This window comes from Pongo pygmaeus, chromosome 15 (genome assembly GCF_028885625.2).
Source record: "Pongo pygmaeus isolate AG05252 chromosome 15, NHGRI_mPonPyg2-v2.0_pri, whole genome shotgun sequence".
Classification (NCBI taxonomy): domain Eukaryota; kingdom Metazoa; phylum Chordata; class Mammalia; order Primates; family Hominidae; genus Pongo; species Pongo pygmaeus.
Genome location: NC_072388.2, coordinates 42,680,762 through 42,752,850, shown reverse-complemented (window position 1 = coordinate 42,752,850; position 72,089 = coordinate 42,680,762). Strand labels below are relative to the sequence as shown.

The 72,089-nt window shown below is 34.5% G+C and overlaps 1 protein-coding gene across 1 annotated transcript; it reads left to right on the top strand.

Annotated features, from left to right (window-relative positions):
- Window positions 1-31,744: 31,744 nt before the first annotated feature.
- LOC129012917 (small acidic protein-like) lies at window positions 31,745-32,537 on the top strand. The gene has a single exon (XM_063651297.1). It carries the CDS (start codon window positions 32,043-32,045, stop codon window positions 32,331-32,333), a length of 291 nt encoding a protein of 96 aa, XP_063507367.1. The 5' UTR covers window positions 31,745-32,042; the 3' UTR covers window positions 32,334-32,537.
- Window positions 32,538-72,089: the final 39,552 nt, after the last annotated feature.

The window sequence follows — 72,089 nt, the reverse complement described above, 5'->3', positions numbered from 1 at the left end:
AGCTTGGACTCAAACGTGTGCTTTGAAGTACTACATGGCCTTTTATCACATACACTCATATGGCTCAATTGGAATATTATTTTTTCTGTGACACTTCCTTTATTCCTCTGATCAGATATAAATATTGTTCTACTCTCAGCGTCTCCATATTTACTTAGTAGTATGTAGATTTCAAGCCACTCTAGAATTTTTGATTATTTATTTAGGTGCATTTGTTATCTCCTTTACTTGATTTTATGCTAGGTGAGACAGAGGCTTATTTCTAAATCCTGTTGGTGTACAACATAGGACCTCACAAAGATTAATTCAGTGACTTAAATTTTGCTTCTGAAAATGTAATAATTCCACTAGTTCTGAGTTTTAAAAAATGATGAAAATTTACTTGTAACTATAGATAAAATTTCTGTTTCCTTTAAGATAAAATTGACATTTTGATGTTTTTGGCATTGTGTTCAGCTGTATGCAGAATTAATCTCCCAATATCAAGTTCTTTCATTCAAATTATTTTCTTTAGCAAAAAGGCCATTTGGCAAGAAATGTTCTTTTGAACCCTATAGCTCTTGAATTGGTGCCATCGTGTTAAAATCCCTAACACTGTTTTGTACCATTTGAATTGGGATGTAAAAAGAAAGCTATTATTAACCTGCAACTCTTTTTCTCAGCTGGAATTCTGCCTAGGGTCTGACAGGCTTTATTTTAAGCCCCAACTTCTTACTTGAGGAGTTTACATGCCAGCCCTGAGATTTTTGAAAGCTAACCATCACGGTGTGTGCATGAAATCCCGAGTCTTTTCTACATCTGTTATCTGCTTGAAAATTCTGACCTGAAGGCACAAAGCATTTAAATTACAGACCATATGGAACATCTGGAAATTTCTCATTTCCATTTAGTGGGCCATAACTAAAACCCATCTCTTCCTAGTTCATTACTTCACTCACTAATGATGAGTGCTACATCAGGTCTGTTTCAATTCCCCTTTCTGGTCCGATAGTTCTCTATGTCTTTTATTTCCTGCTGTCTTGAACTTTGCTTCACTTGCTCCCCTCCATCTCATTTACTATAATGATAAGCCTCCCTCCACAAATTATTTTGGTTCAATTAAGTATCCAAGAAGGCCAGACATTAACAACACTTTATCCCGCAAGTTAGATGACCACTTGTTGTGATTACCCCTTGTTCTAAAGAGCGCTTGTGATATTTTCATTCATAAGCCTCATGTTTACATAAGGGAGTATGAACAATTGTGTCAAAAATATATATATTATTTTACTTTCTAATTTTATACAGATTCAACTGTTGTACTCTTGACATTGAGCTTTTTTTTTTTGTCATGTATTTGAAGATGACAGAAGGGATAAGTTACCTCTATGACATTTTTATACTTTTATATTACTTAGTTTTAGTAAGCAGTTCAGGGAAAAAGTTACTGCATATGCAGTAAGCAGCTTCTTTAGGGTCCCGTTTTTATTCTGTGCTTCTTCTCTAGATCCTCCTCACCTAAGAGTGTCACTTCCAGCCAAGCTTGCATGAAGTCAGCTTGCTCTTCCTTCCAATTAAATATGTGATGTTAACATTTTGGAATGCAATAATGGCTTTGGAGATGAAGCCAGTCCTAGCAACAGTGTAGGAAGGTTGAAGAAAGCAATGAGAGTTTTATAAATTTGAAAATGAGACTTTTCCTTGCTCTTTCCACTTAGGTAAGATGTGTAAAATTTGGTATGGGTGGCACATGTAGATACCCTGTAAAATTTTCCATTGACTTTAAAAAAAGCAATAGAAAATGCCCTTGATGTTTCTGGGGCTTGAGTGCATGCTAATGATGCATATTCTTTTTTCTGTGCTGTGAACCAACTGAGAACTAGACATAGGGAACAGGAGTAAAAATATAGGCTTCACGGCTGGGTGCGGTGGCTCTCGCTTATAATCCCAGCACTTTGGGAGGCCGAGGCAGGCGGATCACCTGAGGTCGGAAGTCCGATTCCAGCCTGACCAACATGGAGAAACCCCGTCTCTACTAAAAATACAAAATTAGCTGGGCATGGTGGCGCATTGCCTGTAATCCCAGCTACTGGGGAGTCTGGGGCAGGAGAATCACTTGAACCCGGGAGGCAGAGGTTGTGGTGAGCCGAGATCGTGCCATTGCACTCCAGCCTGGGCAACAAGAGTGAAACTCTGTCTCAAAAACAAAAAAAAAAAAAGAAAAATGTTATATATATAAAAATATCTAAATATGTATTAATATATAATATATAAATATGTATTAATATATAATATATAAATATATATTTTAATATATATGTTTATATATAATAATATACATTTATATAAATATATATTTATGTATAATAAATAAATATTTATATAAATATATATTTATATATAATAAATACCTATATTTAATATATATTATATAGGTAATATATAATATATAAATATATATAATATACGTAATATATAATATATAAATATACATAACATACGTAATATATAAATATACATAACATACGTAATATATAATATATAAATATACATAACATACGTAATATATAACATAAATATACATAATATATGTAATATATAACATATAAATATACATAATATATGTAATATATAACATAAATATACATAATATATGTAATATATAACATATAAATATACATAATATATGTAATATATAATATATAAATATATATAATATATGTAATATATAATATATAAATATATATAATATATGTAATATATAATATATAAATATATATTTTTATATATATATAAAATTCTCTCTCTCTCTCTCTCTATATATATATAGATATTACTATGTATATAGGCTTCACAACTACTAACTCTAATTTCTGGAACACAACTTGGAACAGAGCTCCTTATTTTTTTCCTCAGGAACTTTGGGATCCACATTTGGCGAGAGCTTGAAGAGAGGTATGAAGGACTAGGACCTCCCTTACCAGCCACTGGCAAGGAGCAGAGAGCACAGGCAAGAACATGTGTAAACTAACTCAGTACCTTAGGTCTTGTTCAGTCCGAAAACACTGACCAATAGATGGCAGCCTTTCTCCATCCCACCAGCCAGAAAACCCCACCTGTCCCCTCATGCAGGAGGCACTGGAGAAACAGGCAGGAGCCTCTTCAGTATTTTAGGGAAGGTTAATGGCTCTAAAATGAGTTGATAAGAAAACGGGGAGAACGTGCATGGTTATCCTTGCTAAAGACATCTCTGTTAAGAAGAAAACAAAAGTGCTTTCATCTTTACTATTTTGTATACAAGCTAAGTTTTTAAGCTTGAAATGCAATTTTATGACTGAGATACTGTTATATTTTGAAATGTTATGAACCTATAACTTTTGCTAGTTTGCCAAGTAACCATATATTTTAAAGTAAGCTCTTTAGGAGACAGTGTTTAACAGCAAAGTAGTCATCTGTCTTGGAGCCAGAGCAGGGAAGTGATAAGATTAGCATGAGGAGTTTTGGGCAAGAAGCATGAATAGGAAAGAAAAATAAAAGTTAGGAAAAAAAAGAGATTACTACCCTAAGAAAAAAGAAAAAGCAAGAAAAAAGACCAAAAAGTACGATTTTTTTAAAAAATAGACTATTTTTAGAGTAGTTTTATGTTTACTGCCACATTGAGAGGAAGTTAGAGATTTCCAATTAATCCCATGTTTCTACACATGCTTGGATTTCTGCTATCAACATCCCACTTCAGAGTGGAACATTTGTTAGAATCAACAAACCTACATTGAGACATCATTATTGTGCAAAGTCTGCAGTTTACTTAGGGTTCATTTTTGGGGTTGTATATTCTACAAGTTTTAGCAACTGCAAAATGACATGTATTTACTGTTAAAGTCACACAAAATAGATTCATCACCTTAAAAATCCTCTGTGCTCTGCTAATTCTTCCCTGTCTCCACTTATTCTCTGGAAATCATGAATGCTTTTACTATCTCCATAGTTTTACCCTTTCTAGACTGTCATATAGTTGGAATCATATAGTATGCAGCCTTTTTAAATTGACTTCTATCATCTATGGTTTAGTAATGTACATTTAAGTTTCTTCCATGACTTTCCATGATTTTATAGCTTATTATTTCTTTTTAGCACTGAATAATACCCCATTGTCTGGATGTGCCACAGTTTATTTATCCATTCAGTTACTGAAGGATATCTTGGTGCTTCCATGTTTTGGCATTTATAAATAAAGCTGATATTTATGTGCAGGTTTTTATAAGGACATAAAATTTCAAGTTCTTTGGGTAAATACCAAAGAATGAAACTGCTGGATCAGTTTTGGAAGAAATTGCCAAATTATCATCCAAGTTTGCTATACCTTTTTTAATGCTTAAAAGCAATGAATGAGATTTCCTATTGCTCCACATCCTCATTCTTCTATCGATCCATCTCCAAGCGTGTACCTAAGAATGTGGAATTGTATACCAAATATCCTCATTCCAGAGCTCTTTGCTATTAATTAAGGCCAAAAAGGAAACATTTCTACTCCTAGAATAGTAAAAAAATGCTAAGATTTTTTGCAGGTTAAGCATCCAAATGAGCATTTGTGAAATAATTGTGCATTTTCTGCTATAATACTTCTTCTCAAGTACAGGGTATGATTTCTTTGAAAAGTTGACCCTAGTTTGAAGTCCTGGATCCAATTTTAACCTAATTTAACAATATGTAGTACTGTCTTAATTTAATAACATATGGCATTGTGAAAGCTATTCACCTCTCTGTGTCATAATTTCTTCACATTTATGAGCTAGAGTTGACTAGACAATTTCAAAGATTTCAATATCTTTTCATTCTTAAATTCTCTGACTATAAAGGGAGAGAAAAGGCTCAATCCTGTGTATATAACGAGCAATCCCAATTCTGAGAACACTTTGTTTTTAACTTTAGAAGATCAATTCATTATTTACTATAATATAGCTACTTACTGGTTTCTTGTTTGAGTATCACATTATCAGGGAAGAAAAATTAATTAATTAATGTTCATCCCAAAGTAGGGAATGTTTTTTAGACTATTGAGAAGTCCAGAATTAAAACATGTGTACATGATCTGTTCTGGAAAATGAGATATTTTTATTAATTTAGGCTAACGTTAATCATTGCTGCATCTGATACTATTGCTTATCAATACATTATTGAAAAGTTTGGAAATTTATATAAAAACTTTCACTGGACATAGTTTATGTTTCATGTACTAAACACAAGGGGTAGTAGAAGAAGGAGGTCAGTAAAAATACAAGTAATATGCTTCCTGAGCAGAAACAGTTTTTATTCTAATATATGAGACAAATATAAGCCGAAAATACATATGAATGACTATGAGAACTATGTGATATGCATTGATTAAAACAAATTTTGAAAATACCTGATTTCAAGTTTCCAAAGTGGAACACTGGAGATCCAATGTGATATGATCACCCTTGCTTAGCAGTTAAGGGCATGCTTTTGAATCAGATGAGCTTGAGTGTTGCAGTACAATTCATACACTGTTTTACCTTAGGCAAGTTACTTTATTGCTGTAATCCTCACTTTTCTCACTTAGAAAGTGGGAATGATAATTTTATTTGTGATAATGTGATAATTTTATTTGTGATAATGTGATAAATGAGATATTTTTGTAGCGTTTAGCATCATGCCAGCACATATGTGGTTAAAATATGTTAACAATCATTTGTAAGTAATTACATGTTTCTATGTTAATGAATCTCACTGTAGGGAATGATGAATGCCAGAGAATACTCCTGGCTCTAGGAAAGCAGGTGAAATATTGGAGATTTTTTTTTCTCCTTTCTCTTTAATTCTTTGATTTATATAACCATGAAGTATCAAAAGAGTAATGTTAATCAGTATAGAAGACTGAAAAGTTAAATATTATTACGTTAAAATGGCTTTGTGCAGTCTAAGATCTAATTTTGTTGAAGAAATGAATTCATTTACTACAAAACACTATCTCTTTTACAGCAAATGATTTGTATGTAAATTGCCTTGCTAGGAGATTCTAGCAATCACCAATGCCTTTCTCCCTACCTTTCAATTAAGCTTTTATGTATAGATCAGAACTCAATCACTTGGTCATGAGTAGAGCATGCTAATACCTTATTCTGGCATGGAAATTTAAAAACATTTATCAACCATCTATACAAGAGATATTTCCTCCCAACTTTTGGTTTGCTTACTATTTTAAATAATTAGTTTGCTTTTTTTACTATAGAGTATTAAAGCGAGATAAAAACTAATTATCTATCAAATTTACCTGTAATGCTTTGGCTTTTCTTATTGATCCAATTAAGTGCTTACTCTAAGCATGAGCCAAGTTCCACAGCATATGGCAACAATTGTAATTTACCCTAGCCATTTGTTGCAACTTAATATGTGTCTATTGATTTTGGTTCTTAACTGTTGTAAACACTAACAGTTTTCATCATTTAGAAGTTACAGCACCGTCATCTGATAGTTAAATCTGAGGGAGGGATGCTTCATTTGGATGAGAAGCTTTTTATGCCAACATAAAAAGCATCATGACTTACTTTTACTTAAGGCTATTAGAGTTACGATAGATTAGGGAAACAGCATGAGATTATAAAGCACATCGTGTATGCATGTATTCCTCATTTATACTCATTCAGGAATGGAAAGTATTATCTGTCATTACAAGTTATTTTAAGACTTTGAATGTGTTATTAGTTTCAAATTTTCCATGATTACATCTTAGATATACAACAGAGAGAATATAATGATACTATTAAATGCACACTCTCTTTTCTAATGTCTGTCACTTAATGAAAAGCAAAAGCTTTTAAATCATTGCACTTAGCCTGAAGTATAATGAAATGAAGTGCTCTTTCTTGAACAGAAAGAATAATCAAAATCTAGTTAGGCAATTAACATCTTTGGTTTTTGTTCCACTCCATACTTCATCATCATGACACCCATATATTTATCTCTGAATGGACGCATATGAGAAGTTGAGTGTAGGAAGTTGAAAAACTGCTGGAACTTTTTCACATATCATAAAGGTAGAAGACAATGGACACGATTTTATTATCTATATACCATCATTTATCTTTTTTAACATTCACCCTTCCTTAGAAGACTGAGAATAACACCTTGGAGGGTTTGGTGTTTCATTAACACAGAAATGCTAAGTGGCTTTAGTTCCTAATGACATCTCCATATAACATGGTTCTTATGAGAACAAGCTCTTTGCACAAATCTAGAAGGAAGAATAGTGAGTAGAAATGTGGCATTGTCTGGTTTGCATGTTAATGTGGAAGACTGCTTTGGAGACATGTATATTTATATAATTCTTAGGCTAAATTTGTCTCTGTCAAATAAATAATTGTGTAAGTCACAATTTTTGTATATGATAAAATATTTTACTAAAAAAAGCAAGAGCTAACGTGATTAACCAAATTTAAATAAGTTACGTAAAACTCAAACAAACAAACAAAACCAAAAAACCACACTTTTGCTTGTTATCTAGATTTCATCACAGCTGGCTTGTGGATATTTATTTTGTTCTTTTATTTGGAACATATTCCCTTGTTTCTTCATTTTCCTTGACTCTCTGTTGGTATCTGTGCATCATAAGAGAACCATCTTGTATTATTCCATTTTCACACTGCTATAAAGAACTATCTGAGATTGGGTAATTTATGAAGAAAAGAGATTTAATTCATGACTCACTGTTCTGCAGGCTTAATAGCAAACATGACTGGAAGGCCTCAGGAAACTTAAAATCATGGTAGAAGGCGAAAGGGAAGTAGTCACCTTGTTCACATGGCAGCAGGAGACAGAGAGCGAAGGAGCACGTGCCACACATTTTTAAACCATCAGATCTCATGAGAACTCACTCACTATCACGAGAACAGGAAAGAGGAAATCTGCCCCCATTATCTAATCACCTCCCACCAGGCCCCTCCTCCAATTTCACATGAGATTCGCACAGGGACACAAATCCAAACCATATCACACCTCTCCCAGTCTTGTTAGACCTACCCACCCTCAAATTCATTTGTTAAGAAATACCAAAAATGAACACATATTTTGAGGAAAATAGAAACCTTGAAATGTAAGCATTAATTTTAAAGCTGCTTAATAATTATATCTACATGTGATGGAGTAGTTGCATTGTACATGCTTAACAAAGATTAGACAAATACATAAATATTTTTAAAAGACATTATGAGAAAAATCATGAATCCTTTTATATTTCTTTGCAATAACAGATGAAATTTGTGTTGATTTTACTGTGTGTATATAATAACATTTCTTTGATTTTTCAATTTTTACCTTTTGCTTTATTTTAGAATTTATTTTTAGATAGTTCATATATGTTTTTGCTTTACAAAGTAGATAAACATATTAGTTAAATTATATTATTTAGTTCTGAGGTATTTTTTTCTGGTAGATGCAAGATATACTTCTAAAAGACAAAAAAGAGAAGCACTTAATTTAACTTTAGGTTGTTTTGCTTTTTTAATTTTTTGTTAAGGTTTTGCAGGGAAAAAAGTTCAGTTATATTGACTTTTGATCACCTGTCCTTGGAAATGAAAATGATGCTAAGTTTCTTCCTATTTCCTATTCTCTTCCCTGTTGAGTAATTATGGTTGAGAATCAGTTTTACTAATGGAATACTGCTTAATTTAATAGTTGCAAAAGATATCTTAGGAGAGTAATTTGGCAATTGTGAAAAGTGAAATGGGATCTTACTTGTCAGGTTTAGAATTAAAACAACAATGATAGCCACCTAATCAAACACATTTTATGGGATGTGGGAGTAAGGATAAACTTCCCTAAATTACTGACTGGTCAAGTATTATAGGCATAACGTGATTCAAGCCACGGCAGAGACATTCTGGTGACTTTGCTTTTTACATATTCTCATGCCGTTTTTCCTCTTGTATGTGTCTCTTTTATGTTGCTTTTCCATTAGATAAACCTATAGGAGGAGTTTTCCTGTTGTCACTATTGAATCCCAGAACTGACATCTGACGTGTCCTTCACCTTTAGGTCTGATTGTATATGTTATATTCTCAATTCCTAAACAAAGTTTGTCTCACCATGGCTATTTAACTTTTGTTTTAATTTTTTAAATAATGAAGAATGAATAAGAGAGACAGCAGGTGAAAATGGATGCTAACTATGAACTACATACAGGTAGGGAAGACTTCCCAGAAGAGATAAAGTGAGAACAGAGAGCACAATAAAACGAAGCCACAAGCTGTGTGGGTACCTGGTGGAAGAACGTTCTTAGGAAGCAAGAATAGCAAGATCCTCATCTCCAGGGTGAAGCCTGAATGGTGTGTTTGAGAAACACCAAGAAAGCAAAGAGAGCAAAGGCAATGATGGCAGAAGGTGACATAGGAGAGGCTGACAGGGCCCAGGCATATTAGGGGCCCATGTAGACTTCTGTGAAACCCTTTGCGTTTTACTCTAGGTAAAGCGAGGGCCCATTAAGGGAGTTTGAAAGAGCAGTGGCTTGGTTAAATTTCTATTTTAAAGGAGAACTCTGAAAACACGGCGAACAAAATAAGTAATGAAATTCTACCTCATAAAACCTGAGATACAGCAATAGTAGAGCTTAGAAGTAAAAGTATGTAAACTTTAAAAACAGGCAAGATTAAACCGAAGCAAAAAAAAGCCAGGAAAGCAGCTGCATATTGGCATGATGACTGGGAATTCTGGGATGCTAGGAGTGTTCTATTTCTTGATTTGGGTGCCAGTTATACTACCATATTTATTTTGCCTACAGTTCTACACTTAGGATTTCTGTACATTTCTTTATGTGAACAAGAAGAACCTTTTCTTTTTTAAAGGAGAACTTAAAAATCCCCAAATCAGCACTGAAGAAAAATCCAGCAGAGGATTTGCTTTATAAGATATTGAGACAATATAAATATATCAATAATAGTGTGATACGGCACAGGGAGAAACAAATACATAGAAGGAAAAGAATTGTGAACTCAGTTTCATACAAATAGAAAACTGAAATATGATATGGTTGACTTGTACAAAATCATAAATTCTGGATAGATTAAGGTCTTACATCTAGACATTAACACCATAAAATTATGAAACCTTTAAAGAAAATATAAACTAGCTTCAATGATCTTCAGGCACAACGTGATTTTTAAAGTATGATTAAAAGTCATAAATCACTAAGGGAGATAAATTGGCAAAATCAATGAAATTAAATTTATGAACATCTGTTTATCAAAATATACACATTTCTTAAGAAGAAAGATAAGCCACAGCTAGGAAAAAATATTGCAACACATGTAGCAGATAAAAGACTAGCATCTCAAATGTATAAAGAACTCCTATGAGTCAATAAATAAACCAAGAAGAAGACTGCAATAAATATTTAATAGAAGAGGAAAAACAAAATGTCAGTAAACATATGAAAATATTCATAACGCTATTAGAATTTAGAGAAATGCAAATTGAAACTACAATGAAATTCAATCTCCCATCCTTCCAATTGGCAAAAATTAAATGTGTGTGTATGTGCATGTGTCTTCTGTTGCTACTAAGTATTGGTGAAGATGCAAATTGCTAGTAACATTCACATTGTGCCAGTTGAAGTATAAATTTGTCTAACTACTTGGGAAAATAAGTTGGCATTACCTACTAAAGTGTGAATATGACAATGTTCTACGATCCAGAAATTCTTCTCATAGGCCTAGCAATACACATTGACATATACATGAGGAGATATATATGGATGAATTTATTTATATGTGTATTATAAATGAACCTAGATAACAGACCAGAATGTGGACAGTAAAAACAGATGCATGTGTGTATGTGATTGGCTGGTTGGGGGGTAGGGGTGGGGATACCCAACTCAAAACATGGAGTTAAGTGGAAGTCAAATACAGAGTGAACCAATTCCTACCTGCCTTTTCCTTTTTGTCCCCAAAACACTGGTAATTGGGCAGTCGGCCTTATACTTCCCTAATATAAGTTTAGAACATTATTTTTTTGGGGAAAAAAGAGACCCAGAGTTTGAATATATGTGTTTATAAGTCCAATTACAATTTATATACTTTTACTTCTAAGCTCCACTATTGTTGTATCTCAGGTTTTATTAGGTATAATTTCATTAGATTTTGTTTTCTGTATTTTCTAATTTAAACTATAATTTCTTATTTAACCTATAGATTACTTAGAATTGTGAGTTTTAAAAAATATGTATTTATAAATGCATTGAGTATTTTTAGTCATATTGTTATTATTAACTTTTAAATTATTTCGTTGCATTTTAATGTCCTGATTGTGGCCAGTTTAATAAATGTTCTGTGAGTACATGAAAAGAATATGTACCATTGTCTTAATTTGTGTTTATTTGTTCTGTGTGGTCCACAATACATTTTTTTCTTTTTTGTTACTTTCTTAATTTCTCCTATTTTAATGGTGTTTTGATTTTATTTACCTTAATACATTTTTTACCTTTACTAATTTTGAAGTTATAGACTTTATTTATATGTTTTTGTAGTTACAGTCGCTCCAAGCTTTATCTCCTGGTTTTGATGCTCTTGGGGTCAATTGAATCTCAGGTTCTAAGCCAGATTTGGAAGATTCCCCTCAGAGAAACTGCTTGGATGTTCTCTACTCATTTTGTAATCTTGCTGCTTCATTCCCTCTCTCTTTCAATTGTTTTTCTCATCCATGTTTTGAAAAAGTATTTTAAAATTTATCATACTATTTGTACATTTTAAAACTATTTTTATACTTAGTTTCCCAGGTTGTTGAAAATTTTTAACAATTAATTTAAAAAAATAAAATTTCTGGCAGTTCAAGTAATTTGGGAGCATTTTAGGAAGTGGACGTACAGACTCTGACTTTCTGAGACATTTAGTTAACTGGTTCTCTTTTTCTGCCTCCTCAATGGTTCTCAGATAATTCTAGTGATTTCTCTAGTTTAATCCTCTTAGTTAGAATTATATGCAGTACCAAGATTCTTAAGTTCATTTCTGGGATCTTGGCGTAATGGCAGAAGAAAAAGAATATGCACTCTATTTTCTGATAGCCCTTGGGTTAAATAGTAGTTTTTGCACTTGCTAGTTGTGTGACTTTCTGTACAGCACTTAACTTCTTTTGGACTCGGTTTCTGCTTTAGAAAATGAGCATCCTATTATTCAAATAAAATGTTAAATATTAATCTTAATTTTAATTAATAATGTATGTCTGCCATTGTCATCCTTTTGTCCCTTCAGATTTATTTCCTATCCTTCTCCACTCTCCTCTCTCATCTTGGAGTCCCACTTTTATGGACTACACTCAATATACCACTCCAGAGGACATACAGTATTATGTAAATAGCCTAGCACAGTGACTGAAATAGGAGAGGTGCTCTTTAAATATTTGTTGAAGAAAGAATGAACTTTAAATTATTCCTAACTATAATTATTGAAACTAAAGAAATTTATAAAGTTAAGATCCAACAATAGTAATAACATGAATACAACATGGTGTTGTACCATATTTGAAGCCCTATAGTAATCATTTTTCATGCACGATAGCAGGGATCGGCAAACTATGGCTTGCAGTGTACATCTGCTCTGTCGTTTGTTTCTGTAAGTAAAACATAGCCACCTTCATTTTTTTGCATGTTGTCTGTGCTGCTTTCATGCTACAACAGCAGCATTGAGTCACTGTGGCTGAGGCTATACAGCTCACATAGAAAATATTAACTAGTTGGCCTTTTTCCAAAAAAAAAAAAAAATTGTTTATAACATTTAATCTTCACAATGAGTCCATGAAGTACGTAGTTTCATTCCCATTTCTCACATGAGGAAACTGAGACTTAGAAATATTAATTAGCTTATAAATGCTATTGCAGAATACATTCAAGACCATTTTAATTATTTTAAGACGATTATACATTTCCCCAACCTATCTAGATGTCTTGACTAAATTGTCCATTCTTTATATATCAAAATCTAAAGAGGAAAATAGATCTATTAATTTAGACATTATGGATCAAAAGGGAAAAGAGAAAAATTGTACCATTTTTAATTCTTCTTTTCTTCTGCCCTCAGTCCTAGGAAAGTATTTCTTACCATTGGATATCTTTCTCAGGAAGGATGTGGTAGGATGTGGTGGTCATGACTTGATGGATTTAAGGCTTCTGTTTTGGGTTACTTAATTAGCTGCTCTAGGGAATTCTTGAGGGTCTCAGCTGACCATGGTTTGAATTAGTGATATTTTCAATTACCTGTGGGTTTATTGGGATATAATCCCATTATAAATCTAGAAGTAGCTGTATTTTATTAATATATAAAACTAACAATTCTATTGCTATCAATAATAATATAAAGTAGCACAATATATAACAAGGAGGTGTCTATTAAAGTGATATTTATAGCTATTACCATTGCTGTAATTATTATCCAGCAGTAGTGGTAATAGTAATAATAATGGTATAATACATATTTACCACCACCACAACTGTTTTTTATATATGCTATCGGCTGAACACTCACTGCAATAACCAATCTAATTAGTGCAGCTTAACTTCCACAGCCCCTGAGTTATATAGCCTCCTGGATAAATATCTCTCATAGTCTGAACAAGCCTTACTCTTCACCAGTATGCATGTATGATGTATTTTTTTCTTTTTCAATAGATGCTAGAAGACAACAGGGATGCTCCCAACTCCTTAAATAGTTAAATCAATTATCACTATCTCTGTGAAAACTGTATAATCTTCTCCAGGCTCTTGAAAAAGATTACATTGAAAAATTCAATGTAATCTCCTATCTGCAATTACACTGAATTTAAAAAATATCTCTCAGATGGTTATACTAAAAGCCCAGACTTCACCACCATACAATATATCTATTTAACAAATTACACTTGTACCCCTTAAATTTATACAAATAATTCAGTTAATTAAAATATAACAGAGTGATTGATATACTCTGTTACAATTACTTGAAAACTGTAGTGAGTACTCATTGAGTATAGACAGTCTTCAATTTCTGTGTTTATTTTCAGGAATTATCACATTACCTAATAAATTGTACTTGGTGTTCAGTACATGTTTGTTGAATAAATGGATGAATTATTTAGTGAAAGAATGGGAATAGAAATATGATAAAAGTTGATCAATGGATATGGACTAAAGTATTACTAACTGCAGACATCAACTAGGACATTTCTGTACTTAATGCAAAGGAGATGAATGATACCACATATTTCACATATATATTTAACATTTCAAGAAACAAATACAATATATTGTTATAAATAATTTTAGTGTTATATAATTATAAAATATTTAGTTTCTAGATTTGCTTCTCAGAAATATTGTCTATATTAGAGTTTGAAAAAAACTAGAGCATACATTATATTGTCTTCTGCTTGAAGTAAATTTCATTTAGTTGCTGTTTTTAATTTTAAAAATATAAAGGGAAACATTAACAAGGAGTATGTAGGGTTTACTGGAGAAAATATTTAGGAAAGCAAGTGCAGTAGTAAAGAAGAAACAAGAACAAGAGGGAATAAGTAAACATTTTATCTGTCAATTTCATTCAATGTGCGTTAAAAACACCTCCATCTGCTTGTGGTTGTAAAAGTCCCCTGGATGCTAGTAAGCTGTCTCTTATTACCTAGTAATCTGGTATCACTTGCTTCAGCTAATTAGTAATATCTCATATATATTCAAAGCACATTATGGTGTCTACCCTGATATTGGTTGACACATAATAAAGAGAAAAATTTTAAAGTATTTGACACTGAAAATATGAGTATATTAAATTTTAAACACTTTTAGTTTTTACAGATAAGTGTAATAGATGCACTTAGCAGCAATGCGCTGCATCTCCACAAGTAAAAAGTTTTGAATAAAGTTTTGGTATTGACCAAGATGGCCTTAACATTTCCCTCCGCTGGACTAAATTTTAGACCAGTTTCTTCTTGGTTATAGGCGTCTGACCTCCCTTTTCTTACAGTGTTTACTTTAGAAAACTTGCAATTGTAAATTATTCTTCTGCCCTTTGAGATGTAAATCTTCTATAACCCAACACTTTCTTAAGGACCTGGGAGCCATCCCTTTTAAATATAATCTCAAGAAGTATAAGGCTCTTATCTTCCAGTTTTTGTGGGGGAGTAGGAGCCTAACTTTTTTATGTGTCAATTAGCAAACATCTATGGCCTAGTCACATTGACCAGCCTCTCCTCTAGTGTCCTTTAGGATGTTTCCATTAGTTCACTTCAAATGCTTAAAAATTTTCGCACCTTTTGTTTCAGTGGAAATATCTCTCCCTTTATTGCAATTATATTGAGCCATATTATAATATTTTTAATAAAGTCTTTCTAAAATTTTTAACAAGAATATCTGGTCCGATTTCTCTTTGACAGTATAGAACTTAAATAAATGTTATAAATAACAAGTTTATTTGTATTAATCATCGTCACAACTAATAACAAGTTTATTTGTATTAATCGTCGTCACAACTAATGACTTTTTATTTAATTGAGTTGATACAATTTTGGTTGCTATAGTTATTCAGCCTAGTCTTCAGATTTTCTTTTCTTTTTTAGGGATTGGGCAGTGGGCCCCTGTGCTGGTTAATTTATATGTCAACTTAAGTTGCCCAGACATTTGATCAAACATTATTCTGGGTGTGTATGTGAGGGTGCTTCTTGATGAGATTAACAACTTGAATGGATAGACTAAGTAAAGCAGATTGCTATCCCTAATGTGAGTGGGCCTTGTGCAATCCATTGAAGATCTGAGGAGAGCAGAAGGGCTGAGTAAGAGGGAACTCTTTCTGCCTAAGTACTTCAACTCACATTAGTCTTCTCCTGCCTTCAGACTTGAACTGTAACACTGTCTTTTTTTTTGGATCTTGAGCCTGTTTGCTCCAACTGAAACTTATACCATCAACTCTCCTAGTTCTCAGGCCTTCAGACTCTTACTGAAGCTATATTAGCAGCTCTGCAAGGTCTCCATTTCACCAACTGCAGATCTTCGGACTCTTTAGCCATCATAGTCACATGAGCCATGCATCTTTGAAGGAGAATTTGTAGGAGATGGAGCTTTAAATGTTGGGTCCTTTTTACTCTGGAGACAAATGTAATTATGTCAGTCTAAACTTTGGTGAGTTACAGGAAGGTAACCGTAAATATTCATGTCATTTATAGACTCTTAGGATTCACCTCTCAATTTTCCTTTCTAGCACTGATAACCAACTGAAAATAGGTAGACATTGGAGACATGAATCCAATTAACTTTCCTGATGAATTTTGGCAACAGTTTTTAAATAAGTGATGGGGATGTTATAAAAAGTTAATGAATTATTGAGAGAGTTGCTTGACTCATGCAAAATTCTCCATGACCTACATTTTATACAGAAAACTAAATGAAAGAAGGGAGGTTCATTTAAAAAGTTACGTTCATTATGATACCTCCTTAGTATCTCCTGCACTAAAGCTGTAAATTACAAAGTTAGATTTACCTAATCCCTCTTTTTATCCCAATTTAGTATTTTTCCTACTAAAAAAAAGAAAATATTCCAAGCTGAAAAGAATCTTGGTATTTCCATCATGGTTGTTTTAAAAACAAAGTTAAACTACCATTCTATTTGAATTAGGCAATGATATTGTGACATAAGACATTACCTAAGAAGTAATATTATGCTATAACATGCTGATGTCTTAGGCCAAGGCAAACGTTACTAATCCCTTAGTAACACACAGAATTTTATATAGCTATTACATTCCTCATATAAGATGAAAAGCAAATGCTATAGTCCAGATATTTTTATTTCTTATTTTAGTTGCCTAGAAAAAGTAGATTTTTTGTAATTATGAGCAAAAATAAACTTTTTCTAAAGTGTTCTCTTTCATATCTGCTCTTTTCTTTCACCATGTTTTTTTCCTTTATTCTTTAATTCAATTAAAATATGTTTGTGCATCTACTAAAAGAAAAGTATTCACCCAAGGGCCATGGGGAATGTAAATTTTGTGAAGACACTCTATTTTTGTCCTCCACAGGCACACAGTTTTGTGAGGGACTATGCAGGTAAGTGAAGCACAAAGTCAAACGAAATTATTTTTATTCTAGAGTTACAAAATACAAACGAAGAAAGGTAGCCATACTGTAATCACATAGAGGAATCCATAAATGCATGTGGAGAAAGGGATGGAGTAGAAGTATGCTTTTCTCTACCTCTACACATCAATTAGGATAGACTTCTGTGGGTTGCAGAAACCTATAAATAGGGGCTTAAACAAATAGGAGGTTTCATTTTCATTTTACATGACAGTAGTCTGCAAGTGAGTATTCCAGGGCCAATATAACAACCTGTATTAGTCCATTCTCACACTGCTATAAAGAATACCACTTGAGACTGGGTAATTTTAAGGAAAGATATTTAATTAACTCATAGTTTTGCATGACTGGAAAGGCCTTGGGAAACTTACAATAATGGCAGAAGGGAAAGCAGGCATGTCTTACATAGTGGCAGATGAGAGAAGTGAGGTGCGAGCACCAGAAAAATTGCCACGTTTACAACCATCAGATCTCATTTGATTCACTCACTATCACAAGAACATCATGGGGTAAACTGCCCACATAATCCAATCACTTCCTTCCCAGAACATGTGAGGATTACAGGTCCCTCCCTGGACACATGGGGATTACAATTCAAGATGAGATTTGGATGGGGAGACAGAGCCAAACCATCTCACAACCTAATACTTCCCTGAAGGAGCCAAGTGCTTTCTGTCTTTATGTTCCATTGTTCTTAGTGACAAATGCTCTGCTACAGGTACAACATATTTCAGGCAGTAAGAAGGAAGGAAAAAGAAGACATGACACTCATGTACATCTACTTATGGCTTACTGGAAAATGCTCTCACACTGCCCCACCTAGCAGCACAGGTATCTAGTATTTTCATTTTCTAGCCGTTGGACAGTAGGTAAGAAAAAGAGAAAGGGATTGGAATGTGTGTGGAATAAAACAACTTATATTAGCTGCAATAATTAAAATGTTTGACTACTAGAACCACTCAGAATTGTAAAGAAAGTGATATTACTTTCTCTATATGTAGGTGACATATTATGTTTCTGGAAAACCCAAAAGAAATAAAAAAAAAACCTGCAAGCAATATACATAAAAATTGATGTAAAATAGCCATAGACTTAAGAGTCATAGCTATTTCTATAACATTTTTAAGTACAAAAAGAGGAGAAAATTATTGAGACATTAGAGTATGCAAAGATTAACTGAATCAGATAGAAAAAGCGTGAATTAGAAAATTAAAAAATGGTAAATTAAACTTTATCAAAATGGGAAACTTTGCTCTTCAAAAGACATCATAAAAAAATAAAAAGACAAGCAACATAGTGGGAGAAGTTTTTGTGATGCATACATCTCACAAAGAATGTTGAAGCAGAATATATAAAGAGTTCTTATACTTTAATAATATTCTTTCTATAAAAACTTCTCATTTTTTTAGAGATGGGGGTCTTACTATGTTGCTCAGGCTGGTCTCAAACTCCTGGCTTAAAGCTATCCTCCTGCCTCAGCCTTTTGAGTAGCTGGGATTACAGGAACGAGCCACCACATCCAGCTCTTTCAGTAATATTCTTGAGTGGCCTACATGGACAGACACTTAAAAACATACAAGTACAGGTATATATGCATATAAACATATTAATATAATACTCAGTATATTTAACAATCAGATTGGTAGATGCAGTGACCAATCCGAATTGATACTGACTTTGGGACTGAAGAAGTTCCATAAGCCTCTGCTTTGACAGGCTACTAGATCCAAGATTGTGGAGAATTATTTTGGGATCCCTGGGAAGAGCTGGGATTGGAGGAGACACTTGGGTAACCTGAGCAACAGGTATTTACCAAATTATATAGATATTTTACAAACTGTAGAAACATACCAATGGATATCAACTGCATATTATAATACCATTTATGAATTTTATTTTAGTGATTAATTTGTATATCAACCCTGTACCAATGCCACAATGTATTAGTTACTGTATTTTATAGCAAATTTTGTCAGTCAAGACTCCTAATTTTATTTTATTTAGAAAATTATTTTGTATTTTTAAGCAGGTTTTTTTCTAGTTTGAGAATCAACTTGTTAAAATTCTTAAAACTCCTTATTCTGAATTTGTTTGTAATTGTATTGAATTTGAGAAAAGATAACAATGAAAATACAAGTTTTTGCATGAAAAAATATATGTATCTTCACTTGTTCATACACCATGGTGAAAACTGAATAATCATTTTTGTTAATTACAGAGTAGCATAACTCACTTAATGAATAGATGTCTGACATTACAGTCCAAAGTATCTTGATTTTACTTTCAAGAATCAAGTTCCTATAACTGCATAAAATGTCATATTTTTAGCCTGCCCAGTAGGTCACTGACTCACTCTAGGATCCTGCTGTGCCCTTGTCCTTCAGAATCTTCTACAAGATTTTTCCTGAAGGGTTTCAACATAAAACTCATTATCCAGTTTATATTCTGCATATGTATATATATTTTATATTTTGAAATATGATCTTATATAATTCACAAAGATTGAATTTTTAGCAGTTGAAGTTTCCTTTGATTTGGTAATGTAATTGTCACTCTGTGTCCCTCAGAATATTTTGGATTTTGTCATGCTCAGCAATGAGTTTCCTTTAATAGATTTTCCTTGTGTCCTGGCAGCTTTTACTCCTTTGTAGATTTTGAATGGTTAGAAGACAGTGCAAAGAAGGCTACTTTACATATAAAGATACTTTAATTAGCTGAACAAATACATTTAACTTATTTTATTCTTGAATTATAAGCCTCTTAAGGCCATAAAATGAGTCTAATTCAAATTTCCCAGAGTGCCATGGCGTCTAGCATAGGTATTTTGTGACTGGCAGGTGGTTGTATTTATCTAGGAAATAAAAGACAATTAACACCTTTTGCAAATTTGCTGTGTGTCAGTTTGCTAAGTACTTCATATGAATTTTCTCATTTTACTTTTTCAACAAACCACTGAAGTTATGCTATTATTGTTATTTTACATATGTGGAAAATGAGACTCAGAGAAATTATGAAAGTTGCTAAAATTCTCAGAATTAAAGAATTGTGGAACTATGCATCAAATCGAGGCTGATGTCAAAAGTTCATTTTGAAATGAAGAGTTAGGTCTTCAAGATGCTTGTTAGTGAATTCAAGCCAAGTTTATGGTTTTCCTTATATGTGCTTCTGATCAGATCCTTCATGTTGAGGTGTATAAGGTTCTGGTCAGGTAATTATGAGAACTGAGGCTGAGATGAGCTCTGCTGCTAATTAACCGTGAAACCATAACCATTATTTTCTTGTTCTTTCTAACAGAAATTATTTACATACGTATAATACTTTATGATCTACAGGGTGCATTTGCATATATTCCTTGTGTAATTGTTATGGTAGGCAGAAAAATTATCCCTTCTGCTCTCCTTCCGTCCATCACCAAGGATGGCAACCTCCTAGTCCTCAGAAATGGTGAATATGTTGTGTTAAGTGGAAAGGGGAAAATAAGGCTGCTGGTGGTATTAAGGTTGCTAATTAGTTGAGATGGGGATCTTGGGATAATAAGAATACTCTGGTTTGTCCAGGTGGGACCAATGTAATCACAGGGGTTTCTATAAGGGAGGGGAGGTAGGAGAGTCAATGTGAAAGTGGAAAGGAGAGTGCTAGAAGCCAAGAAATGCAAGCAGTCTCTGGAAGCTTACGATGGCCAGGAAACAGATTTCTCCCTCGTGTCTTCAGAAGGAATTTAGGCCTGCCAGCACCTTGATTTTACTCCAGTGTGATCCGTTTTAGACTTCTGAAACTCTACCTCCACAACTGTAAGAAAATGAATTTTTATTGTTTTAATTCACCAAGTTTGTGGTAATTTGTTGTAATGGGAGTGGGGAACTAATACAAGTATCATTACAAACCTGCGTGGTAGATACCATTATCACTGTATTGTAGATTTGCAAATGAGATCTAGAGTAAAAAATGACATGCTTCCAGAAAGTCAGCCATTAAATACTGATTAAACAAATTAGCTCAGGTGTTTTGGCTACAAATCCATGGCACTTTTTACATAAAATGAGAGGGTTGAATGACATACTCTCTAAGGTCTTTCCAGTTCTAACACTCAATCATTTTTACTAAAATGTGAGAATTTGTTGGCTGTGTACCTCTCGGTTCTCAGGAGCATTTCTAAAGCCAAAAGGTTTTGGTATCTTTCTGCTGCATTGCAAAATAGATGTTTTTCTCCTAGTGTAAGCCTTGTGGCCTTTGCTCCTAGCTCTGAAGTTTAGTTTCTTGGACTCTTTCACATACGTAATAACTAAAGTAGTTTTCTCCTGTGCCTTTTAAGGGTTTACTAACAGTTCACTAAACTGGCTTTCTGCTGAGAGCAACTGATTTTTTACCTGACCTGTTTCTTGAATAAAACTTGTCTTTTCAACAGTTCAAAACATTTTAAATAAATAGGGTCAAATTTGGCATCTGTTTTGAAATAAATTACAATTTCTTTGACATATTAACTAATATATTTATTTATATAATGATAAAATATATACACTATTAAAATACATTAAAATGTTTTTATTTCTAAATGTTACTCGTAAGAGACAGTGTTCTATTTTCAAAGTATTTAATAGGATTTAGAGATGTGTGTACAAACATGATCCATAATTGCACTGACAGGATTACCTCTGTCGAACTTGAAGAAAAAAAATAGAAATACTATATGCACATGGTTAGAAAATGTAAATGGAATAGAATGGTGTAAAATGAAAGAAAAGGGAAATGATTTTTATGGGACCAGTTGAGTTTATGTGTATAACTATCACTTTTCTGATCTGTCCATTCCAAAAAACTTATATCCTGACTCTAAACATCATTTGGGATTCACTTTGCTTAGCATCCAGAGAGTAGATTTAAAAATTGCTTTAAGTAAACTTTAATCTCAAACTTTATAAGTAAAGCAACAAATAAACTTGAGAATGACTGAACTTAGAAAAAAATGAAAACAATGCACAATTTAGTATGTATAGGTAAAAGGAACTGCAAATGTTATTTTATTTTTCAGACTTAGTATATATGGGTGAAATTATTTGACAGTTACAGTTAAAGGACTTATTTTAGTTTATTTTTTTTTCTTTTTCATCCCTTGCCAAAGTTTTGCTATGTTCACTGATCTCTTTTGTCTTCTGAATTTGGCACTGAAATAGTTGCTTCCACATGCCATGACTTATCTCAAATTGCAAATAAATATTGGCTTCTTAGTAGGAAATTGTCCATAGTTTAGACTTGACAAAAAATCTTCTTCAAATATACCCCGCACTTAGTTGTTCACCAGTTGGTTCTTCTGAGTTCAAGATGACTATGTCTGAGATCTGAGGGCTCTCTACATTTACATATCTATTATGACTGTATCTGTTATGCTTCTCCTGAAATATAATGACATTGGCAGTGGAGCAAAGCCATCACAATCTGGTTTGGCAGGGAGGGATTTTTTTCACATTGTCTAAGCCAAAATCAGTCACCTGATTGCAAAAAAAGAAAAGAAAAAGAAAAGAAAAATGGTGTTACACAACCTTTATATTTTAATCTTAGACATTTCTTTCAATTGCAACATATTGAGTATTTTTTGTTGTTATTTTGTTTTTGTTAGTGCTAATTTTAAAACTCTTTAGGACTGTTTATGAAGACTACTTTTTAGAGAATTTTTACGTTTGCCACACAATTAAGAAAATACAGAGATTTCCCATATCCGTCCCTCCTCTAGACATGCACAGCCTACTGCATTATCAACACCACCCACCGGAATTGTACATTAGTTACAATTGATGAATGTCCGTTTACTCATCATTATCAACTAATGTACATAATTTACATAAGGGTTCATTCTTGATGTTGTACAGTCTGTAGGTTTTAACATATTTATGATGCCATATATGCATGATTATGATATCATACAGAGTAGTTTCACTGCCCTGAAAGTCATCTGTGCTTCACTGATTCATCTCTCCCTCTCCTCAACCCTGTAACCAATAATCCTTTCATTCTTGCCATAGTTTTGCCTTTTCCAGAATGTCATATGTTGTAATCGTACAATAGGTAACCTTTTTAGATTGGCTTCCATCATACAGCAATCACATAGCAATATGAATTTCAGGTTTCTCCATGTCTCTTCATTGCCTGATAGCTCATTTCTTTTTAGCTCTGAATAATATTTCATTGTATAAATGTACCACAGTTTTTTTATCCATGCACCTACTGAAGGACATCTTGGTTGCTTCCAAGTTTGGGTGTTATGAATAAATCTGCTATAAACATTTATGTGTAGGGTTTTTTTTTATGGACGTATATTTTGAATTGCTTTGGGTCAATGTTAAGGAGCACAATTTCTGTCTCATATGGTAAGAGTATGTTTAATTTTGTAAGAAACTACCAACTTTCTTCTAAAGTTATGTTGTCATCTTGCATTCCCACCAGCAATGAATGAAAATTTCTGTTGCTCTACGTCCTTGCCAGCATTTGATGTTCTCAGTGTCCTAGATTTTTATCATTCTAATAAGTATCTAGTGGTAGCTCAGTTCTTTAATCTGCAGTTTTTGATGACATATCAAGAAGATGATGTGGAGCATTTTCTTACATGCTTATTTGGCCTCTATATATCTTTTCCAGTGAGGTGTCTGCTAAGCTCTTTGGCTTATTTTAAAAATCAGGTTGTTTAGGTTCTTATTGTTGAGTTTGAGAGTTTTGTGTATTTAGGATAATAGTCCTTTATTAGACAAATCTTTTGCAAATATTTTCTTAGAATCTATGACTTGTCTTTTTATTCCCTTGATAGTGTTTTATGTAGAAAAAGTTTTTAATTTTAGGGAAGTCCAGCATATATAGTGTTTATTTTATGAATTATGCTTATTGTGTTATATGTTAAAAAAATCAATGTCAAAACCAAGGTCATTTAATTTTGAATTTTGAACTGTGTTATCTTCTAGGACTTTTTTATTTTATTTTATTATTATTATACTTTAAGTTTTAGGGTACATGTGCACAATGTGCAGGTTAGTTACATATGTATACATGTGCCATGCTGGTGTGCTGCACCCATTAACTCGTCATTTAGCATTAGGTATATCTCCTAAAGCTATCCTTCCCCCCTACCCCCACCCCACAACAGTCCCCAGAGTGTGGTGTTCCCCTTCCTGTGTCCACGTGTTCTCATTGTTCAATTCCCACCTATGAGTGAGAATATGCGGTGTTTGATTTTTTTGTTCTTGTGACAGTTTACTGAGAATGATGATTTCCAGTTTCATCCATGTCCCTACAAAGGACATGAACTCATCATTTTTTCTGGCTGCATAGTATTCCGTGGTGTATATGTGCCACATTTTCTTAATCCAGTCTATCGTTGTTGGACATTTGGGTTGGTTCCAAGTCTTTGCTATTGTGAATAGTGCCACAATAAACATACGTGTGCATGTATCCTTATAGCAGCATGATTTGTAGTCCTTTGGGTATATACCCAGTAATGCGATGGCTGGGTCAAATGGTATTTCTAGTTCTAGATCCCTGAGGAATCGCCACACTGACTTCCACAAGGGTTGAGCTAGTTTACAGTCCCACCAACAGTGTAAAAGTGTTCCTATTTCTCCACATCCTCTCCAGCTTTTATGTGTATTTTTTTTTACATTTAGATCTGCGATCCATTTTGAATTAAGTTTTGTAAAGAGTATGAAGTCTGTTTCTAGATTCTTTTTTTTTTTTTTTGCCTGTGTATGTCCAGACTCTAAGACTTTTATAAGAAAAACTGTGGTGCCATGGAGGGAAAGAATGTTAAGAGGGGTAGAAGAATTGTCTTTTGGAGGCTTTAACATTCACTTAGAATACATATTATTCATAAGAAGTTCATAAGAAGTTAAATACTAGAATAACACAGAATTTGATGAAAAACGTACATATATATGTAATCTATGAATAAGTTAATACTATTTTAATCTTTTATTATAATGCATTATATATAAATGTGTAAACAAACCTTTCTTCCTTTATGGATTTTGAATAATTTGAATGAAAAAAGTACCAACTGCTTGATACCTATTATATCAGAAACTTTATATCTGAACTTAATAAATGATCATAACAATGGTATGATATATCACTATTTTTCTTATTTTATAGATCAGGAAACTGAGAAAAAGAGAAGTTAAATAACATAATGAAGGTCATATGACTAGAAAGTGAAAAATGAAAATATAACTAGGGGCTTTTTAGTGCCAAAATACATGATCTTTCTTCTGTGCTCTACTGCTTCTGTATGGATAAGAATTGTCTAATTTTTGCCAATATTTGTCGTATATTTTATACACTTATAAATATGCCACCAATGTGTTACCAGTTACGAACACTCTGAAAGGTATTTGCTACTCAGAGACAAATTACTTGATTTAGAAGTAACTTCTAGTGAAAATACCTAGGAACGCAATATGGGCATTCCAGACGACTTTAAGCAAGTAATGTAGACACGAAAGAGGAACAGTGGTATAAGCAGATCAGTAGTTGAATTATGAAATTTCAAAAGTATGTGTGTAAGTATAAGCCATCACTTTTTGCATTCATTCTACAGTTATTAAAATGTTTTCAAAAAGTCCTTTTACCTAGAATCAGAATTATTGCCACATAATTATTTATTCATTCAGTAGTCACTTGTTGATAATGGAAAGGAACCATACATAGTGACATTTAATTCTAGTTGACATTACTGTGTGCTTTTGTATTAGGTTATGATTTGCCATTCTGAACCATTCTTATGATTTATTTGTGGAGGAAATGTGGCACAAACTGCTATGAACTCTTCATCCAATGTGAGAACATTATGGACTAAAGTCAACATTGTTTTGAAAGCTGAAAACATGTTAAAATTCAAAATTCAGTAATAAAAATAAAAAAATTAGATTTTAGTAAAACCATTTTATGGAGATGAAATTTAATGATAGTGAGTTTAAGCAAAGATATCTTAAATGAATGGGAACAATTATAATTTGGTTTAAAATAGATTTAAGGCTTAAATGCATTTTTGGTATATTTTCTAATGACCTCTCTCTGTCTCTCTCTCTCTTCCCCCTTCTCATTATCTATCTATCCACTCATTTAACTGTCATATATGTGCATTGTGTGTGTGTGTGTGTGTGTGTGTGTGTGTAAAATATCAGCATAGTGAATTACCAATTCATAAAATTATACTTTTGTCTATCTTGAAATTTATCTCTTTATGCTTATTTATATGTCTTCATTTCTATATTCATTTTCAATGTTTTAAATGATGGGAAAAGGAGAACTTATTTGTATACACAGTTATGCAGGTGCCAATTTGTTTATAATAATGGTTTTCTGTCAGTGATTTGAAGTGAGGTAAAGAAGTTGCAGTAGGAGCGTCATTTAAATATGCAGTAAAGAAAGATTTTTCAGTCTTTGAGGAAGTGGAGGGAACTAAGGATAAAGTTGTGATCCACCCAGACTTAATTAACCAATTTATCTCAGGCATTTTATATTCATAATATTTTATCCATTCTAAGTTACACATTTTTAATTTACATTTTTCTCCTCTGAAAAATAGGTGCACCATACAATTGATGGTGTTTTACAATAATTGACCAGGAAGAAATTGTGATATAGTTTTTATTATTGCATATATATGGAGTGAGTCATAGATATTTTGTCCCCCACACCAATAGTGTATATACCCTGAACTGCTACAAAAGTTGAATTCAATTGACATTTTGGTGTCAGATCATTCAATGATCATTTGAGAAAGAAATGAGTCACAGTTATTATCTTGAAGCCTTCCACTGATAATTTATAGCAAGATCAAAAAAGTGTTAAATGTGGAGACTTAAAAATAGTATTTAGAAACTGAGATCTGGTGCTAAGTGTTACCTATTGCTATGGATGTGTCACTGCTTCTAGGCCCTTTTAGTAGACAGATCTGAAAAATATGTACAATTACCATGTATATATATATACATATTAATATGTATTTCTATACCAATCTATCTCTAGATAGGCATTAATATAAATATGAGTTCATATGAATACGTGTGACTCTAAACCAGCATCACAAGATTTGTTTGAGCCCCTACCCCCTTGGTTATTTCTATTTTCTTTATCCAGCAGTGGAAAAACCTGACTCCCATTATCTATAATATAGTTATCTGTTCAATCCTAAGTTAACATAAAATGGTTTCAGAATTGCTAACACACACTCCTGTGAGAAGCAAATTTACCAGCTAGAGTACAGTGTTGGTATACAGTACATTTTTTCTCTTGCCTTACAGATAAAATGTTATTTTTTAAAGCTAGCTTCTAACTATCTGTTTGAAGTATGGAAAGCACTCAATCTCCCAATTTGGTGACTTTGAAAATGGAGGAAGGAGGGTACCAGTCAAGGAATGTAGTCTGCCTTAAAAGTGGAAATTGACCATGGCTGATAGTGAGCAAGGAAACCAGATATGAATTCAGCCAGTAACCTGAATGAAGTTGAAAGTAGACTCTCAGAACTTCAAGTAAGGAAGGCAGCCTTGCCAATTTTCAGTCTGTGATACCCAGGGCAGAGAAACCAGCTGAGTCTACTCAAATTTCTAACTTACAGGGCAGTGAGTTAATACATTTTTGTTGTTTTAGACCATTAAATTCATAGTAATTTGTTATAGGAGCAATAGAAAATGAATGCCACATCCTTCCTAATAACTCATAACGTCAATCTATTATGAGAAAAGATAAAATGTGAAATACCTGACCTCTGCTCTTCAAAAGAGTCAAGGGCATAAAAGACAAGGAAAGACTGAGGGACTGTAACAAAATGACGGGCACTAAAGTGACAATGGTAACTAAATGCATTATGAGTTCCTGGAGTGGATACTGAGACAGGAGAAAGACGAGTATGGGCAAGCTAGTATAATTCCATAAAGTCTGCAGTTTGATAATATGAACCAATGCTAATTTATCAGTTTTGAGAATTATATGTGGTTATGTAAGATAATAGCATTGGCAGAAGCTGGCTGAAGTTGCACGGAAATGCTCTTTATTGCTTTTGCAACTCTATTTTAAGTCTGCATTTACTGTAAAATAAAAAGAAAACAATATGGAATAGGAGTCGGGATTTTGTGGGAAAAAATCCTGAGCAGTATAAGAAATGCTCCTTTTCTGATGTGCTTAATGACACAGAGAAAGTGTGGGGAAAATGCACTTTCAAGTAAAAAATGATTCAGAAGAGTGGTACACTAGGGAGATTTAAGAATAATGGGACCAACTTGTTTTGCTTTTATTACTTTTATGTGCAACATAATAATATATACAATATAAATCCATGGCAGAAAGATTTTTAAAAAGAACTATTTTTATAAGTGTAAAATAAAGCAAACAATTAGAAAGCATTGTTCTAACTTAATTGGCAGCAGTTATAGTGATAATGGTGAAATGAGAGCCTTTTACAATTTAAAGCATCTTAAATTTGATAAAATGTTTGTACAGCATTTAATCTTTACATCAAACATGAACTATTTCTTAATATTACTATATACAAAGGGGAATCTAAGATTCAGTGATATCAATTTACCTGAACTCATAGCATTAATAAGGGGTATTGTTGGAATTCAAAGTAGCTGTCACAGCTACAGGGACTATATACTTATTCCAGAACATGCCACCTTCTCTAACAAATGAAAGTACAATAGGTCACAAACTCTACCCTGAACTCCCAATATTAATGTTCTAATATCTTAGACTGGTATATCTAACATATAGTATATTTGGAACTAAAAATAATTCTATAAAGTAAGTAAGTAATCCTATTTATAAGGGTGAAATGTTGAAAATTAGAAGATAATCTCATGTTGATCCACTCTTTTGATGTTAATGACATCCTGAGACACAAAGTAGCCATTTGAATTTGAGAGTGGATTCATTTTATTTTCTTTATATCAATTAAATTAGTAAAACATGCAATATTGTAAATTATGTTAAAATAATAATTTTCAGCCTAATAAGATAGTGAAGACAGAGGTGACAGTGGTGAATCTTCTCATTTTGAAGCTTCTGTAGTTTTTGTGTGAATTTGAAGCATAAAAAATTCAGCAAATATAAAGCATAAGGTATCATATGAGTTATTCAATGGTACTTGCTGACTTTTGAGAAAGAAGCATGCAGAACAAATAAAGGTGTTTAATTTCTATTTCATCCTTTGTGCCATGCCAGTCAAAACATTTTCTGTTTATTTCAAAGCTTTCTGAAATGAAACATTTTAGAATTGGTTTTTGCTTTCAACACCCAGTGCCTTAAAAATGGCATTTAAAAAGTTATAAATCTGAATGAGAAAGAAAAACAATATTTGGAAATCCTTGAAATTTAGGGAATTATCAATACATACACTTTTTGTGTTTTTGAAGTCAGGATGGTCAAATAAGTCCAACTAATTTGAGTTTTTTAATATACATTGTCATAAACAAATTCAAGATAATTTAAAAGAAAATGTTATCTCTCTCTTTTATTATGTGGTATTTTCACTGTAGTTTTAACTATTGATTTAACTCCTTGAAATATTGATTTCTTAATACCAAAGTTGGGATATTTGGGGAAAATATCTGGATCAGACTACAACCTGGAAAATATTATCAATATTATCTAAAAAATCCAAGATACTATTATCATCATCGCAACCATCATCTATACCACATTTAAGTTTTTTGAGTATTCACTTTTTGGAAGTATTAGTAAAAAAAGTATTAAAGTATAAATTGAAACAACCACTGAAATTATAGTCAAATAAAGAACCTGCTTATTTAATTCTTAATAAAAAGGAACGTGTATAAGTAAATACATTATTATTCTTTGGACTTTTTCTTACTGTCAGAAACTATTTAAATACAGAAGCAAGATGGCTAACTAGAGATGTCAGATATGAGTTCTCAGAAAAAAAGATCCAACTTTACAGGTGAATGATCATGGCCTGAGTGGAATACTGAGGGAAGAGTGCCAAAACCTATTGAAAAAGTCATGGGAAGAAACTGGGGGTACAGAAAAAGAAGGCAGCAAAGAGCTTGGTAGAGACTGACCCCCAAGGAACTTTGGAACTCCATAGAAAAGGTAGGCAAGAGTGATTATTTTCTCCCTCATCCCTGTGTCAGGCTGTTAACTAATGAATTTTTGGAGAGCTACTCTGCCTTTGCAAGCCCAGGCACTGCTGTTGGCAGATGTTTGGGAACTTCTGGAGAGCAGAGCGCCTGGAAACCAGCTCATGTGGGTTTGCTGGCTTTCCACTCAAACCCAAGCTGAAGCAATGAGCACCATACTGGTTGTGCACCCATTGTGAGCCACTATCCTGCCCAGAGAACCTTAGCACTGTTTCTCCACATCACTAGATACCCTGCAAACATTCCATAGAATCTGCTCTGAAATGTGGCAACCACAGGGACCAGTGGGACTCTGTGGAACTGTGGGATCCCCAGAGATCTAGCCCTCAGCACAGATTGCCTCTAGGGGAAGGAAAATTGAAGTCCACCAAAGAGCCTCTGCAAGCAAAGGAAACCAGATCACACACTCTCTACTGCTCGGCAGCCTCTTGCTTGTGACCAGAAAGTGGCTGTGTACCTTCCAGTGGAGATGTGGGCATGGTGCTCGTCTGTGAAGAGGGGAAGTGCTGTTCCACCTCAACAGACAGGTGGAAACAGTGGCTGGGAATGGATGTGGAGCTTCTGCTACCCCCAATTCACTACTGGAGATGCAGCCATGGCTTCTCCCCCTGAAAGTTGGTGCAAGTGTACTTGGAGACAGCCTTTTTAGCACTATTGGAGCAGCTGTTTCCCCACTGAAAGTGTGTTGACTGGCCTGGGCTTGCATGAAGGGTGGAGCTCATTTTCTCCCCTCTGGGAAGAGTGGCAACATTCCTGCAGGGGAGCTCAAACCAGCCACAGAGTTGTTTATTTTGGGTTGGGGAAAGAGATTCTGCTTTGCAATCATTTGAGCAGCAGCCATAAGATGAATGTTTTACATCGAAAAAAATCAGCATGAAAACTCTGGCTGTGCAAAGAGGCAGGTGTTCCAACACCCTCAAAGGATAACACTAGCTTTTTAGCAATTATTCCTAACCAAAATGAAAATTATAACATGACAAAGATTCAATATATGGATTGTAAGAAAGATTCAAAATATGGATTGTAAAAACAGTGAGAACCAAGAAAAATTGAAAACCAACACAAAGCAATTAGAAAATCCAGGATATAAAAAAAGAATATATATATATATATGTCTATAAATTTAAATGGATTCTGGAACTGAAAAATTTACTGAAGGAAGTTCAAAATATAGTTGAAAATTTTAATAGTATAGTACATCAAGGAGAAGAAAAAATTTCAGAGCTTGAAGGTTGGTTTTTTAATTTATCCAGTTACAGAAAAATAAATAAGAGTTTCAAAAAATGAACAAAGCCTTCAAGAAATATAGGATTTTGTAAAATTACCAAATTAAGCTTGATAAGCAAAAGTGACCAAACTAAGCATCATAAATGGAGACATAAAGCCTTTCTCAGATAAACAAACTCTAAGGAAATTCATCAACACTAGACTGGTCTTACAAGAAATGCTCAGGCGTTCTGGAGTGGCACTGCTTGGGCCGGTGGAGGATTGCAAGCTGCTGGTGTTGTGGCTGGGGAGGGCGGCGAGAGGGTTTGGCATTTTTCATCGGGACCCCCGCAAGGATGAGTGCTGCCAGAGAGTCTCACCTGCATGGGGTGAAGTGTTCAGCCTCCATAGACGACGATCTGGGATCTAGCAATTGGGAGGCAGCAGACTTGGGTAATGAAGAGAAAAAACAAAAGTTCTTGAGACTTATGGGTGTAGGAAAGAAAAAACATACTGGTCGTCTTATTATAGGAGATTGCAAATCAACATCTCACTCCTGAACAGGGGAAGAAGACAAGAAAATTAATGAAGAACTGGAGACTCAATATCAGCAAAGTATGGATGGTAAATTATCAGGAAGATATCGGCGACATTGTGGACTTGGCTTCAATAAGGTAGAAGATCATGATGGAGAAGGTGATGTGGCTGGAGATGATGATGACAACGATGATGATTCACCTGATCCTGAAAGTCTAGATGATTCTGAAAGCGATTCAGAGTCAGAGAAAGAACAATCTGCGGAAGAACTCCAAGCTGCTGAGCACCCTGATGAAATGGAGGATCCCAAAAACAAAAAAGATGCAAAAAGCAATTATAAAATGATGTTTGTGAAATCCAGTGGTTCATAACTCCCAAACGCTTAGTCTTTGTATTAAAAGTAAGCCTTATTGTTATAATGCACAGTGGAGGACTGCTTATAGAGCACAGACCTTTGTATTATAATTTTTAAAAAGGCCCTTTTAAATAATTACAAAGAGTGTTTGCTTTCAAATGCCATGGGTTACACTTTTATGGGCATGACTATAACCAGTTTTGTACAGAGTAAGAGTTGTAAATAAGAAATAAGTAAGGGTTGTAAATAAGAAATAAATAGAGTACTCAACTTCTTTTCATGTTAGCATCATCAACCCTCTAATTCACCTTATGGGGGAAATGCTTCTTTTTGTTTGTGATAGCTATTTTATCATTTCCTTCATATTTTTCTCTTATAAAAATGTATTTGATACTGTGATATGTTCACGGAAAGTATTATTTAATTATTCTTTGTTATAGTAGAGCTGTTCATCATGGATATTTCTGCTGCCAGTCACAATCTAAATTAATTTTGGCAAAAGATTGGGTACTTAGTTTCCTGTTACTGAGTTAGCTCTACTCTTTTGGACCAAAGCAACATGAGAGCAAGTACTTTTCACACTTGTTAAGATGGAGTTATAACTGTCATACATTTGGAATATTATGATCCTAAGTAGTCTTTTTATAATTTGGATTATATCGTACGTTAGATTTTTGCTAAAATTTGGCCAGTTTTTACAGAAGAAAATATTTCTCTGATCATTTAGTTCTATCTATTTAGAAATATGTAAAACTGGATTTTTTTTAACTAATATGTGACCAAAGTTAATTTTGTCCCAAAGGTCTAAATAAAGAGCAGTTTCCCATAAAAAAAAAGAAAAAGGAATACTCAAAGGATTTTTAAACATGCAAATAAAGAATGATACTTGCCATCATAAAAGCACATATAAGTACAATGCTCACAAATCTATAAAGCAGTTCTGCAATTGAGACTGCAAAGCAACGAGCTAACACCATTATGACAGGAATGGAACCTCACATATCAATACTAACCTTGAATGTAAAAGGCCTAAATGCTCCATGGAAAAGACATGAACTGGCAAATTGGATAACAAAGCAAGTTCCAACAATTAGCTGCCTACAAAAGACCCACCTAATGGGGAAAGATGCCCACAGACTAAAAAAAAAAAAAAAGCGAGAAAAGATATTTAATACAAATGGAAAGCAAAATTGAACAGGAGTAGCTATGTGTATATCAGATAAAATATACTTTAAACCAAGAAACCTAAAAAAAGACAAGGTCATAAAATAATGATGTTTCAATTTAACAAGAAGATATAACTATTTCAAATATATATGAACCCAACATTGTAGCACCCAGATTCATAAAACAAATACTGCTGGTCCTAAGGAAAGAGATAGCAATAGAGTAATGGTTGAGAACTTCAATATACCACTTACAGCACTAGACAGATTATTGAGGCCGAAAATCAGCAAAAAAACTTTAAACTGGATTCTAGGCTACAGGCACCTAATAGACATTTACAGAACATTCTACCCAACAAACACATAATATACAATGTTCTTATCTGTACATAGAACATTCTCCAAAATAGACCACATGGTTGGACATAAATTGAGTCTTATTAAATTAAAAAAATAAAAATTTTATCAAGTATCTTCTTGGACCACGGTAGAATAAAATTAGAAAAGTAACTGTCAAAACTACACAAATGCATGAGACAAAACACCTTGCTGCTGTATGATTTTTGGGTAAACAACAAAATTAAGACAAAAATAACAAAAAATTTGAAATTAGTGAAAATACAAACACAATATATTAAAACCTTTAGCAGTTCTAAGAGGAAAGTGTATAACATTAAGTGCCTAACATTAAAGAGACAAATTTATCTCATTCTAACATTCTAACATTTTAAATCAAAGAACTAGAAAAACAAGAAAAAAAAAAAAAACCCAAGGGTGGCAGAAGAAATAACAAAGATAAGAACGGAACTAAATGAGTTTGAAAACACAAAAATGATACAAAGAGCAACAAAATGAAAAGTTGGTTCTCTAAAGGATAAACAAAATCTATAGGTTGGTAGTGAGATTAAGGAAAAACGATAAACGATTCAAATAAGGACAATCAGAAATGGGACAAAGGGGAAGCAAGAACATCTTCACATTTTGATGAGAGAGCAGGTGGGGGAAGTGCCACACACTTTTAAACTCAGATCTCATGAAAACTCACTCATTATCATGAAAACAGCAAAGGAAAATCTACCCCATGATGCAGTCACCTCCCATTAGGTCCCTCCCCCAACACTGGGAATTAAAATTTAACATGAGATTTGGATGGGGACACACAGCCAAACAATATCACAATCTTACTGATACTGTTCCAAAAAAAAAAGATGAGGAGGGATTCCTCCCTAACTCAGTTTATGAAACTAGTATCATCATGTTACTAGAATCAGGAAAACATACAACCAAAAAGCAAAACTATAGGCCAATATCCCTGGTTAGCATAGGCAAAAAAACTTCAACAAAATACTTGCAACGTGCATCCAAAAGCATATCAAAAAGACAATTGATATGGTTTGGATATTTTCTACTCCAAATATCATGTTGAAATCTGATTTGCAATGCTGGTGGTGGGTCCTGGTGGGAAGTAATTGGATAATGGGGATGGATTCCTCATGGATGGCTTAGCACCATCATCCTGGTAATGAATGAGTTCTTTCTCTGTAGTTCACGTGAAATCTGATTGTTTAAGAGTGTGGCACTTCCCCTTCTGTCTCTTTCTCTTTCACTCTCTTGTTACCTCTCTCATCATGTAACATGCCTGCTCCTTCTTTGCATCCACCATGAGTAAAAGCTCCCTGAGACCTCACCCGAAGGCAATCAGATGCTGGTGCTATGCTTTCTGTAACAGCTGGCAGAATTGTGAGCCAACTAACTAGAACTACAAAAGACTGATGAAAAAAACACAGATGACATAAACAAATGGAAAAACATCCTATGCTCATGGATTGGAAGAATCAATATTATTAAAATGAACATACTGCCCAAAGCAATCTACAGACTCAACACAATCCCTATCAAGTTACCAAGGTAATTCTTCACAGAATTAAAAAAAATGTTAAAGTTCATATGGAACCACAAAAGATACTCAAAACACACAGCAATCATAAGCCAAAAGAAGAAAGCCAGAGGTATCACATTACCTAGCTTTAGATTGTACTCCCAAGACTATAGCAACTCAAAAAGCGTGGCACTGGTAGAAGACTAGACATATAGGTCAATGAAATAGAATAGGGAACCCAGAAATAAAGTCACATACCTACCACCAACTGATCTTTGACAAAGTTGACAAAAATAAACAATGGATAAAGAACACATTACTCAATAAATGGTGCAAGGAAAATTGGCTAGCCATACACCTCTGAATGAAACTAGAGCCCTATCCCTTGCCATATATAAAAGTTAACTCAAGATGAATTAAAGACTTCAGTGTAAGCCCTGATATAAAGCCCAGAAGAAAATTTGGGGAAAACTCTTCTGGACATTGGCCTAGGGAAGGAGTTTGTGACTAAGACCCCTAAAGCAAATGCAACAAAAGCAAAAATAGACAAATGGGTTTTTATTAAACCAAAAATTTCTGCATAGTAAAGGAAATAATCAACAGTAAACAGGCAGCCTACAGAATGGGGGAAAATATTTGTAAATTGTGCCTTTGGCAAAGCACTAATCTCCAGAATCTACAGTGAACTCAAATGATTCAACAAGACAAAACCAAATAATTCCATTCAAAAGCGAGCAAAGGACATGAACGGACCTTTCTCAAAAGAAGATATGCAAATGGCCAACAAACATGAAAAAATATACAACATCACTAATCATTAGAGAAATGCAAATCAAAACTACAACAAGGTATCTTATACCAGTCAGAACAGCTATTATGAAATAGTCAAAAGCCACAGATGTTGACAGGGGTGCAGAGAAAAGGGTATGCTTATTCACTGTTGGTGGGAATGTAAATTAGTACAACCCCTATAGAAAACAGCATGGAGATTTCTCAAAGAACTAAAAATAGAATCACCATTTGATCCAGCAATCCCACTACTGGGCATCTACCCAAAGGAAAAGAAATCATTTGAAAAGACACCTGCATTTGTATGTTTATCACAGCACTATTAACAATAGCAAAGTCATGAAATTATCCCAAGTGTTCATCTTTGGATTACTGGATAAAGAAAATGTGGTATATATACACTGTGGAATACCATCCAGCCATAAAAGAAAACAGGAAATCATGTCCTTTGCAGTAACATGGATGAAGCTGGAGGCTATTATTCCATGTGAAATAACTGAAAAACAGAAAATCAAATACTGCATGTTCTTTCTTATAAGTAAGAGCTAAACAATATGTACACATGGACGTAAAGATGAAAATAATAGACAATGGAGACTCCAGTAGGTGTTGGTTGGGAAGCAAGAGAGGGTTAAAGAAATACCTATTAGGTACAATATTTACTATTTGGATGATTTGTGTACTAAAAGCCCAAATCTCACCATTATGCTAGATATCTATGTAACAAACCTGCACATCTACCCCCTGAATCTGAAATTTAAAAAAATTAAAAATAAACACATTTTATTAAAAAAAGAAAATATACTATATGTCCACAATGGAATACTCTTCAGCCTTAAAGAAGAAAGAAATTTTGTCATTTGCTACCATATGAAAATAACTGTAGAACATTATTGTAAGTAAAATAAACCAGGCAAAGGAAGACAAATACAGTACCACATTTTCTCATTTATTTATGAAACATGAAAACATCAAACTCACAGAAGCATGGAGTAGAATGGTTATTAGAGAGTTAGTGAGTATGAGGGGAATGAAAAGATGATGATCAATGGGTACAAAATCTCAATTACATAAGAGAAAATTTTTTTTCAGATTTTCTATTGCATAGTATGGTGAATATAGTTAAGAACAGAGTATTGTACATTTCTAATAATGCTGAGTAAATTTCACATGTTCTCACCACAAAAAAGTTAATATTTGAAGTGATAAATATGTTAACTAACTTCATTTAATTATTCTATATAATATTCATAAAACGTAACATGACATTGTACTCCATAAATAAACGTAATCATAAATTGCCAATTTATAAAAACAAATTTTCAAATATATTTTAATCATTTATGTAAATAAATACAATATAAATCACTAGCATTGGCGGCAATATTGAGGCAAGCATATTTTCTATATTTTGATTTATTTTTTCTTGTCATTAATAATGTAAATATAAACCATTCAATTTTATAGCAAGAAAATTACTTTCAATTTGGATTCTGATGCTGGGACCTGTTTTTTCTCCTTTTGTATGACATTTCTGTATTGTCTGCTAGGGATGGCAGTCATTGCTATCATTTAAAACATTAAGACTTTAATTTCAGTCATGATAGATTTTGCACTTCGATTCTGGGTTTAATTACGTAAAATAGCACTTATAACATTTTGTCAAAGTATTGCTTTTATTTCTTATTTGATCCAAAATATCTATCCGACATAGAAAAATACAATTAACTTGCTTTTGGGGGGAAAATGTTCAGCTTATTTTAAACATGTGTCTGGCAATAATTTTAGATGTGGTTTGGTTTATATATTTAAAGATTTGATTTTCAAGCAGTTTCCGAAACACCAGTGGGTAGTGAGAAAGAGTATCACATTGAGGCTGATTGCTGTGGCTTTCAGCACGTATGCTTGACACTGTTACAAAGAACTCTATTTAGAATATGTTCTTATATTGCTATTAAGTTACTTGAGAATTGTCTTTTCTGAAAGCCTAGAGTTGTATGTCCTTGGCTTTATATCCATGTTTATTTGACCACAAATATTGTCTCATGTTCATTTGCAACTGCTGAACTCTAAAACCCTGACTGCTACTCTGTGATAGTTGATCATTAGAATTTATGCTTTTAAAAGCAGCTAGTGGGTTTTTAAAATCAGGTTAGTAGAACTGTCTTTGCATGTTTTAACGGACTGGTTTGCTAATATTATACTTCCTCTTTTAATTTCAGTCTTACAAATGGCAAACTAAAAGAGGAGAATTATGCAAAAAGTTAATGCAGAAAGTTAGTTAGGGAGGTTGAACATTTTTCTATTTCCCAACAGAGTTTCTATTAAATCGATCCCCATATTCCTTCTGTATTGAAGTCCCTAATACAATGCAGTGCGTAAGAAAAAGCTGGCATTATAAACAGAAAAACCACTGAGCTGTGCAGCTCAGAAGAACCATCAACCCAAACTTCCCCCTTGACAGCACTAAGTCCACCCCAGGTTACAATTCAGCTGAATTGCCTGTGCAATGTTGTCTCCTTCTGTCTGGAACAATTCGTTCCCTTTATGAGAAAGGGGGGAAATTATACAAAATCCATGGTCTCTACTTTATGTGATTAATTGACATTAGCCAGTATGTGCAAGCATAGCAGGAGAACAGCAAGTTAGAGGAGCCTCCCAGAGAGAGACTCCTGAGTATGCTCCCTCCGGTTTAGCTCAGCAGTTAATCAAACAGCTCTTAACTTCCCACTAAGGTTTTTTCTTTTCTTTTCTTTTCTTTTCCTTTCCTTTCCTTTCCTTTCTTTTCTTTTCTTTTCAAGGAAGCGAAGCGCAGAATCAGTAAACATAACATTGGAATTTCTTTTACCTGTTCCAGAACAAGTAGGGAACATTTGTCTTTGTCAAGCTACAAGTTGAGATTTATTCTCTTAAGTGTACTAGGTCTTCGCAACATCCTTCCCTTAATGAAAGCTATAGAAAAAGGGATTTCCCTCAAAAGAGATTTTGTTTATTGTGTTGGTGGTTGTTTTTCATTTCCAAATACAGAGGTGGTTATATCTCTGTTTGACCATGATTATCTAGAAAAATAGAAACAGCATGAGTTATCAGAAATTATCTAGTACCCTACAGTGATAAAAAGTAGAATTTGTATTTCTTTTGCTTAGCCTATCACTAGATTTCCCTATGAGTGTTGTATACTTCTGAGGAGATGGTTGGAGACTGTGATAAACAGAGTCGTTGCAGAGACTCAGAGGGGCATGGCAACGATTTCAAGTTTAACTTACCCAATCTGACATTATTTGCATTACCCAATTGTATCCTTAGGACCTTTCTAATTGCAAATCTTGTCTCATTCATGGACTCATTTCAGTTGACACTAATATCAATAGTTAATACTGCTGAATTTCACACACAATATTATTTCTTTTAAAATGTTGCTGTGTGCTTAGTCCTTTAGATGCTTAACTTCCCTAGTTGTACAATGAAGCAATCCTCTATAGTTGACTGGTTCCTCTCTCCTCAGATAGCTCGGTGTAAGAAGCCCATCAGCTTTCTCACCACATGGAATTAGTCATTTATGCTGACTCTTCAATATGACACTTGGGTCCTATTCAACTCTGGTAGTGTTATTGAAACTGCAGCTATAAAACTTAAATTCCAAAAATCTAATGGCTTCATTTTCCCTCACACCATGGCCTTTATGGGATGTGTCTTTCAAGATAAATGATCCTCTCCTGATGAAGCATGTTGTGAAGTGGATCTAAATGCAAAGATCCTGACCTTCTGGTTCTCGTAAATCTTATTTTTCCTGAAGGTAACTTTAAAAACAATTTGTGCTATCCTTGTTGTTGAGACATACAACTTTCTGCTAGAAATAGGGATTTACTAAACTTGCTAATTATTATTATGTGAGTAGGTATATTATGGCATGCTTGGCAAATTAGAGATCACCTCTTTGTGGGTCCACAATAATAGCAAAATAATATTTTAGCACTTACATTCCTTTTGTTAAGACATATGCACATTTGTCAGATGTCTAGTCAATAGTCTTTCTCATTTTTATTGTATCTCTAGTACAATAACTTATATTTTCTCAGGAATTCTGAATTCTAGCACCATAAAAATCCTTCTCCCTGTAAATATATAATCTTGGGTGTAAACTTATTTGGTGAATGATTACTCTGATTAAATTATTTTATAAGATGAACTAAAGATAGTTAAATGACAGTTGATAAAATAATCTTTAGCCTCACCTTAAAATAGATATCTAATCAACAGATTTTATTTTGTTTCTGTCCTGGATTCTGAGTTTGGCTTAAATATTAATAAGCATGCCATAGAAGAGCATGCATAGAAGAGCAAGATTGAATGAGGAATTCTTTAACTTTATAGGCAATTTCCTTCCGATAGAGGCTTGCCCCTTCTACATATGGATACATCCCAGAAAAATTTTCTTTAAACTATATCTGGCATTAAGATCTGAAACTAAACAAACAACCCATGAATTTTTATCATGAAAGTAATCATAAACTTATTTTCATAATGTATGTATATTAAATATCATTGGAATTATTATGTTAATTCACTTTTTTTATCAAATGTTTGCAAAAAGATGAAGCAAGATTGTAGCTACATGATTAAAAATTGCTGTAACAGCTAAATACTCTGAGAGATGGATTTCACAAGTCCCTTCTAATTTTTTCACTATTCTGTTTGTGTGTGTTTCAAGTATAGAAAATTTAAAATAACAACCTATTTTCTATATTAAGTATAGAAACTTAATAAAGTAAATTAAGAACTGCATTATATCTATTATTAAAACAAGTGTGATAATTAGATCAAAGGCATTATCCTTGACTATGTGGAAAAAACAAAGTGTAATTAATTATGAGATACATGTTAAGACAACCATTTCATAGGATACTTTAACTGCAGTGCTCTTTGCCACTTAATCTTCCACATAAAGAAAACGATGGCTGGGCACGGTGGCTCACGCCTGTAATCTCAGCATCTTGGGAGGCCTAGGTGGCATATCATGTTAGCTCAAGTGTTTGAAACCAATATGGGCAACATGGCGAAACCCCATCACTACAAAAAATACAAAAACTATCCAGGCATGGTGGTGCATGCCTATGGTCCCAGCTCCTCAAGAGGATAAGGTGGAAGGATCACTTGAGTCTGGGAGGCAGAGGTAGCAATGAGCCGTGATTGGTCCACTGCACTCCAGCCTAGGTGACCTTGTCGGGGAAAAAAAACAAAAAAAATAAAAAAAGAAAACAACAACAAAAAAAGTGACACATAAGCAGACATGGGACAGTAAAAGACTGTTACATTTCTAACACAAACAAACGTTTTCTTTTTTTAAAAAAATGCATTTTTATTGTGTGTATTAAAGGTATACAGTATAATGTCAGGGCCATTTGCATTACTAAAGAAATACCTGAGACTGGGTAATTTATAAAGAAAAGATGTTTAATTGGCTCAAGGTTTTACAGGCTTTGCAGGAAGCGTGGTGCTGGCATCTGCTCAGCTTCTAGAGGGGCTTCAGCAAGTTTACAAAGTCCCAATCATGGTAGAAGGCAAAGGGGCAGCAGGCACTTGATGTGGTAAAAGGAGCAAGCAAGTGGCAGGAGGCACTTGATGTGGTAAAAGAAGGAGCAAGTGAGACAGAAAAAAGAGAGAGAGAGAGAGAATTGGTGGAAAGGTGCTATACACTTTTAACAACCAGATCTTGTGCAAACTCACCGACTATCATGAAGTCAGCACCAAGCTGTAAGGGATATGCCCACATGACCCAAACATCTCCAGCAAGGCCCCACCTCCAGCCTTGGGGATTACAATTCAACATGAGATTTGCACAGTTACAAATATCCAAACTATATCATTCTGCCCCTGGCCTCTCCCAAATCTCATGCACTTCTCACTTTGCAAAATACAATCATGCCCTCCCAAGAGTCCCCCAAAGTCTTAACTCATTCTCTCATTAACTCGAAATTCCAAAGTCCAAAGTCTCATCTGAGACAAGTCCCTTGCACTTATGAGCCTGTAAAATTAAAAACAAATTAGTTACTTCCAAAATACAATGGAGGTATAAGCATATCGGCATTAAGTTAACATTTCTAGTCCAAAAGAGAAAGTGGTCAAAAGAAAGGGGCTACAGGTCTCATGAAAGTTTGAAACAGAGCAGGGCAGTCATTAAATCTTAAAGCTCCATTGATGTCATATCCCACATTCAGGGCACACTGGTGCTGGGGTGGGCTCCTAAGGCCTTGGGCAGTTCTGCCCCTGTGGCTTTGTGGATTCATTCCCCATAGCAGCTCTCATAGGCTATCGAGTGCCTGAGGCTTTTCCATGCACAGGGTGCAAACTGCTGGTGCTTCTACCCTTCTGGGATCTGGAAGATAGTGGCCCATTTTTCATAGCTCTACTAGGCAGTGCCCCACTGGGGATACTATCTGGGGCCCTCAATTCTACATTTTCCCTTGGCACTGCCCAAGTAGAGATTCTCTGTGAGGGCTCTTCCTCTGGAGCAGGCTTCAGACTGGACACCCAGACTTTCTCATACATCCTCTGAAATCTAGGTGCAGGCTGCTAAGTGTTCTTCACTCTCACATTCTGCATACTTACAGGCTTAAGGCTATGTGGAAGCCACCAAGGTTTATGGCTTGCATTCTCCAAAGCGGCAGCCCAAACTGTACCTGGGTCTGTTTGAGCCCTAGCTGAAGCTGGAATAGCCTGGATGTGAGGAGCAGTGTCCCTAGGCTGTATAGGGCAGCAGGGACTTTGGCCTGGCTAATGAACCCATTCAGTCCTCCTAGGCCTCAGGGCCTGTGATGGGAGGGGCTTCCTCAAAGGTCTCTGAAATGCCTTCAATTGTCTTGGATATTAGTACTTGACTCCCTTTTACTTATGCATATATCTCTAGTAAGTTGTTGCTCCACAGCCTGCTTAAATTCCTCTCTCAGAAAAGCTTTTTCTTTCTCTGCCACATGGCCAGGCTGCAAATTTCCCAAACTTTTAGGCTCTGCTTCCTTTTTAAATATAATTTCCAACTTTAAGTCATTTATTTGATCCTTCTTTGATCTCAGTGTAGGCTTTTTGAAGCAGCCAGGTCACATCTTGAATGTTTTGCCACTTAGAAATTTCTTCTGCCAGATATCCTAAAGTATTACTCTCAAGTTCAAACCTGCACAGATTCCTAGGGCATGAACAGAATGCAGCCAAGCTCTATTGGTATAACATGCATAACCTTTGTTCCAGTTGCCAGTGAGTTCCTCATTCCATCTGATACCTCATCAGCTTGGACCTCACTGTCTGCATCACTATCAGCATTTTGGTAAAACCATTTAACCAGTCTCTTAAGAAGTTCTGATGCAGAATTTTTTGCTTCTTAGTTCAGCTAAATCTGGGTTCTTGTCTCATGACCAGGAAAAAAATTAGGCATGTGGACACATTGAAGGATGAGGAGGGTAGAATTTATTAAGCTAAAGGAAAGCTCTCAGAAAAGAGATGGGTCCTGAAAACAGGCTCTCACCTCACAATTGTATACCAGGGTTCCCACACATAAGCTGAAGAGGCTAGACTCCTTGCCAGCAGAAGGCACAAATTCCTGGTTGCTCCACCCATTTCTTCCAGTGCACAGTTGATTCTTTAGTCTGAGTCACTCCACACTGATGTATTTCCCTTCCTGCACATGAGTTAAAGGATGAGATTTTTCATCATGGGCATGGTTAGGCAAGCCCCCTGTGCACAATGACCTGGGCAGGTTGGAGTTTTTCTGGGGATTCTTCCCTATCTGCTTAGGCATGTGGTTGTCTTCTGCTTCTATCAGTTCCAAACTTTACCACATCTTTCTGTCTTCTTTAGAGCCCTCTAAACTCCTCCAAACTCTCCCCATTACACAGTTCCTAATTTACTTCCGTATTTTCAGGTATCATCATAGCAATGCCCCACTCCTAAGTACCAATTTTCTGTATTAAGCCATTCTTGGATTGCTATAAACAAGTCCCTGAGTCTAGGTAATTTATAAAGAAAACAGGTTTAATTGACTCATGGTTCTGCAGTCTTTGCAGGAAGCATAGTGCTGGCATCTGCTCAGTTTCTAGGGAGGTCTCAGGAAGCTTAAAGTCATGACAGAAGGTTATGGAGGAGCAGGTACTTCACATGGCAAAAACAGGAGTGACAGAGAGAGAGAGACAAATGGGGAGGGGAAATGCTATGCACTTTTAAATTACCAGATCTTGCACAACTCACTCTCATGAAGTCAGGATCAAGCCATGGGAGATTCGCCCCATGACCTAAACATCTCCCATCAGGCCCCAGATCCAGCATTAGGACTTACAATTCTACATGAGATTTGAGTGGGGACAAATATCCAAACTTCCATATCTATCTATCTATCTATCTATCTATCTATCTATATGTATATCTATCTATCTATATGTATATATATATAAAAATAGTTAAAATAGTTATTACTGTGAAATAAATTATTGCATCCTTCATCTCATATAGTTACTCTTTTTTCCATCCCATGATAAAAGCAGATATAATCTACTCATTTAGTGACAATTCTGGGTATAATACACTATTATTAACTATAGTCCTCATGTTGTATATTAGATCTTTAGACATATTGATACTACGTATCTGCTACATTGCATAATTTGACTTACATCTCCCATTTTCTCCCTGATGACCTGCCCCTGGTAAACACTGTGTTATTCTCTCCGTATGCCCTTCCCCCCTTTTTTTTGATTCAACATGTGAGTGAAGCCATGTGATACTTTTTGTGTCTGGCGTACTTTACTTAGTATAATGTCCTCCAACTACATACATGTGGCAAATGGCAGGATCTCCTCCTTTCTTAAGGCTGAATAATATTCCATTGTGTTCAATAATATTCCATTGCAGCAGTCCTTACTTATTAATAGTTTTTCCACAGTTTCAGTTACGTGTGGTCAACCATGGTCTGAAAATGATAAATAGAAAATTCTCCAAATAAAAAATTCTTAATTTTAAATTGCATGTCTTTCTTGGTAGCATGATGAAGTTTCATACTGCCTATCTTCTTTTCACCCGGGACATGAATCAGTCTTTTGTCCAGTGTATCCAGACTGTATTCACTACCACTCATTAGTCACTTAGCAGCCACCTCTATCTGATAACCTCTATCCGTTATCAGCTAGAGGTTGCTATATCATAGTGCTTGTGTTCAAGTAATCTTTATTTTACTTAATAATAGCCCCAAAGTGCAAGAATACTAATACTGGCAATTTGAATATGCCAAAGAGAAGCCATAAAGTCCTTTCTTTAAGGGAAAAGGGAAAAGTTATCAATAAGAAAGAAAAAAAATTATATGCTGAGGTTATAAGATGTATTTTAAGAACAAAATGTCTATGCGTAAAATTGGGAAGAAGGAAAAAAAGGTGCTAGTTTTATTGTCACACCTTAAACCAAAAAGGTTATAGCCTCAGGGCTTTGTTAAGATGGGAAAGGCATTGAATTTGTGCATATAAGACATGAAAAGAAACATATTCTGGTTAAAAACAATCTGATTCTGGTTTGGCATCTACTGAGGGTCTTGGAATGTATCCCCCATTACTAAGGGGGCCTACTGTACCACAGTTTTTTTTTTTTTGTTTTTTTTTTAATATGCAGTCATCTGTTGACAGACACCTAGGTTGTTTCCATATCTTGGATGTTGTGAATAATGCTGCAATAAACATTAGAGTACAGATATTTTTAGTAGGTGGTAATTTTATTTCCTTTGAATACATACCCAGAAGAGGGATTGCTGAATTATATGGTAATTCTTTTTAATTTATCTGAGAGCCTCCATACTGTTTTCCATAATGACTGCACCAACCCATGCTCCTGCCAACAATGTACAAAGGTTCCCTTTTGTCCACACCTTCACCAACACTTGTTATCTGTTGTCTTTTTCATAGTAGTTAACCTAATGGATATAAAGTAATATTTCATAATACCTTTTATTTGTATTTCCTTAATGATTGATGATGCTGAGCACCTTTTGATATAGCTTTTGGCTATTTTTATTCCTTTGGATAAATATATCTATTGGAGTTATTTGCCCATTTTTAAATTAGGTTATATGTTTTCTTTTTGTTTCATTGTATGCATTCTTTATAAATTTTGAGGATTAATCCTTTACCAAATTTGTGATTTGTAATTTTTTTTCTAACTCATAGGTTGCCTTTTTTTCCTTTGCTGTGCTGAAGCTTTTTAATTTGATGTAGTTCCATTTATTTATTTGTGCTTTTGTAGCCTCAGTTTTTGATGTTTTATATAAGAAATCATCACCAAAACCAATTTCAAGAAGTTTTTCACTATGTTTTCTCCTAGGAGTTTTATGGTTTTAGGTATTACATTTAAGTCTTTTAGACCCAAATTATTACACTTAATTCTAAACATAATAGCTGAAACCATAAAAGCAAAATGGTGTGTGATAAGGGTTCACTTTCATTCTTTTGCATGCGGAAATTGTTTCCCCAGTACCAACTATTAAAGAGACTATCTCCATTGTGTCTTATTGGTTAAAAGCCCTCTGGGCCCTTGTTGAAAATTAGTTGACCATGTATGTTTAGATTTATTTCTGGGACCTCTATTGTGTTACATTTATCTATGTGTTTGCTTTTATGCCAATACCATACTGTTTTGATTACTATAGTAATCAAACTTAATAAACTTAAATAGTAATATTTAAGTTTAAATCAGGAAGTGTGATACCTCCAACAATTTTTTTTTTAATTCTCAGAATTTCTTTGGCTATTTAAAATTCTTTGTGGTTTTCTACACAAAAACTTTTTTATTTCTGTGAGTTATGTCATTGGGATTTTATAGGGATTGCACTGAATCTGAATATTGCTTGGAGTGGCATGGACATTTAAACAATATTAATTCTTCAAACCTATGAGCATGGAATATCTTTTCATTTATTTGTGTCTTCTTCAATATCTTTTATCAATATTTTATATTTTTCAGTGTACAGGCCTTTCAAGTCCTTGGTTACATTTATTTTCAAATATTTTATTTTATTTTGCAATGCTATCATAAATGGGATTGTCTTATTGATTTTTCTGCTAGGTCATTATTTTGTATAGTAATGGCACATATTATGGCATGTTAATTTTGTATTCTGCAATGTTACTGAATTCATTTATTCTAATAGTTTTTGGTGAAGTGTTTGGGGTTTTCTACATATAAGATCATATCATTGGCAAATAAAGATAATTTTGCTTCTTCCTTTACAATTTGGATATCTTTTCTTTCTTTTTCTTGTCTGATTACTTTGCTAGTACTTCTAGTACTACGTTGAATAGAAGTGGTGTTAGTGGGCACCCTCGCCTTGTACCACAGCCAATAGGGCATAATGTCACCTTATGCTTCAAAGGGTAAGACACTACATAGTGGTGATTCTGGACCCTAGGATGGTATGACATGGCAGTATCCTAAGCTCTCTGAGATGGGTACAGTGGTGGCATGGTCCCAGGAATAGCAGAATGCAATCATGGACGACCCAGGAGTGGCAGAATGACCCTGTGGGGCAGGGGCAGTGAAGGGATGATTTCACTACCTGGGAAGACAGTACACTTCAGCAGTTCAGACTCTGGAAAATTAGTTCAGTTATAGGGAAGCAGGATGCTACAGTTGTTTGGTCTGGAGGGTCAGGTATCCAAGCTTAGTCGATTCTCTGTTTCCTTGCTATGTGGAATGCCCCATTAGCTCAGCCTTGGGAGGTGCTCCTGCTTGGCTAGGCCAAAACATTGATTCCCTGGGAGAGAGAACACCACTTCAGCTTAAGCACTGTGGGTGAGTGTATGATTGCCTTGGGTGGCCAAGAAAACATTTCCTCAGAAGGCAGGGTTTTGAGTCAGCTCAGACCCCAAAGTGCTGGGTGCAGCAGCAATTGGAAGGAGCAAATGAAGCAGCTACCCAGCAACTGGGTCCCTCTGGATAGGATGTAGCAGTAGCTTGGGTAGACGAGGGTAGTCCACCAAGAGTAGGTAGAGCCACAGTGACAAAGCCTCACCAATGGAAGGGTATTCTGGCTACATGCCCCCAGAGCAGGGCACAGTACAACAGTCATCGTGATTCCAAGATGGCACTGTGCAGTAGCAGTGTGGGCCATAGGAGGCCAAGCAGCATTGGCTCCTTCTCTGTGGTGATCACAGCTGTGTGGAGTCCAAGTAGCTCCCTCACCTGAGCTTAGTAACTGAGTACTATAGGAGTTGCTTTCAGTGGTGAGGATTGTAGGTGTCCAAGGTGGAAATGGGGGCTGCTGAGGTCACCTTGTTACTTTATTCCTGTAGGGAGAAGTCTCTCCTGGTTCCAAGCTGATCCCCACTGGGAGATGAGGTGGCAAAAGCAAGGTGTTTCCTCTTATTCTCTATGTGGTCATTCTAAATTTCTGTGTTATTTGCGGTTTCTACACGCTGTTGATATATTCCAGTACTTGCTTTTAGTTATTTTCATCAAAATGTAGTTGTGTATTTGCTGCTTTGTCTTCATCAGTGGGACAAGTGCCAGGGGGCTCTAGGTTGGCTATCTTGTTGATGTCACTATTCCATAGTTTATTTGAAAATAGTTAAGAATAAATCAGGTATAATATAATATTCTTTTGAATAATGTTAATGAGAATAATATACTCTGTTAATATTTTAAATTTTAAAAATGACTTAATATTGATAAGGATCAAAAGCAGAATTTTTAACACTAATCACATATTTAATTGCCCATTGCAATCTAAAAACACCTACTTCAATTCCACATAATGTAAAAAACAGGAAGCAGTTTTTCATTTGTTAACAGTGTAAAAAGATATGACACAACCTGAAGAATATTATCTCCAATGTGGAACAGATTACATATGCCTTAGGGAATGAAAACCCTGTCATCTTTTTAAACAAATTTTTATATTTGTATCATAATTTATAAAATTTATTTGGATATAATTTTGACTTACAGAAAATTGTAAAGATAGCACAGAGAAGCCTCATCTACTTTTTGCCCAGTTTCCCCATTGATTGCTTATGGTAGTCTGAAACCACATACTTCAATACTGCTTAATATATTTTATAGGAGGCTGATGTCCATTTGTGCATAATACATCAAAACATAAAATCTAAATGGCACTATTTTCTCAAACACAGCCAAGTTTTTATGTGCATTAGCATAGTGAAAACACGGTCATCTTCTTAAGCAAATTTTTACATTTGTATTTTAATTAATTTAAAAAATAATTTTCAAATATTATTGATTTACAGGAAATTGCCCTGTTGGAATGTGTCAGGTATTCTTCACCTAGTTTCCCCCAGTGGTTTTATCTTGTATTAAAAGTACAATATCAAAAGCAGGAAATAAGCATTAGTACTGTGTGTGTATAATTTTATGCCACTTAATCATATATATAAATTTCTGTAACCATCACCAACATCAAGATAAAAAACTTCCATCAACACAAAAATCAACTGGTGTCAACTTTTTATAGTCCAAGAAACCTCACATCTTTTAAGTTTCCTTATCCTCTCTTGTTTGTAATATAGTTGTCTTAAACATATTCTCTACACACATGCATACATTTTCTTTATGTAGATATTTATAAAGAACTCCACACCAATGTTAGACTCTTTACCCTAAGTATTACAAACTTGAAAGGAGAAGAAAACTTTATTTTATTACCCATATATTTGCTTTTATTCTCTTCAAATTTTCATCCTTAGAACATCTTAGAATACTATGAAGTTTTTCTAACACTTTTAGAAACAGAAGCTGTATGCAAACGCCTGGATGTCCAGGCAGAAGCTTGCTCCAGGGGCGGGGCACTCATGGAGAACCTCTGCTAGGGCAATGCAGAAGGGAAGTGTGGTGTTGGAGCCCCCACACAAAGTCCCTACTAGGGTATCACCTAATGGAGCTGTGAGAAAAGGGCCACCATACTCCAGACCCCAGAATGGCAGATCCACTGACAGCTTCCACCATGTGCCTGGAAAAACTGCAGACACTCATCGCCAGCATGTAAAAACAGCTAGGAGGGAGGCTGTACCCTGCAAAGCCATAGGGGCAGAGCTATCCAAGACCTTGGGAAACCACCTCTTGCATCAGCGTGACCTGGATGTGAAACATGGAGTCAAAGGAGATCATTTCGAGCTTTAAGATTTGACTGCTCTGCTGGATTTCGGACTTTCATGGAGCCTGTAGCCCCTTTGTTTTGGCCAATTTCTCCCATTTGGAATGGTTATATTTACCCAATACCTGTACCCCCATTGTATCTAGGAAGCTACTAACTTGCTTTTGATTTTACAGGCTCATAGACGCAAGGGACTTGACTTGTCTCAGATGAGCTGTTGGACTGTGGATTTGAGTTAATGCTGAAATGAACTGAGCCTTTGGGGGACTGTTGGGAAGGCATGATTGGTTTTGAAATGTGAAGATATGAGATTTGGGAATGGCCAGGGGCAGAATGATATCGTTTGGCTCTGTGTCCCCACCCAAATCTCATCTTGTAGCTCCCATAATTCCCACGTGTTGTGGGAGGGAGCTGGTGGAAGATGATTGAATCATGAGGCATGTCTTTCCCATGTTGTCCTCCTGAGAGTGAATGGGTCTCACAAGATCTGATGGCTTTAAAAATGAGACTTTCCCTACACAAGCCCTCCTTTTGCCTGCTGCTATCTACGTGGTAAGATGTGACGTGCTCCCCTTGCCTTCTGCCATGATTGTGAGGCCTCCCCAGCCATGTGGAACTGTAAGTCCAATAAACCTCTTTCTTTTGTAAATTGCCCAGTCTCAGGTATGTCTTTAATAGCAGTGTTAAAACAGACTAATATACTCTGTTTTGTAGCTTTTGTTCCAATTTCACTTTGTAAAGGGAGGTCATATAGTCATATATGCTGTAAACATTTTACCCACAGTTATTTGTATTTTGATCTTGTTTATAATGTTTTTTCCTTATTTGGAAGTTTTCCTTTTTTTTTTAACTTGGATTTCTCAAATTTTTAATGGCTTTTGATAATTCAATCATCATTTAAAATATCTCCCACTACTTGAGAGTTATAAAGGATTCATTTCTGACTTATCTTCAGAGAGGATATTATGTTCTAATATACAGTTAATTTATTATTACATTTATTCCATTTTCCCTCTAAATTAGATCTAAATGTCATGAGCACAGAAATTTTTTTCCCCCACTGTTTTGTCTTCTGTATCTAGAATAGTACTTGGCATTAATTTCTAAGGTTATTTGTTGAATGAATACATGAATGAATGAATATATGTTTTCTAGATCAGAACTTTAAAAGAGTAACACAATTAATGGCATAGAGATTGGATTAAAGTTGGAAGGCCAGTGAAGTTCTTTTGTAATAGTCTTTTATTTTGGGGTCTTCCAGATGAAAAATAATTAGGAAAGATTTCTTATTAAAGAGCAGTGATTAGGAACTAAGTAGTTGGAATGGAAATGTGTATGTGTACCCATATATTCTGTATATACCTATAAGAGTGTGTCATACGATGAACCACATGTGTCACAGAAAGAAAAAAAGATTTATTTTTCTTTCTTTGAAAGATAATCAAGGGCTGATTTCTGTAACTTATAATTGCAACATGTTTTTCTGTGCTGTCTGGAGAGTAGCTACTTGAATTACTTACGGCAGCCATTTAAAGGCATTAATTTCCCTTCAGTGGCTCTTCCTTTGCAATATAACCTTATTTTGGTTGTAAAACCTATGACACTTTAAGGGTACTTTAGGGACTAATAAATAAAAGAAAAAATCTGACTTCTTGAAAAGTTTTAAAAGAGAATAGAGGTATAATCATAAGCCCTTAAAAATATAAGTTAGAAGTTAGCAATTTGTGTTCCTTAAAAAAAAACAAAACAGTATTTTAAAGAATTTGGAAAAAAGCAAGCTAGAAAAAAGTATGGATAAGGGATTGAAAATAAAGCTAAAAAGATTTAAAGGTTGGGTTTCATATGGGTAGGAAGTAAAATCTGGATTTGCATAATCCTTGATCCTTATTGGTAAGATCAGGACCTAAGAAAATATTTGTTAGGGGGCCAGGTAATGCTATGTGGTTAATGCCAGTTAATGGGGTTTCTTTTTGCAATCCACAATAGAAAAGCACTGAAATAAGATGGTGCCAAAAAAGTAACAGCACACTTTCTTCCATTTTAGAAATGTCATTGGTGGGTAGCCAACTATGTGTCAAGTTTCTTCACCTTTAAGCAATTGCAAAATCAAATTCTTAATTTTGCCTCTAATTGTCATCTCTTTGGCAACTGCCATTCTTTATTTGGTTATGTGTGCTCTTCACATATAAGAGATTCAAACATATTTTTTAGATTTCCATTTTCAAAAACGTGTCTCCCCCAGAATTCATGTGTTGGAAGTCTTAACACTCAACACCTCAGAACATAACCTTATTTGGAAATTGGGGTCATTAGCAGATGTAATTAGTTAAGAATATAATGGAATAGATTCAACCCTTAATCTAATATGACTGTTGTCTCTATAAAAAGGGGAAATTTGGAGCCAGAGATAGATATGCAAGGAAGAAAGATGATGTAAAGAGACACAGGGGAAAGATGGTCAACTAACTACAAGCCAAGGAGAAAGGCCTATTTTTCTCTCATGGTCTTCAGAGGAAGCAAACTTGGCAGACATTTGATTTTGGACTTCTAACCTCCAAAACCATAAGACAATAAATACAATTTTGGTGTTTAAGCCACTCTGAAATATTTTGTTACAACCTTTTAATTTAAACAACAAAATCGGTATTTTAAGTTGTAAATAAATATGAGTTTTCACTGAAGGATAAATATTTTATCTAGCATTCTCTTTTTACTCTCATTCTTAACACAGCACTATTTTTTTCTGGGCCATTTTCTTAATCTCGTGATGCATACTGGCTGATTTCTGTTTATTTTCTGAGGTATATTTATGTAAAAGTCCTTTAGAAAGCCACTTGCAATGAGATGTATTTCTTTTAATTAGATTGTAGCTTTATCTACTCAAGAGTCAAACTATTCCTAACGAACATGGCAATTAACACAGCATAGCTACTGGCTTGTGTCATGTAAGATGTGGAAAAGAACTTCTCTGACTTTGATATCTACAATTCTTTGACATTAATGCAGTTTAAACCTTGAATAAAGTAGTTTCTATCCAGTTTCTGCAAGCTACAGAACATTTGAGGAGCTCAGTTTATTTTGCTATTCCAGGAAATTTCTGATTTGAATGGGACTAGCCCAACTGATTAAAGTCAAAATAGCAGGTTAATCAGTTTGATTTATTTCTTTTAAACTTCCTTTCTATTGAAATGCAACATATTTATTTTCAAATTTGCAACAGAAGAAATAGCAGAGTTCATTAATAATACAAACAAAAGTTTAAGGCACAGTAAGAATACACTCACTTGTCAACTAATAGCATTCTTTGTTTTTTTCTTATTGATCATACACTTGAGTTGTCACACTTGGGTTTATGACAAACTGGCTTGGCATTTAATAACAGCTGAATTTTTGAATAAATGTCTGAAGCACTGTTCCATGTTAAATATCTCAAAGTGCTTCTACATGTACATCTCAAAATAGATTTCCTATCCCATTTTGTCCTTGGGTTTGCTATATGAAAAATAAGCTATGTGATTTGTAAAACAAGGCTTTAACCAAGGAGTTCTTTCTAGTCATTTTAGGATAAAAATTTACTGATGACAAAACTTATGGAAGCCATTCTTTTCCAACTGAATCAATTTTAGTTACAACTTTTTATTTTACCATACATATTGCTTATTTTCTACATGTCTGTTTATCAGCCCCTTAGTATAGAAATGGATTTCTTAATTATGAACTATTTAAATTACTCTTGTTTCAAAAAGTTAATTTATTATTTATTTATTATCCTTTACTTATCAAGAAAACATATACTGGTGACTGAATTCTACCAGAATTAATATTGTCTAGATGGGAAAGTCACAATCATTATAAAAGCTACTCTCTAAGTGTTTTACATAAGTCTATCGGAAAAGGAAAATTTGAAAGAAACATTTTTAAAAGTGGCCTAAGATGACTGTGGGTTGAACACAAAGATAATAGAAACTAGGCCTATACTAATCTGAACTCTTGTGTGGAAGGCTATGGTCTGTTAAATATTTGACTGACACACAATTGTAACCTTGCGTATCAGATGAAACACAAAAGCAGGATAGAATCAATCATCCCTCTCCATAAACTAAGATGTCTATATACTTGCTAAGATTTTACTCTATTTGCTTTATCTTATGTGTGATGTCACTAAGCTCCACTCAGAATTGTAAGAAATGTCACCTTTGCTTCATTGTCTCTTTCCCCCATTTTCTTTGTGAAAATCTGTAAGTACTATATGTCATGTAGCCCACTCTGGGGCACATTCTTGGTTTGCTCTGAACTTGTGTGCCTGGGCTATTGTCTACAAATATGGCTCAGAGTAAAATCAACTTTAAATTTCTCTAAGTTTATAGTGCTTGTTATTTAAATCATGGTTGACATGTCAAATCATTTAATCCTAGCCACAGTTCTATGAGGAAATGCCATTAGTATTCACTTTTTACAAATGCAGAAGCTGAAGCCTCAGCCAGGAGAGTTGAAAGATAAATAAGTAAAATGTGATATTGTGTATTACCTATAGGATAGGTAAATAAATACTACTCTTTGATAATACTGGAGATAGAAATCAATTTGACCTAAGAAGGTAGAAAATAAATTCATAGAGTTGGCAATGTTGAGTTAGGCTTTTACATTAAAGTAGGAATTTTTTAAGGGGAGAAAAAGTTGCCAAATGACCAAAAATAGCTTATCTGTTCATGTCAAGGCTTTTACCGTGGAAGAGAGTAAAAACCAACTAAAGCTAACTTAAAAAAAAAAAAAAGGGCAGGCTTATTTTTTAAATGCACATAAATCTCAATGAAGATGGAATCCAGAAGTTGTCAGGAATCAAGGCATTTAATCTCTGTCTCTCGGTCTCTGTCTCATTCTGTTTCTGTCTGTCTCTCTGTCTCTGTCTTTCTCAGTGTCCTCGATGATGGCTAAATTTCTTCTTCCAAGCCTGTGTATCTTTCTATTTCTCTCTTTTGTTTAACTTCCTCCTCTCTTATTTTATCTGTAGACACAGAGCTGATGGCTTTCCAGCCGCAGAACCTACATGACTTCCTGGCTGAATTCTCCATGGATTACTATATCTGTATATACTGTATGTATTCCTCAATGTACAAATTTTAAGTTCTCAGTGGGGAAATCTCATTGGCCTCATTTATCTTTTGTATGCCAGCAATCACAAGTTATCAATGGTCCATTCAGCTACAATCAGGAGAATTAGGCATTGTCATTCTGTTCTTGAGCTCTATAAACAAACATTCATAAACTAATATCTCCTGGATAATACGAGATAGTGATTGGCTCAGTGTGGGAGGTATATATTTGCTACTTGGCAGTTGATAAAGCAGGATGATAGAGGGCCTCCCATGTAAATAACTGACATAGATTTTTGATCTATAGCAATTGGGAGACTGTTGTATTTTAAAGCTTCAGAGTATCATAATCATGCCAGTTCTTTAGAAATAACACTCGAACATGTGATGAATAAATAAGAAGGGAAAAAGGTCAAGACACAGGGAGATGAAAAGGGGACATTTGTGGTGATCCAGGTAAGAAATGAGGAGTAACTAAACTCAAAATAGGAGGTGACAATTCCTGACATTGATGACAAATTCAAAATGTTCACAGAATGTCTTTCCATTTTTTAAATTTTGTCAAGAATGGAATATTTTCTTACTGTGGGGATAAATGATCCGAAAGGAATGAAAACAAGAACAGAAATGAGGAAACAGAGAAAGAGGTAAACTAGAATCCAGAAATTGGTGAGTAGAAAAATAAGAAAAAAGAATAAAAGTGTAATTATAGGATTTTATATCAGCTATATTTTTTAAATAAGGGAGAGATAGAAGAAAATTCTATTTATTTTATAAAATGGCACATTTTGTCATATAGAACAAGGAAAGCACTTGCAGGCATGAACAGATTCAAGGAACCTAGAAGGAAGACATAATAAGCATCATTTCTCTGTGCATGAGATGGTATCTATAGTTTATAAACTCAGGAATGGCCTAATATCAGAAAAATGGTCCTGAATGGCCAAAACCATCCCTTATGGAGGCATTAAAGAGTAAAATCTAATAAATTATAACAATAATAATAAAAGACAATCACTTATTAAGCACCACCAAATGTCAGGTACTGTACTAAGTACTATGAAGTTTATTACATTTAATCTTCATGACGTCCCTATTGGGGATACAATATAACCATTTTATAGATAAAAACTTTAAGGCTAAAATAAGTTAACATGCAAGTTATTAGCAATTCCTGTAAGAAGGACAGAAAGGTCTTAAACTAGTATACTTTATATTGCTTTATGATGCCTCCCTAGAGTACTGCTGAGCGCCAACAAGCACCGTGAAAGAATGTGGGTGTGGAATCCTTAAGTTTGCAATAGCTGGAGGAAGGACTGTTGGGCATAGGTAGACATAAGTGCCACAATTTCGTACAAAGGAAAAATATTTAATATAGCATGGTTTTAGATAGCTTAAAACAATTCTTTTAGAGAACAAGGATTTGAAAAAATTGAAATAAAAATTTTTATGATAAATTAAGAGAAGGAAAATATAGAAGATCAACAGAAATCAAGTATATGGGGATATTAAATGAGCACAGGTTTGAAAAGATTTGCATGAATGCTGGAAAAAATGGCTTAGGTAGAATATACATGTAAAAGTTACATTTATAGTGTCAGGAATACTAAATAACAAATTATGGTAAAATCTTGATAAGATGATTTTTTAAAAGAATGATGTGTGTGTTTGATCATATTATAAGCAATAAGACAAAGACAAAGGAGACTCTTATCTCTTGAAGATCTAATATTAACAAAACAATAAATAAAATAACAACATTAAACAGAAGCTTAATCTCCAATCTCCAAGTGGTTAGGAAAAATAAGTTTAAGAAGGAATGGCATCTAGGGTATAGGAAGAGACCACACAGCTGTTTGAATTGAGTTCAGTCATTTATTCAATTATTAAAATAACTTTAGGAGGTATTTGTACAACAGCTTTCATTATCAAAATCTATGAAGGAAGACAATTACAAAAACAATTTTACTTTATTTCAGAAATAAAAAATAATATTCTATAAGATATAAATAATAAACCTAACAGTACTCTGACAGGTTTCTTAGATGGGTTACAAATATTAAAGATGAAATTATGCATACTTAAATCACCATGGCCTACCAACAAAAGTTCCTTACAAGTCAAATTTATTCTATTTTTCAACATGCTTTAACAAGTTATAGACATCTTTGACATCTTTTCTTTGTACATTACCTTCCTTCCTCTTTTCTTTTGTTCTTTCATTCTCTTTCTTTCTTTCTCTTTCTTTCTCTTTCTCTCTTTCTTTCCTTCCTTCCTTGCCTCCCTCCCTTCCTTCTCTCTCTCTCTCTCCCCCTCCTTCACTTTTCTCTTTTTTTTTTTTCACACCTTGTAAAAGAACCCTGATTTTTCTTTGGTGGAATCATCCCTACTCCACTCTTGGTTTTTCACTTTGATAGAGCATGGTACAAGCTTTGCCAATCAGAGAATTTAATCTCAAATCCAGCTGATTGGATCAGATCATAAGCAGAAATCTGGGACTTCCTGGAACCATTTGGAAAGAAGAGAAGTCTGTCCTCTGGCACTGTTAGAGGGATGTGAGTTTGTGATTTTCAGTGGCCATTTTCTGTCGAGTGGGAAATTAACTGAGAGTACAGCCAACAAAACAGAACTTCTAAGCTGAGAAATGAAGACAGGGAAATATAGCAAAATGATTTGATTATTTGGAATTTTCAGATAAATAAGCTACCATACAGCATTTTGCTAATGTCACTTTGTTACTTGGAAGCCAAAAAGAGTTCTAATTCTGAAACTGGTTTCTGGAAGTGTGAACACTTGAACCGTGGATTAAGTTGATTTGCCAAAAAATACAGTATGAAGATTCTCCATTACCCTGGTTGAGAAGATACTGATAGGTATTACACAGTGGAAAAAATATTTATACTGCCATATTCATGCAAATTCACTTGGCATTCAGACTTTTAGTTCTCTGTAGCTAGAGCTTTAGAAAATTCTGTAGAGAAATTTCAGTATTTTGAAATGTGTTGACTGTTTTTTTGTGTGGCTTTCAAAAAGTTCTTCTAAGAAAGAGACCAGCTTCTTCTAAGTAGCCTATCTGCAAGCAGAGAAGGAATAAATACAACCTAATGAAGATAAACTTTGTGCCTTCAGCTAGAGCCACAGTGTGGCTGAGAGTTTTAAAATCCTCATTTGACAGCACCATAAATCTTAATATGCTGCCCTAGATGAAGTTTATAGTAGAAAAAGCAGTGAAGGAGGTAAGAAAGAAAATAGAGATGATGCTATAAAACCTGAGAAAGGCCACTTTTCTCCCCTATCAACCTAATTTTTAAAATTTCTGACTGACAAATATAAAAATTATTTGACTGTGAAGTACAATCCACTGGGATACAACTGTAGAGCAAGGTCTCTATAATTTCTGTTGTTGCAGAAGAATTACCAAGATAGAAGCCATTATACCGAGTGCTGGGAAGATGGCAGAACAAAAAGCCTCTTGTAAAAAGGAAGACATTCCCAATCAATGAATTAGATTCCCAATCAATGAATTAGATTCAGGATTTTGACTTCACTAAATCTCTGATTTTTCTTACTAGTCCCTAAAATTTTAGTTCACTAATACATATTGCATGTGTTAGAGTGGTTAAATTTCATCCAGCTATAGGTTTCCAGACCATAAACAACACCACACATCTGGCAAAGACAGAGACATGCTTGTCACTTAGAAATTCTGTTTAACTCTGAGTGAACTTTGCCTATCAGTGTCATGAATGACTTGAGAGTTTTGACTGGATATGCCAAAGGCTCAAATGCTCTGTCACAAGAAAAAGTCACTAAAGAAGTCAGAGCATCTCTCTCTTTGTAATTGTGGTCCTCCATGCCTGCAAAGATTCTTCTCTAAGCATAAACTCTGTCTACTATACTCGATGTGCTAACCCTTGCCCTGCCGCCCGCAGCAATTTAGGACTTGGAATTACTCATACTTGAAAAAAAAACCACATCTTAAGTCAAAAGCTTAAATGCAGATAAAGTATACATATTTAGTAGTATGTTTTACAAAGGATGAAGGAATTGTGAAACAATTTAACTGCTCTCTGACTATTGATGTATTGAAAAATTTTGGTCTCAATAATTTAAATATTCAAATTTTTGTCTTCTTCAGAGATGAGAGTCTTGCCATTAAAGATGACCAAAATCTAACAGAAAAGTTGATATTTTAGAATCTAAATATCTAAGATGATAGAATTAGAATTAGGATTCAAAAGGTACACACATAAATTTTTTATTATTGAGATATAACTTTCAAAAGTAAAAATATGATTCTTTTACAGATTTAGAATGAAATTGTGTCAAAAATACTCAAATTATTATTGAAAGGACCAAAAAACAGTAAATCCAGTCTAAATGTGAATAAGAGGAACAGGGATTATATCATCTTTCAAAAAATACATTAAAAAACCAATAAAATGAGATTGCTAGGTCAGATATACATATGGTTAATGTCTTATCAGGCAGGGCAACTATAACTTTTATACTGAACAAAAATATATGTTAAAATGTAAATTCACAGAATTTGTGGCGTTACTTAACAGGAAATATCAGAAATAAGCATAAGCATATTTTCCTATATCAGAGGGCAACAAACTATGCCTGCTGGCCAATTGCCTACTTTCATAATAAAGTTTTTTTTTTTTTTAAACACAGCCATACCCATTAGTTTAAATATTGTTGATGGTAGATCTGGAGTCGCAATAGCAGAACTGAGTAGTTGTGAGAGAGATTGCATGGCTTGCAAAGCCTAATTTATATTGTTAAAAAAAGTTCACATCTCCCTGATAATTAAACCACATTAAAATAACTTTTTGTACAGTACATTCATTTTGATAATATATAATTTCTAAGGAGTACTCTTGATGCCAAAAAGGCCATTCTTTTCATGCCTAGGTCTGTTTATTAACGTAGATATAGCAAGAGGTGTTAATTGACTATATATGTTTCCTTCAGCACAAAGTGTCAAGCAGCTATTGAGTCTAGAATAATTAACTTATTTCAAGACATTTCATTTAAAAATCACATTATGAACTTTAAAAAGTTCTACAGTATATTTTTCTGTCCCAAGACTGGAAAGTCAAGAGAAAGAAATTCTTTCCACCAGACTTTCCAGCAATATTATAGATTTGAGCTGCTTTCTCTCTCCTCAGGTTACACTAGATTTTCTAAAGTTCCTGGCATGTCAGGAAGTCACCTTCCTCATCACCTGAGAGACTGAAACATGTACACTGTGTTCCACATCTTCTTGAAAATATTTGTGGGCATTGACTCCAAGTATAAAGTGCAATTCTTTTTCATTGATGATGAGCTTATTATTATTAGATTAATGTATTACCAAATATGACTCTCCAGGGTTGGCCTTGATTATTGCATAATCACTTTGTTTAATTATATCATACTACAGAGGAGGATTAATCTTTATTGTACTTATGTGAATAATAATAATATCATGAAAAATAAGGAGAATTAATAAAGTAATTGTTACCAAGTTTAATGGAGTCAGTGAAAGTTACACTAATTTTAAAAATGATCCATTTAATTCATGAAAATGTATTCTACCAACTTGAGTATTAGAGTCAGATTAAAAATGATTCCATGTATGTTAATAAAAAATAGAATATTAGGACGACCTCAATGCTATCACAAACAAATAACTACAAATAATTTCCTTCATCCACATAGTCAATCTTTATTTATTTCTTTTTTATTTGAAACAGAGTCTCATTCTGTTGCCTAGGCTGGAGTGCAGGGGCACAATCTTGGCTCACTGCAACCTCTGCCCCCTGGGTTCAAGCAATTTTCATGCCTCAGTCCCCACTGTCCTCCCACCCCCACAAGTAGCTGAGGTTATAGGCGCATAGCAACATATCTGGCTAATTTTTGTATTTTCAATAGAGACAGGGTTTTGCCATGTTAGCCAGGTTGGTCTCGAAGTCCTGGCCTCAAGTGATATGCTTGTCTTGGCCTCCCAAAGTGCTGGGAGCCACAGCACCTGGCCCACCTAGTCCATCTTTTATAATTAACTAGAACGTGAGGAAATTCTTTTTCTTCTAGATCTTGTGATAGTTTAATTTCAGAATCCTGTGATATTGCCTGGCAGTTGTCTAAGCAATGATAGTTTTAAGCTCTGAAACTTGTACTCATGAGTCTATTCCTTAAAATGTCAACGCTCTCTTGTTGTATCCTTTATACATGGCTCTGAGAATATCCTTTATTGAAAATTCAGTTTCTGGCCTCAAGTTTAGAACAGCACCTTCAGACAAATACCAGAGGAAATGGTGGGATGAATGCTTACAAGAAGCAACAAAAGGAAGATGATCTCTTTCTTCTCTATGTGAGGATGTAGCAAGAAGGCAGTAAGAGGGTCCCCACCAGACAACAAATCTTCAGGCACTTTGATCTTGGACTTACCAGGCTCCAGACTATGAAAATAAATGTTTGTTGCTTAAGCCCCCACCCTAGCCTATGGTATTCTGTTACAGCAGCTCAAACTAACTAAGAAACCAAGGCATATAAAATTATCTTTCCTCAAACATTCTACAACTACCTATATGAACTGAAGTTTCATTTTCATAGTGATCTTTCATATTCTTAAGCAACCTGATACTTTTTCCTTAGAACAAAACTACTATTTTCCCTGAAAAACAAAAACATATTTCATTACTTTGCATATGTTCCTGTATTTATTTCCCATTATTATTTCTAATGAAACTCAAAATATTTTACACTTACTCAATAAGGAGTAAATGCTTTTCTAGTTATTAAATGTCAGCAATAGGTCAAAATAAGATTGAAAGCAGGGCTATCTTACAGCCATATCTCTAATCTAAAGCTATCCTCTTTTTCAATAAGCAAGGAGTGTTTTCCTAAATAATATAATGTAATATATTAAATATATAAACCAAGCAAACAAAAAACAAAAAAATTAAGCAAACCATTTTTTTGTTGTCTTATCTGATAGAAAACCAATTTGCATAATGTATTAAATTATTAGAATAAGAAAATGTCTTCCTTCAATGAAAAGCTCAAGACCTGGTGGCTTCATTGCTGAATTCTATCAAACATTTAACTAATTCATATCAGTCTTTCTCAAACTCTCTTAAAAAGTTAGAAAGGAGGCAATAATTCCAAACTCATCTTATGAGGCCAGCATTATCCTGATACCAAAGCCAGACAAGGAACCTCAAAGAAAAGAAAATTTAGGGGCAATATCCTTATGAATATAGCTATAGAAATTCTCAATCAAAAGACTAGCAAACTGAATTTAATAGCACATTAAGAGAATCATTCACCATGATCAAAAAAGATTTATCCCTGGCATCCAACAATGGTTCAACATATGTAAATCAATAAATGTGGTACACCACTGAACAGAATGAAAGATAAAAACTGTATGATCATCTCAATAGTTGCAGAAAAATCTCTTGACAAAATTCAACATCCTTTAATGATAAAAACTTGCAACAATGTAAGTATAGAAAGAATATACCCCAACACAATAAAGGACACATTATACCTGTTACAAAGGTAACATTATACTCAAAGCTTCTCCTCTGAAAGCAAGCACAAGACAAAGAGGTCCACTCTCACCAGTTTTATTAAACATAGCACTGGAAATCTTGGCCAGGGAAGAAAGAAATAAAAAGCATTCAAATTGATAAGAAAGAAACTAAATTGTCTCTGTTACCAGACATGGTCTTATATGTGGGAAATTCTAAAGACTCCACCAAAACCTATTACAATTAATAAACGGTCAGGGAAATTATAGGATACAAAATCAACATACGAAATTTGTAGCATTTTTATACACTAACAATGAACTATCTGAAAAAGAATAAAGAAATAAAGATAACCTCATTTCCAATAGCACTGGAAAGAATAAAATACTTAGAAATAAATTAAACCAAGAGGTAAAGGATCTGTACACTGAAATAGAACATTGATGAAAAATCAAAGAAGAAACACACAAAAATTGAGAAATTGTACATCCATGGATTGGAAGGATTAATATTGTTAAAACGTGTATGCTAACCAAAGTGATATACGGATTCAATGCAATCCCTATCAAAATTCCACTGATATTTTTCACAGAAATAAAAGTCCTGTAATTTGTATAGAACCATAAAATACCCTGAATAAGTCAAAGTAATATTGAGCAAAAAACCAAAACATCATTACCTGACTTCAAAATATATTACAAAACTACAGTACTCAAAACAGCATGTTACTGGTATAAAAACAGAACATAGACCAATGGTACAGAGTAGAGACTTCAAAAATAAGTACAGCCAACTGATTTTTTTTTGACAGAGGTGCCAATAACATGCAACAGGGAAATGACATTTTCTTTAATAAAAGGTGCTGTGAAAACTAGATATTCACATGTACAACAGTGAAATGATACCCATTGCTTACATAATCTACAAAAAAATTCAAAATGGCTTAATGTCTTAAATGTAAGACCCATAACAGTGAAACTTACTAGAAAACATAGTTAAAAACCTCCATGATATTTATCTGGGCAATGATTTTCTTGAGTATGAACCCAAAAGCACACGTAACAGGAGCAAAATTAGACAAATGGGAATACGAGAAACTAAAAGTCTTCTTCACAGCAAAGAAAACAACAAAGTGAAGAGAAAACCTACAGAATGGGAGACAATATTTTCAAACTATCCATCTGAGAAACATAACAAAAACAAGTGAGACCTAATTAAACTTAAGGGCTTCTGCACAGCAAAAGAAACAATCAACAGAGTAAACAGACAACCTACAGAATGTGAGAAAATATTATCAAACTATGCATCTGACAAAGGTCTAACATCCAGAATCTATAAGAAACCTAAACAAATCAACAAGAAAAAAAGCAACCCCATTAAAAATGGGTAAATGACATGGACACACATCTGAAAAGAAGACATACAAGTGACCAATAAACATAAAAAAAGCTCATCATTACCAATTATCAGAGAAATGCACTTCAAGACCACAATGAGATAACATCTCACACCAGTCAGAATAGCGATTATTAAAAAGTCAAACAACAGATGCTGTCAAGGCCATGGAGAAAAGGGAATACTTATATACTGTTTGTGGGAATGTAAATTAGTTCAGCCATTGTGGAAAGCAGTTTGGAAATTTCTCAAAGAACTTAAAGCAGAGCTTCTGTTTGACCTAGCACTCCTATTACTGGATATATACCCAAAAGAAAATAAATCATTCTACCAAAAGGACACATGCACTTGTATGTTCATTGCAGCACTACTCACAATAGCAAAGACATGGAATAAATCTAGGTTCCTGTCAACAGTGAACTGAATAAAGAAAATTTGGTGCATACACCTCATGGAATACTATGCAGCCACAAAAATAACAAAATTATGTCCCCTGCAGCAACATGGATGCAGCCCTTAGAGATCATTATTCTAAGCAAATTAACATAGGAACAGAAAAGCAAATACCACGTTCTCATTTATAAGTGGGAGCTAAACACCAAGTACACATGGACCGAAAGAGGACAACAATAGACATTGGGGACTAGCAGAAGGGAGAGGGAAGGGAGGGTGTAGGCTGAAAAACTATCGATGGGATATTCTGCTCACTACCTGGGTGACGGGATCACCCATATCCCAAACCACAGCATCACAAAATATACCTGTGTAACAGATCTGCACATGTACCCACTGAATCTAAAATAAAAGTTGAAATTATTAATAAATAAAAATGCGGCCAGGTGTGGTGGCTCATGCCTGTAATCCCAGCACTTTGGGAGGCCAAGGCAGGTGGATCACGTGAAGTTGGGAGTTCGAGACCAGCCTGACTAACATGGAGAAACCTTGTCTCCACTAAAAATACAAAATTAGCTGGGCATGGTGGCGCATGCCTGTAATCCCAGCTACTCGAGAGGCTGAGGCAGGAGAATCGCTTGAACCTGGGAGGAGGAGGTTGCAGTGAGCCAAGATCACGCCATTGCACTCCAGCTGGGCAACGAGAGTGAAACTCCATCTCAAAAAAGAAAAAAAAATAGGCAAAGTATCTCAGTAGACATTTCTCAAAAGAAGATGGACAAGTGGCCAACAAGTATATGAAAAGGTGCTCAACATTATTAATCATCAAGATAATGGGAATTAAAACCACAGTGAGATATCACCTCACACCTATTAGAGTGAGTATTATTAAATAGATAACAGGTGTTGGTGAGAATAAGGAGGAAAAGGAATTCTTGTGCACTGTTATTGGGAATGTAAATTAGTGCAGTCATAATGGTAAACAGTTTGAAAGTTCCTCAAGAATTTAAAAATAGAACTATCATATGATCCAGGAATCCCATTACTAGGAAAATACCCAAACAAAATAAAATTAGTTTGTTGGATGCATAGTTTGTGAATATTTTCTCCCATTCTGTAGGTTGTCTGTTTGCTCTATTGATAGTTTCTTTTGCTGTGAAGAAATTCTTTAGTTTTATTAGGTCCCACTTGTCAATTTTTGTTTTTGTTGCAATTCCTTTTGAGGACTTAGGCATAAATTCTTTTCCAAGGTCAGTGTCCAGAATGGTGTTTCCTAGGTGTTCTTCCAGGATTTTCATAGTTTGAGGTCATACATTTAAATCTTTAATCCATCTTGAGTTAATTTTTGTTTATGGTGAAAGGTAGGAGTCTAGTTTCATTCTTCTACATATGGCTAGTCAGCTGTACTAGCACAATCAATTTAACAGGGAGTACTTTTGCCACTTCTTATTTGTATTGAATTTGTTATAGATTGGATGGCTTTGTGTATGGCTTTATTTCTGGGTTCTTTATTCTGTTCCACTGGTCTGTGTGTCTCTTTTTGTGCCAATACCATGCTGTTTTGGTTCTGTAGCCTTATAGTATAGTGTGAAGTCAGGTAATGTGATGCCTCTGGCTTTGTTCTTTTTGCTTAGGATTGCCTTGGTTATTCGGGCTCTTTTTTGGTTCCATATGATTTTTATAATTTTTTTTCTAATTCTGCGAAAAATGCAATTGGTAGTTTAATAGGAATTGAATCTGTAGATAACTTTGGGCAGTATGGTCATTTTAACAACATATATTCTTCCAATCCATGAGCCCAGAATGCTTTTCCATTTGCTTATGTCGTCTTTGATTTCTTTCAGCAGTATTTTGTAGTTCTTCTTATGAAGATCTTTCACCTCCTTGGATTGATGTATTTCTAGGAATTTGATTTTTTGTGGCTATTTAATGGAGATTGCATTCTTGATTTGGGTCTCAGCTTGAACGTTATTGGTAAATAGAAATGCTACTGAGTTTTGTACACTGACTTTGGTATTACTGAAGTTGCTTATCAGTTCCAGGAGCCTTTGACAGAGTCTTTGGGGCTTTCTAGGTGTAGAATCATGTCATCAGTGAAGAGAAATAGTTTGACTTCTTTTTTTCCTATTTGGACACCTTTTATTGCTTTATCTTGACTAAATGTTCTGGCTAGGACTTCCAGTACTATCTTAAATAGCAGTTGTAAGAGTGGGCTACTAGAGGGGGAGGGATGAGAGGGAGGAAGGGTTGAAAAACTAACTGTTGGGTACTATGCTTACTAATTGGGTGATGGGATCATTCATATCCCCAACCTCAGCATCACTCAGTATTCCCATGTAGCAAACCTGTATATGCACCCCCTGAATCTAAAATAAAAGTTGAAATTATAAAAGCAAAAAAGGGGAAAGGGAGAGATAGAGATCTCTGGCAAGTGGGGACACAGTGAGAAGGTGGCTGTATGAAGCCAGGAAGAGAGCCTTCTTCAGAACCTGATCCTGCAGGACCTTGATCTGGATCTTCTAGCATCCTGAGTGGTGAGAAAATACATTTTTATTGTTTAAACAAAAATAAATGAAATAAAAGCTTTTCTAGTGAACATTTTCCAAACTTTTGTTCTAGTGTGATAATGCATCAGATTTCGCTTAGTAATTATGTTAATTCAAAACAAATTTCCTGAGTGGATTATATTTCTTTCACATTTAGAACAAAAATGACATTTCTTAGATAACTGGGTTTCTTTTAATTCATCCTTTCATTCCATCTCATGTCAAAATTATTAAGAGGATATGTGATACTTTATTTGCATTGTCATCCTCGACTCATATCAGGTTTTGATTATTGTGTGATTAGGTTAATGAAATTGCTATATGCTTCCTGCTTATTCTGCTAATTTCTTTAGACACACTCCTTCATAGAGAAAAATAGATCTACATCTCAGCATCTTTAAAGAATTAAACATTTTTTTCTTAACATTTTTTAAAAGTAGGATTTGTCTTTTTCCACTTTTAAATACTTTAAACATAATTGAACATACAGCTATAAAAAACTGAAATGTATGATGCTTTTTACTGTGATTATGAATCAGCTGTATAACACGTACAGGAAACACTAATGATTGTATTATTGTCAAAAGGCAAAGAATATTAAATAGGTAAACACAAAAATTCACATGATGCAAAGTCATGAATAGACTGTATATTTTCTTTATTTGCAATGTCACAAACTAAGAAATTCATACTTTTCCCAATGAATTTTGGATATGCAATAGACAATCACTAGTTGAATCACAGGTCATAAATTAATAAATTATTTATTTTATATATTTGTTTAATATAATTGCTGCCTTGACATTCATTTTTAAGCCTAAGTTGTTTGAAACCCAGTTGTACCCTGTCACTTTGGTCCTAGTTAAATGTTCCCTTTCCTGCATGTTTTTGTTCTGATATAGCCCTGAATGATCCTAATCACACTGGCTCAAAACACAACAGACTCCACAGGTGTTAACCAGGATAAAACCCGGTGGTCAACACTAGAGCCATGTAAATAAGTTCCCTCCATTACGTGTGTTTTCTTTTCTTTTTCTTTTTTTTCCATTTCTTTTTAAAAAAATTTTTTTTTATTATACTTTAAGTTCTAGGGTACATGTGCACAATGTGCAGGTTTGTTACATATGTATACATGCGCCATGTTGGTGTACTGCACCCATTAACTCGTCATTTACATTAGGTACATCTCCTAATGCTATCCTTCCTCGCTCTGCCCACCCCACAACAGGCCCCGGTGTGTGATGTTCCCCTTCCTGTGTCCAAGTGTTCTCATTGTTCAATTCCCACCTATGAGTGAGAACATGCAGTGTTTGGTTTTTTGTCCTTGCGATAGTTTGCTGAGAATGATGGTTTCCAGCTTCATCCATGTCCCTACAAAGGACATGAACTCATCATTTTTTATGCTGCGTAGTATTCCACGGTGTATATGTGCCACATTTTCTTAATCCAGTCTATCATTGTTGAACATTTGGATTGGTTCCAGATCTTTGCTACTGTGAATAGTGTTGAAATAAACATACGTGTGCATGTGTCTTTATAGCAGCATGATTTAATCCTTTGGGTATATACCCAGTAATTGGATGGCTGGGTCAAATGGTATTTCTAGTTCTAGATCCATGAGGAGTTCCCACACTGTCTTCCACAATTGTTGAACTAGTTTACAGTCCCACCAACAGTGTAAAAGTATTCCTATTTCTCCACATCCTCTCCAGCATCTGTTGTTTCCTGACTTTTTAATGATCACCATTCTAACTGGTGTGAGATGGTATCTCATTGTGGTTTTGATTTGCATATCTCTGATGGCCAATGATGATGAGCATTTTTTTCATGTGTGCGTTGGCTGCATAAATGTCTTCTTTTGAGAAGTGTCTGTTCATATCCTTCGCCCACTTTGTGATGGGGTTGTTTGTTTTTTTCTTGTAAATTTGTTGGAGTTCTTCGTACATTCTGGATATTAGCCCTTTTTCAGATGAGTGGATTGCAAAAATTTTCTCCCATTCTGTAGGTTGCCTGTTCACTCTGATGGTAGTTTCTTTTGCTGTGCAGAAGCTCTTTAGTTTAATTAGATCCCATTTGTCAATTTTGGCTTTTGTTGCCATTGCTTTTGGTGTTTTAGACATGAAGTCTTTGCCCATGCCTATGTCCTGAATGGAGCGTGTTTTCTTTAAGCTAGCCAATCTGCAACTCCCATGGGAAAGCCTAAAAGCTAATACCCATAGAACTTAATAAAGGTATAGTTCCACAGGTTCTGTCCCCACTCCCAGTTTGCTGCTTGAGCTCCCTGTTGTCTCCAAACTTCTCATCCACACCCCTAACCTCTAGAGAACCTAGGGTAATAAATTTCTTCAGTTTCATGCATTTTGGTTTTTACTTCCTTATTGTGTCTTACCTGGTTGACCCACTAAAACCTAACTTTCTCCTGTAAGGGCTCTCCTAGAAAGTGACTATCTTGGTGATAGCCACTGTCAAAAGACAGACCTCACCATCAAATTAGAAAGAATCTGTAACAGAAAAAAATCAAAACAACTTACAAATTCCAACTAAATAATAATACAGACACTATTTCCTGCAGTTTTTGGGGTTTTGCAAAAATTGCAATAAATTGTCTCTGAAATAAGATTGACTTGCAGGAAATTTATTGGATGGTACTCTCAGTACCAACACCTGTGATGGAGGGAATGAAGGAAGGAAGAAAGAACAGGCACAGCAGAGGTTGTACTGCAATTCCATGGGAATTTCTACAGCTAGAATGTCCCTCAGAGTTGTAAATTAAATTAAAAAGTCTTGGGAGGCTGGGCATGGTGGTTCACACCTGTAATCCCAGCACTTTGGGAGGCTGAGGTGGGTGGATCACTTGAGGTCAGGAGTTCAAGACCAGCCTGGGCAACATGGCGAAACCCTGTCTCTACTAAAAGTACAAAACTTAACTTGGCATGGTGGCACACACCTGTAGTCCCAGCTACTTGGGAGGCTGAGGTGGTGGGAGAATTGCTTGAACCTGGGAGGTGGAGGTTGCAGTGAGCTGAGATTGCACCACTGTACTCCAGCATGAGTGACAAACCAAGACTCTGTCTCATAAAACAAACACACAAATAGACAAACAAAACCACAAGACAGTCTTGAGTTCATCAAATAGTAGGGGATACTCCCAGCAACTCAGGGAATAAGTGCCTTATCTAACGGGGTGAGGAATATAGGAAGCACACTCTAGCATTTACTACTGATGGATGATAACCCAATATATTTTGGTGATGTTCAGGCCTTTAGTATACTTTTGTAATAATTATAAAAATCTAATGACCATTTATCAACTAACCAGTATTTAAAAGTGATGCCCATTTAATGATGTTTTGAACAATATAGTGGTAAAATAGAAGAAACCATTTAAATTTCCCCAAACAGGTGAATATAAAGGTAAATTACTCCATCAATCAAATATAAGGCAAGATTCATATGTTAAATACAATAGGAATATCACTTTTTCAAAAACTAATACAATTTTTAAAAACATGTAAAACTTGTTGGGTGTGGTGGGGCATGCCTGTGGTCCCGCTACTCTGGATGCTGAGGTGGGAGGATCGTTTAGACCAGGGTGTCAAAGCTGCAGTGAGCTGACATCGCTCCACTGCACTCCAGTCCGGGCAACAGAGTAAGACCCGCGTCAAATAAATAAGTACATATGTAAGACATGTCAAAGTGTTAACAATAACAATTTTTTGATTTTATTTTTTTTCTTTTTTTAATGAAGGCTTTTCTTAAAAATCTTTTTGGTTCTGTGATTTGGATTCAGACTGAGTGAAGGATTTTTACACTCGCTGTATATTTCAATTTTTTTATGAGCATGTATTATTTTGCTCATAAAATACAATGAGCATGTATTATTTTGATAAACAGGCAACTTTTAAAATTGATCAATAATGACTTTGGGGAAAGCTCAACAGACAAATGTAGGAATCATGACATTATTAGATGTTGGACTTCAGTGCAGTTAAGGATAGTCATGTTTTAGACTCTTCTGGATGATTTTGCAAGCCTTGTATTTCTTGGCATTGGTTTATATTGTCCCTGGGCATTCTGTTGTTATTTTTAGCATGATTGTTTTGACCCACAGGTGGCATACTATTTCTGCTGAATCAAGACTACACTGTCCTGAACAGGATTATACTGGTATATGGATGACTTTTGTTGATAGCAGCTATTTTTTGACTGTCCAACTGTTTCACTGCATTTTTGAGGAATTTATCCAGATATCTTTGTGTGGTTTTGCTATTTTGCTTTTTAACCTCATGTATCAATATAATCAGATAATCACAATATTATGTAAGAATCTACTCAAATCCTACTCTTGAGGTTTTTCTTGCCCAAGTACAGTAAACTGTAGAACATTTCTTTAAAAAACTGAGACTTATAAAACTCTGGGATATGAGAATTATTTTTAGAAGAACAGTACTAGGGAGGAGAGAAAAAGAAGAGAGTATAAGTGGAAGGAAATGAAGAGAGAGAAGCAAAATAGAATGGTGAGGAAAAATAGAAACATGATTTCCAGTTAGTACTTCTGTCCTCATTCCATTAGCAACAGAAATAGCCTCTTGTCACAGCATCTTGTCTGACTGCAAGGCTAACACCATTTTCTAGAGGCATAGAGGAGAGCTGTGCTGCTTTGATTCTAGCACAAGGACATCTGTGCTCTAAACCTATGTCTTAATATGGTGAACCATCTGGTTCAGATATCTGATATCTAAAAATTGTACTTTGCATTAGCTGCGTTGTTGTGTGGTAAGTTCTCTAGTCGGCAGCCCAAATAGTGGTAGGTAGATGTGTGTATATGAAAAAGTTGGTTCTATAACTGTTCTA

Excerpts from the sequence above, each read along its gene's own strand:
- LOC129012917 (XM_063651297.1), top strand. The coding sequence starts at position 32,043 with ATGGATGGTAAATTATCAGGAAGATATCGGCGACATTGTGGACTTGGC.